The sequence below is a fragment of the Pinus tabuliformis genome, chromosome Q (genome assembly GCF_031772625.1).
Source record: "Pinus tabuliformis cultivar Carrire ecotype Pingquan chromosome Q, CPIR1, whole genome shotgun sequence".
In the NCBI taxonomy this organism is placed as follows: Eukaryota; Viridiplantae; Streptophyta; class Pinopsida; order Pinales; family Pinaceae; genus Pinus; species Pinus tabuliformis.
The window spans coordinates 163,294,652-163,366,740 of record NC_142296.1 but is presented as its reverse complement, the minus strand read 5'-3'; positions in this window follow the sequence as shown (position 1 = coordinate 163,366,740).

Sequence of the window (72,089 nt, the reverse complement as noted above, 5' to 3'; positions counted from 1 at the left end):
AAATTGGGAGAAACTAAAGAAAACTTTGATGGTAGCAAGTCGCTCTTGAACATGACACTTTTCCTCTGTACCACAATCGGGTTGGGTTGTTTCATTCACCGGTCACATCCATGGTCTCGCCATACCATCCATATTTGGGGTAATGCTACCGATCCATCGCATCAGTGTCGCCACATGTTCAAGAGAAGTCGTTCAGAAAAGTCAACCATGTCCCATCCACTGCCATACATTATCCTTCATCCTTTCATGACCGCCACCCTGAATCATATGTAACAGATCATTTTCACCTCCATTAAAATCATTAGCTCCGTTCCGTGTCACTGATATGGGATTCATTAAGGCCCTCCTTTGACGGATCGCTTCTTGTCGACATCAGCTCATTATCCAAGAAGTTGATCTAGGAACAACCCTTTCAGTACTTTGAAGCTTGCATGCCTCAATGGCAAGTTTCTCACTTCCGGCTACAGGTATACATCAATGGCCTTCGACTGAAAGATTTTGCGTGGTGTTCAACGCCAAGTCCTCTATTCACACCACATGAATTGTACTGCAGTACCTTGAGGGTCATTATCATTATCGGTGATTCCTCTCGCGCTTGTTAACGGTTTACATCATTGACCGGTAATCAAGCGATGTCTTTCCATGTTCGACTTCAGAACATTTCTCACATGGATCGACTTGTACTTAGAGTGAAGATCGAACGAGTTTGAAGACCCCAGATCTAGTTTCATCCATCCAGGCTGCGATATATATTCAGGAAAGATAAAGACATTGACATGTACATCATTGCAGCAGATAATCATCCTACTCAAAGGATGATAATTTCACCAAAATTATCAGTCTACCATCAGACGATTGTCTGTTCTATGTACAGAAAAATGAATTTATAAAGCTGAGCATGGGAATGCCCGCCTCAGCTAGATCATGAAAGCAGTATGAAAAATAATGTATTGTATTGTATCTTATTACAGGTCTCCTCTCAGCATTGGATGAACTTCGGATCCCCTGATAAAGCATTTCGCCCGATAAACAGCCTCATACTTTAGGGGGCAACTGTTATAGAAATTTTTGTGCCTTACAGCATTGAGCATGAAATGTCCATAATCTAAGGGATCCAAAGTCCCTAAACATGTTGTTCCTACCCCTAGAGGAACAAGGCTAACAAACCACAGCAATTCACAGAAGTTCTCCACCAAAAACTGCTCAAAACAAGTCAAATCAGGATCATTTCAGTGACTACACTAACTGTTTGCACTGAATGTCAAAGCCAACACTGGCTACCTGCGTTGACTGTCAACTGGAACACTGGCTACCTACGTTGAATGAGAGTGGACATGTGGCAGGCTCATTTCTCAAGGTGTCAAAACCCAGGAAGCTTCCAAAATGACACTTGCCTCATGGAATTCGACTGGTGATGAGTAAGAGGTTCCAAATCTCCAAGTGGAAGCAAGAACCTCCAAGTGGGCTCAAGAACTGATAGAGGGAGAGGACACTAGTCAGATCTCAAGCTGACTCATCCTCTCTCCAAACATCTATATATGGATCTCTCCTCCATGAGATCTGGAGGCTGGAATTTTGTTATTGCAAAGAATTGTTGTTGGTTTGAGATTGGAATCATTGGGTGCTTAATGCTTTGAAGTGGGTGAAGATAGGAATTCCATTTGCTGGGAAGGAGATGCTGGATTGGAGCCCTCTAGGTTGTATCTCTTCCTGAACCTTGTTATTCATCAATAAAGCTATGTTGGTTTCTCCTATATGCTGATGTATTTTTGATGTATGAATGCATTAGTATGTTTAGTTTATTTCTAATCCTGAACTAGTTATGAATATGAATCTATGTCTTGTGTAGTGTTCTCTTCTTGTGATCTTGCAGAAACCTCTTGAAGCTGGGCGAGCGAGAAGGCAAGTAGCTGGGAATCCTCCAAGAGAAGAGAGACCGGATCGAGGGACAAACGGAAGACACCGGTTAGTCCATCTATCTCTCTCTTCATTCTTAATTCATAAAGGAAGAAATACTAGAATAGCTGTCTCTGTTTGTTGCTAAGGCACTATCACACCTTAGGTGGATAGGATCATCCTGCATAGGCATTTTTCCCCACAACATTAATCACGGTTCCATAGACTCTAATGTTGGATCGAAGACCCACCATATTCCAAAAATCGATATGAGGAATTTTGATGGCAAGGATCCCGCAACATGGATATTACAGATGGAGCAATTTTTCGATCTCAATAATGTGCAAAACACACAAAAGGTACATATTGCAACTTTATATTTGGAACCAAATTAGTTTGTATGGTATCAATGGCTTTGATCTTGTAAAAAAATTATCACGTGGGCAATTTTTACGGAAGAATTGACAGCACATTATGAGGATACAAAACGCAACACTTTTTTTAGCCAATTGATAAGTCTCAAACAAAAGGGTTCAATAATGGAGCACATTGAGGAGTTCCAAAAATTGAACATAAGGGTAAAAAATTATTCTAGAGGAGCATAGGATTGATGTGTTCATAGGGACTTTTAAAGGATAATATCCAACATGATGTTCGCCTTTGGGAACCTGATTCATTAGAGAAGGCATTCAGGTTAGCAAGAAAAATGGAAAGCAAAATTATGGCAACCAGGAAGCATACCAGTCACAAATATAAAGATGGAAGTGTTGTTAACCCTAGCCTTCCACAACCTATAAGGTTGACACCACAACAATTGGAAGAAAAAAGAGCGAAAGGGCTTTGTTACAGTTGTGATAGCAAATACACTAAAGGTCATAAGTGTGCTGAGAAGAAATTATTCTACATAGATTGTGAAGAGGAAGAAGAAAAGGAGCAAGAAAGGTGAAAGGAAGAGGATATACTCCAGGAACAAAGCCTAGATAAAGAAGAAATGAATCCAACCATATCTTGTAATGCATTGGCTAGAATTACCACTCCTCAAACCATCAAGATAGAAGGACAAATAAAGAAGAAAAAGGTAATAGTGTTGATTGATTCAGGAAGTACCCACAATTTTATTCATTGTAAGGTAGCAATGGAATTGAATTGCTTCCTATATCCAGCACCAGAGTGTCAAGTGATGATTGAAAATGGAGGAATGATAGATTTCTCAGGAAAGTGCCATAATATCAAGCTATCCATGATAGAATATGTATTGACTAGCCCAATGCTTTCCATTCCAATGGGAGGTGCTGATGTTGTACTAGGAGTCCAATGGCTACAATCCTTGGGTACAATAGCTTTTAATTTTCGAGAACTTTTCATGAAATTTTCTATGGAAGGAAAGGAAGTTGAATTAAGGGTATTGCAGGGAAACCGGGAAAGATAATCAGCTCTAACGGTATGACAAAGCTTCTGAAAAAGGAACAAAGAGGTGTAATTGCACAATTATGTTCGCTAGATGTTTCCACATCGGAATCATCTATTTCTCCAGATCTCCAAAAAGTCTTGGACAATCATTCCAAGGTATTTGAGACTCCCAAAAGTCTCCCACCTATTTGTGATCATGATCATGCTATTCATCTGATTCTAGGAAGTGTTCCTCCAAACATCAGGGCGTACAGATATACCTATGCCCAGAAGAGTGAAATTGAACGTATGGTTGCAGAAATGCTAGAGGTTGGTATAATTCAACCTAGTCAAAGTTATTTCTCTGCTCCAGTAGTATTGGTGCACAAGAAGGATGGATCATGGTGCATGTGTCCAGATTATAGGGAGCTCAACAAGCTCACTATTAAAGATAAGTTCCCCATTCCTATCATTGATGAACTATTGGATGAATTGCATGGATCAATTTACTTCACAAAGTTGGATCTTCGTTCAGGATATCACCAAATCAGAATGAAGACTGAAGACATTCCAAAAATAGCATTTAGAACTCATGAGGGTCATTATGAATTTTTTGGTCATGCCCTTTGGCCTTACCAATGCACCTTCTACATTTCAAGGTTTGATGAATTCCATTTTCAAACCCTTATTTAGAAAATTTGTGTTAGTATTTTTTGATGATATACTAATCTACAACAAGTCTTGGAAGGATCATGTTGAACATGTTGATAGGGTGCTACAACTATTGGAGGAGAAATAATTATATGCAAAAAGATCCAAATTTTTCTTTGGAGTACAAGAGGTGAAATATCTGGGTCATATTGTATCTCATGAAGGAGTTAAGGTAGACCCTAGAAAAATTAAAGCCATTAAGGAATGGAAAATCCCCACATCCATAAAGCATCTGCGAGGATTTCTTGGGTTGACAGGGTATTATCGCAAGTTTGTTAAGAATTATGGGAGAATAGCAGCACCTCTAACAACATTATTGAAGAAAGATGCATTTTCATGGACTCCAGAAGCAACAAAGGCCTTCGAACATCTTAAAGAGGCAATGTGCCAAGCACTAGTCTTAGCTACACCGGACTTCACAAAAACCTTTATTGTGGAATGTGATGCTTCAGGAAATGGAATTGGTGTTGTTTTAATGAAAGATGAAAGACCCATTGCTTTTGAAAGCCGTCCAATCAAGGGAAAGTTTTTACACAAAGCTATTTATGAGAAGGAAATGTTGGAAATACTACATGCACTTAAGAAATGGTGATCCTACCTAATGGGAAGACACTTCAAGGTAAAAACAAATCATGATAGCCTTAAATACTTTTTAGAACAAAGATTATCCTCTGAAGAGCAACAAAAGTGGGTCACAAAGATGTTGGGTTATGACTTTGAAATCATCTACAAATAAGGGAAGAAAAATGTGGTGGCAGATGCACTCTCAAGAAAGGATGACGATGTGGAAGCGTTGTTGTGCGCCATTTCTATTATCCAGCCAGATTGGATAAATGAAGCAAGGGGGGAGTGGAAGAATGATGAAGAAGTGTGGAAAATGATTCAAAAGTTACAACAAGATTCCAGTACATCTGATACATTTAGCTGGCAAAATGATTCGTTATGGTACAAAGATTGCTTATACCTATGTAAGAATTTGCAACTCAAACAAAAGATTCTTATGGAATTACACACTTCTCCCATAGGAGGGCACTCGGGATTTTTAAAAACTTACCACAGGGTTAAGATGGAATTTTTTGGGGATGCCCTTGAATCAAATATTCAAAAGTTTGTGGCGGAATGTTTGGTTTGCCAACAAAATAAAGTTGAAACAATTAATACCTCGGGTCTATTACAACCTTTATCCATTCCAAGCCATCATTGGGAGGAGATTTCAATGGATTTTATCACAAGTTTACCCAAGTCTGAGGGAAAGAGTGTCATCATGGTGGTAGTTGACAGACTTACCAAGTATGCACACTTTTGTGCATTATCACATCCACTTAAAGCCAATACAGTTTCTACTGCATTTATGGAAACAATTCAAAAGCTACATGGAAACCCAAAGATTATTGTAAGTGACAGAGATCCCATTTTCACTGGAAATTTTTGGACAGAATTATTTTCTTGTCTTGGTACTCAGTTAGCTCATAGCTCATCTTATCATCCTCAATCTGATGGGCAAACTGAGATAGTAAACAAATGTTTGGAAGGATATATTCGTTTCTTTGTATCTGATAAATAGATACAATGGGTGAAGTGGTTGCCTCTGGCTGAATGGTGGTATAACACTTCCTTCCATACATCAATAAAAATGACCCCATTTATGGCACTTTATGGATATCAGCCACCATCCATCACATCATATTTAAGAGAAAATTCTACAATTCAAGCAGTGGAACATCACATTGAACATCAACAACAAGTCCTCCAACTCTTAAAGGATAACCTCGTGTTGGCACAGAATAGAATGAAACAACAGGCAGATCAACATCGCAGCGAAAGAAGTTTTGATGTAGGCGACTGGTTATTCCTACGGCTACAACCATATAAACAAATGTCCCTCAAGCAAGCTAAGAGGGATAATAAATTATCACCAAAGTATTATGGTCTGTACAAGGTGTTGCAAAAGATTGGTAGTATGGAATACAAATTGAAGCTTCCTGCAGCATCTCAAGTGCACCTAGTTTTCCATCTTTCATGTTTAAAGAAGGTTATAGGCGACAAGCCCCTAGTTCAAACAATATTGCCAGAACTTGAGGAGGAAGGAAAAATTATATTGGAACCAGAAGCAGTCACAGAAACAAGAACTCGACAGCTACGAAATCGATCAATCTCGGAGTATCTCATTAAGTGGAAGAACTTATCTGCTGAAGATTCCACATGGGAGGATGAGAATTTTATACAGAAGCATCCAGAACTACTCAAGCGTTGAGGACAACACTTTTTTTGAAGGAGAGGGGCATGATAGGTTCCTATAATACTAATGATTACCCCATTACTATTGTAGTTGTATCCCTTATTAATATTTTTGTGCCCCTATTGTCCCCATATTTTTATTACTGTGCCCCATAGAATCCCTCTATTTTTATTTTTGTGGCTTTATATTATTATTGTTAGGTCGACTGGGTTATATTGTGACTCCTTAGACTCCTATATATAGAAAGGAGGTTTTGTCATTTGAATCATCCAAGAATTGCTCATTTATGTAATGTAAAGGAGGTTTCCCCCTGGAAGAGGCTAAATTCTAAGGCCTTGATCTATCTTTTCTATCTTTTTCTTGAGCTGGTTTCATAACAGGGCCCTAACAGTGGCTCCACATGGGGATGGCATTTGCTGGTGGAATGTCAAGAACATTTAAGATCAGTAGCCTTTGAAACTTTGACTATGGCTGGCTTGTAACTACTCCTCTGTGATCTGCTTTCTTCATACATATGATGGTACACCTTTCAAAGCTCAGGGCCTTCTCTCCAAGCTTCAACCTCAAAATATTACCATCCAATCTAATCTAAACTTTGTAATGTTATATACAATAAGCAAAGTAAAATAAACTATTTTTAATATGTGGATAAGTAATGCTTCAACGTTCTATCATTGACTGGTCCTCTTGGTAGATTTGTTCCATCTAACTATCTCAAGAAAAATTCATTGTTACCTTTGTAACCATAAATGATATAAGGGCCTTACCATAGGAAATAAAATTTGCCATGTTTACCTTTCTCTTCTCTTCTAGAATCCCATTTAAGTACCTTTTCACCTATGTAAAAATCATCAACTTTAGTTTTCTTGTCAAAAATCTTTTTTATTTTATACTGGATCACTTGTGATTTGACATAGACTTCTTCTTTGGTTTGCTACAATTGTATTTTCTGATTTATCCTCCTTTGGATGTCATTTGGTTCAACTTGCAACTCTTGAATCATTTTCATTACTGATACACCTAAAGAGGATGGAAAAACAACATCCATTTCATGTACTAGCTGATAAGGAGATGTACCAATGGACTTTTTGGTAGTTAGTCTATCTGCCCATAAGGCATTGACCAACTTTTTGTTCCAGGTCTTCTTGTTATCTTCTAGCAGTTTCTTGATGATATTGACAAGGATTTTTTTTTAGGATTCTACAAGTCCATTACCTTGAGGGTAATAGGCAGTGGAATGGTCAAGGGTAATGTGATATCTGTTACAAAAGTCTATCAATTTCTTAGATTTAAAAGCAGCTGCATTATTAGTAATGAGATTTTGGGGGCATCCAAATCTTGAAAGGATATTGTTTTCAAGGAATGAGATAATGATAGAGTCTGTGGCTTGTCTAGAAGGGATGGCTTCTATCCATTTAGTCAAGTAATTAGTGGCTGTCAAAATCCACTTATACTGGGCTGAGGAGGATGGGTGAATTTCCCCAATGAAGTCTAAACCCCATTGTTGAAATGGAACTTATGTGGATATGGGTTTGAGAGGTAAAGGTAAGAGCTTCCTTTTGCCCTCAAATATTTGGCACTTGTGACAGGAGGTCACATATTTCTTGACATCTGCAAAACGGGTGGGCCAGTAGAAACTTGCCCTTAAAATTTTATCAGTAGTTGTTTTCCAATATAGGTGTCCCCCACAATCTCCTGCATGAAATTCTTGCATAACTTTGTCAGCTTCATCTTTTAATAAACAATTTAATAGAATTCCACCATTATCTTTCCAAAATAAAGCATTATCTATGATACAATATTTCATTGATTTCATTTTCAAAAATCTAGCTTTAGTTCTAGATAAACTAGGAGGATCTTGTAGGTTTAGTAAAACAAATATGATATCTGCATACCAAGGTGAATTTGTAAAAGGTTCATTGACTTGTGGAGTCACCATTTATTCCTGATCATCTAGGGCACCAATGAAATTTATATCTAAGGCCTGACAGTTCGATTCAGCCATGAGTTTAGCTAAACCTTGGCCTTTGATAAGTTTTGTAGGCTTTATTTCTATGTGATATTCCAAAATAGTGGAAATCCATTTGCCTCTCTTTCCTTCAAGCCCATCTTATGTATGAATGTCCTTTACTAATGAATTTGGAACATAAGCAATGATCTATTAATACAAGATGTATGCTCTCAAATATTTAATAGCTTTTACTAAATAAATTACTTGTTTTTCCATTATGTTGTACTTTAGTGTAGCATCTCTCAAAGATTTGCTGAAAAATGCAATAGGTTGCTCATAACCTTGAACATTCTTTTGCAACAAGACTGCTGCAATAGTATGTTCTGAACCGAAACAAAAAATTATAAAATATTTTTTGGAAATTAGGAATTATGAGGATTGGTGTTTTAGTAAGGGCTTCTTTGATGGCCTCAAAATACTGTTTAGCCTCTACTATGCACTTAAGTGTTGAATCTTTCTTTAACATGCTATTTAATTATGTGATTAATTCTTCTAACTTAGAAATGAATCTCTTAAGGAAATTTATTTTGCCTAAGAATGACTATAATTCTTTGATGTTTCTAGGATAAGTGATGTTCAGGATTGCCTCTATTCTAGTTGGATCTATCCTGATTCCATCTTTTAATATCATGTGTCCCAAGAGTTTACCTTCTTCTAGACCAAAGAGTATTTTTTTTGGGATTTAAGGAAATACCAAATTTTATGCATTTAATGAAAACTCTTCTTAGGTGATCTAGATGTTCATTATTTGATTTTGAAAACACTATGATGTCATCTTGGTAAACAACTAGAATGTCATGGATTTCTTTTGCAAAAGCTATATCCATAGCTCTTTGGAATGTTGCTCCTGCATTAATCAGTCCAAAAGGCATCTTTAAATACATAAAATTTCCGTAGGGAGTGGTAAATGCAGTCTTTGCTTGATCCTCTCATTGAAATAAGATTTGGTTGTATCCAGAGAATCCATCATGTAATGAAATTATGGATGAGCCTACTACCCTTTGGAGAATGTGGTCCATTTTAGGGAGAGGGTAGTTCTTTTTTAATGACACTTTTTTCAAGTTCTTGAAATCAACACAGAGTATAATTTCTCCTATTTTCTTTCTAGTAGTGACCAAATTAGAGACCTAGTCTGAATATCTAATTGGTGCTATGATTTGTGCATCATACATCCTCTTTACTTCCTTTTCAATTAATGGCATAAGAACTGGATTAATTCTCCTAAGCTTCTGTTTAAAGGGTTGATGATCTTCTTTGATAGGTATCTTATGTTGAATTATGATGGTATCATAAGACTTAAGGTCTTCATAACTCCAGACAAAGACATCTTGAAACTCTTTGAACATACTTATGCATTTAATATTTTTATTTGGAGGTAAGGCTTTTGATATTTTGATAAGATTGGGTTTTTTTCTGTTCTTATGTTACATTCTTCTATATCTGCTCTTAAAGGTTCCATCTTTGGTTTCCTAGCTACATCATTTGAATCAAACAAATCTTCTAATGGGACTAATCCCTTGGGAAAATGTTATCTTTAAGGTTTAAAATTTCAGGATCATCATTCATTATTTCTTCTATTTCTACCTTCTCTAAGTTACCTATTTCTACTTTAGTGAAATTAGTGGGTTTATTCAAATCTAAAGCATTTATATCTATCTCACTATCTATGTTATTATCTACTGTACAATCAATATATATGTTACAGTTTTGAAGCTCTCCTTTAACATTCATGAAATCATAAATTTGAGAATCTTGTGAGAAAATTTGCCAATATTTCAAATTGTCAGGTATGACAGGTCTGTGTCTTATTTCTATAGTGTACTTGTGGTTGGGTTGAAAAGGTAATTTGTAGATACTAGAAAAAGAGGCGAGACTATGAGCTGACATGTTCTGTTTCCTAGGAATGGTAGCAAAATCAGTTTCAAGGAGGTCCTTAATCAAATCTAGGACAATATCTCTGTATTGGCTAAGTCTAGGATTATTCACAAAGTATTCTCCTTTAATTTGTTTTATAATCAATTCTGAATCTCCCATGATAGAAACTCTCTTGGCTCCAAGTTTTCTAACAATTTTTAGTCCTAAGATTAAAGCTTCATATCCTGCCATGTTGTTTGTGCATTTGAAGTTTAATATAAAGGCATGACCTTCAGAATGATTATTTTCCATGTTCTGAATCCAAACTCCTGCACCTGCTCCTAATCTATTCACAGAGCCATCAAAATCCAAATGCCATAGAGACTCATGAAATATGTTTTCACTATCAGGCGATTTGTATTTTTCTTCTACAGCTGTGATTTCAGTTTTTCCATTGTTTGAATTGTACAAGATAAAAGAGTCCATATCAAAATGCATGGAGTATATGGGGAAATTCTATGGTTTTTCTGCACTACTCACCATGTATTTCATCAAGGTCTCTCTGTAAAGTTTTCTTGGCTGACCAAACACAGAGATGGTGGCATATCACATTTCTAACTATAGAGATCCCTGCAATTTTTCTCCCCATGAGTGAGATAACAACATTCCATACTTGGGTGGGATATCAACAACTACTATGTCCATGACAATGCTCTTTGCTGGGCACTGGACTAGAGTCACACATAAATATTTAATCAGGCCAAGGCATTTGACTTGGCTAGAATCAAAAGAAAAGAGGTCCTTTTATGGTCTGGTGATACCTAAGTTTAATCTCTCCATGATTGCTTTTGGCATTAAGTTATGGGATGCCCCTGAATCTATCATAGCATTATGGAAGATTTTATCATGAACATTCAAGTTAATGTAGAATGGAGGGATACCCCCTTGCTGGTGTGTTCCATTTAATTCTTTGCCAAACAATAACTCAGGTTGATCATCACTAAGGTTTACAACATCTTCTCCTTCACCTATGTTTACTATTTCAATGATTTGTGCTTTATATGATTCATTTTCACTAATTTTGTCAAATGTGTTAGCCTCCTGTTGCAACAGGTGTTCATCTTTCATGATTGACATTTTTACATGTCAAATATGTCATACCTTGCATGCTGCAGTGTTCCATATTTCCTCAAGAGGCCAAAGAAGAGGTCATGAAAGTGTGCTAGTCCAAATGCCACTGCTGTACTCCAATTTTTGATGAGTTGTTCCATTTTTGAAGAGTTTTTCAGTTAAGGGAAGGCTAAACAGTTTAATCTTGGTCTCCCTAGGTTTCAATTTCCTGTTTTAGAATATAGAGTTGAATATCTGTCCAAATAGTTTAATCTTGGCAGATTTGTTGATAGGTAGAGAATCAAAGGTGCCCAACTGCTTATTCTGGGTCCTTGGCAGAAATAAGTGTAGATTTAGATAGAAAAAAAAAAAAAAAAGGATAATCAGGGTCTGCAAGTCCAAGTGCACCCATCCAAAAAGAAGAAAAAATGTTAGGAAGGTAGGTTGGGTAGCTAGTTTTTGAGGTTGCAGAATGTTGATTTATGATCAATTTTGTGTTTCAAAGTGTTATATACTTTCAGATCACAGTCATTATGCCGTTTTTCATTTGGAGGAGCTCAAGTTGTACATCGCTAACTCCCCCCTTCTTCTTATTCCCCAAGTCACTTACTAACTTCCCTGAAGAGGTCAAGATCTGCTTGTTACCTCTTAGTCTCATCAGTTTCCATATCAGTTGCCTTGGTGAAGATTTGCTCCACTCAAGGATTGTCCATTTCTCCTCTATGAGTCATTTTCCCCCAAAATAGCCTAAGGTCCCTTACCTTAGAGCTTTCTTGTCGCCTCCATATTAACACCTGACTGTATTATATAGCTCCCTATCTATTTCCCCTTCCCCTACTAAATCTATGTTAAATAACTCCCCTATGTACATATCCCACCTTATAGCACTATAGCTATGTATTTATCAGTTCTGGGACATAGTAGTCCACCTGGGACTATTATGAACCCATCCGTGTCATGAAATGAGATTGGTCTAAACCTCTGGTTAGACAAATAACCTTTACCCACCTCTTTGTCCTCAAAGCCTTGCAATTTTACCCCTCCGCAATTATTTTCCCAAAGTTAATGCTTAAATGTTTCATTAAACATTAAGCTGTCTTTCCCCCCGCTTAAAACTAACACAAAAAACCCACAAAACCCAAAGTTTAAACCCCCCCGTCGCGCTGTATTAAGATCCGAATATTCCGCGGGCCCCATCCTTTATCCCTCCACCGTCTTACTTGTTCCGCCAGCTGTCTGATCTCCAGCGCCCAGATCAACGATGGGCGGGCCTTCCCATATCCCAAGATGTCGATGGTTAGCGTCTGGGAGATCGGCAGTTTTCCTGTTGTACTCCCGCCACGCGTCACTTCCCAGCTGTGGCGGAGTCCCCTCCCCCAAAACCACCTCTGCTCAAAGGTGGTGCACCCGAAACCGCTTACCGCCTTCCGCCCACCTACGTCAGCACCACATCACCATTGCTGCGTCATCTGCCTGCGTCGGCCTCCTGCCAAGTCACCCTTGCCACGTCACTGCCACCGTGTCTCTGCCACGTCACCTCCGTACATGCTGACGTCACCCTGCTGACGTCATCCTGCCACGTCATCCGTCGTACTGGGTCCCACCCGTTGATGTCATGCTGACGTCATCATCAAATTTTGGCGCGAAGGGCAAAATCGCAACTCAGGAAGCCCGGAATCAGTTTCTGGGGCAGTTTTTGATGCGCGATTAGCGCCTAGAAAAAATGGTCAAAATGGAAGGCCCTTCATTGCTCAGCTTCCCTCAGGCCCGGAATTCGTAGTTCGCGCAGGTTTTCCTCATTTTTATTTTATTCAGAAGCAGTCAGCATCATTATCATTCCAGATGAACACACAATGCATTTGCAGAAGCCATTTTGCCTGGACAGGTTCAGAAAAGGAGCAAAGACAGTTCTAAAGGAAACAGAGGGCCGAACAACGGCCATTAAATATTGATTTGACAATTTCAGTACCACATCACATCGAAGAAGTGGCAAAGAGTATCAGTTGAATATTTTTAATGAAAATCTTCAGTTCCCAAAGCAGGTTAACATTGAATGGCAGCCTACAAAGTCAAATCAAGCGGCGTGAGCCCATCCCTGCTCTCAAATCACAGTTAAAGCATTTAAAGCCACCGAACAATAGTGGAGCAGAGACCCATACACAGTTATTGCAGAAACACTGCACCAAGCCACCAAGGACAACACATTAACTCAGTTTTGATACGGCTGCCCTCAGCGCAGCCCAAAGATATTTTCTTGCATTTATTTCTGATAGGATTAGGTTAAAGTAGTCATTTCCTTCAGACCTGTTTAGGTCAAGCTGTAATAAGACATTTTGGAGAGTTTTCCCTATATATACCGCCCTCTGTATTGTTTTAAGGGTTGGTTGGTTGATAGTTTTCACTAGAGACTCGCACTGTATACCTGAGTTGTTTTCTTTAATCAAAGATTGCTGAAAGCTTGGAGAACAAACTGTGTGTTGTGAATTAATGGTTTCTGGGAATTGAATGTGGAATTCATGTGCTGCAACATGAATCAATAAGTACCTCTTACCTCTGGTTTCATTGTTATGTGCTCATTTTCTACCTGTGTCACCATCTAAATAGCAGAAAGAAAGATTAGCTTAGAATTTTTTTAACTGCACTCTATGCTCAATTTCTACTGTTTATTTATGTTTTCATCTAAAATGAATTAGTAATGAGTATGAATTCCATGTGGCTCATATTTACCCTAATTCACTGATGTTTGACAGTTATCTATGGATCCTTTACTGCCCCTAGATAGAGCTCATTCTCCTTTCCTCTGTTAAGCCGATTGAGAGATTCTTAGTTGCCTCTCGTCCCTTAGCATTCACTCCATCCTTTTAATCTGAAACATTGTTCCATGTGCATCTATCTTGCTTCATATCTCGTTCTTGTGACCAAGAAAACGCACCAGCAATCCTACTCCTCGACTCCATGCCCAATGGTTTGAAACCCTCATGCTATACCTGCCTCTTTACCTGAAAACATCAATCTTCCCACCACAATCAAAACAAAAACCCTTTGAACTAAATACCTAGCCTAAAATCATCTTCAACAAAGCTAAATCAGAAAGAGAGAGCCCTCTCTGATTGCAGGTGGGCTAGAACCTGCAGTCTAAAGATTGGCCTGTGGTTACCTCGGACGTATCCTTTTGCTGGTGACCAAAAGGACAACCTGAGTGATAACAAAATGAACTGATATTTTCAATTTGGCTATCTCAGTCTTAATGTTGAATGGCAATGGAGTTTTACTCGATTGTGTGAGATCTTCTTAAGCAATTATGGTCTGTGTAGTTTTATCTTCTTTATCAGCAGTTGGCAATTCAGTTTGTGTACCAACGGTTTTGTCTTGGATTCTCTTATTTGGGATAGTTTGAGTAACAGTTTCAGTTTGAGTTTCAACTGAAGTTATATCTACAATTTTAGGGCTACAAGTCTCCTAAGTTCCTATAGGGAGAATTTGTAGCAATTTGTTCACAGGAGCTTGCGTTATCTTTTTAGTTTGGGTTTGGATTTATTTCTTAGTGGGAATTTCAACATTATTTTTCTTCTAAGGTTCTACTATTTGTGAACTTCATATATAGCAGATTCATAGCCTTGTTTGAAGTCAAAGGATTCTCCAGATTGTAATTGTAAATGTTGTAGCATGTACAATTCTCGTTCTTCCTGAGTAAGGAAAACAACATCTTGATTTTTAATTCCTAATAGATTTATTTGGGTATCTGCCACTTCTTCATGGTTTTGTGGACCCTCAACATAGTCTTTCTGGAAAGGATGTCTAATTTGCCGATCTAGTATAGCATTTTTTCCAGTGTTAGGATTTTTCCTAAAGTTAGGGTTTCTTATTGGGGGTGGTTGTTGATTTTCCCACTGACTTTTTCTTTCCATGTTTTCTAATATATCCATTATCCTTTCTAAACTCTTTGCTAAACTATCTATTTTACCATTAGAAGTGGACGTTTCCTCTTTAATGACAACTCTTTTCTCATTTCTCATCCTAGCTTTCTTAGCCAATAAATTTGATTCTACACTAACAACATTGCTTTGCATCTGTTCTAATGTTTCAGGGTTTCTTTCCCTCAACTGGTAGGACATGTCAGTGTCAAAACCATCAGGAAATTTGATTAATGCTAAGTCTGGTTGAGGTTTAATATTAGCAGGGATTGCATTGTAGATACTATTGAACCTAGTACAATAGTCCTAAACTGATTCATTAGGAGCTCTTCTATTGTTATCATATTCAGATAGTATTTGTAGAGGTTTTTCTTTCTTTCCCATCTATCAATAAACAATCTATGAAAAATAGCCAAATATGCAATATGATTAGCAGGTAAACCTTTGAACCATTTTTTAACATCCCCTGTCAATGTTTGGGAAAATAACCTCATTTGGACATCATACTCTTCAATCTCATCCAATTCAAAGTAATTAGTCATTTTATTCACATGTCGTTAGGCAGTATACTGACCAGTAGTATCAAACAAAAAGATTTTTCTTTGGTAATCTTGGGGCATGCCATGTAGTTGAGCTAGTAAGACCAAAGGTGCATATTTGTTTGCATGGCTGAGATTTTGGTTTGACTGTGGGCAAAGCAGTGGTGCTTGGAGAAGAACTTGAGATGGGTGTAGATGAACTAGATGAACTTGAGATGTTTGGTTGGAGAGGAAGCTGAGGTATTAATGATTTAGGAGAATGAACTATGGTGGATATTATAGATGAGGTGGTAGTAAATGAAGCTGTATTTACAGTTTTTGAAGACTCTATAGAAAGTTCAGAGGCAGCAACAGTGAGTGAAACTAATTCAATTGATTGTTGAAGATAGACATCATATATATGGTTGATCAAGGTTGAGGTTAAAGCTTCTAGTTTATCAAAAGTATCCAAAAAATTTGATCTAAATATGGATGTATAGGCACATTTTTTGAATCAATGAATTGAATAAAACTAGGGTCTATTATAGTTTCATGAATTGAATTTTCTGTTTTGGTTCTAAACAAAGAAAGCTCAAATGACAGATCAAACTGAATGATGCAGGAGCATCTGGACTTAGCCAGAAATGTGAAGGTTTGTTCACATGTTGTGGCTAAATGAGTGGAATTTCACTTCCAATTGTTGTGGTGTCAACCTTGTAGATTGTGGAAGGATAGGAGAAACAATACTTCCATCTTTATAGTTGTGAGGGGTAGATTTCCTTATTGCCATAATTTTGCTTTGCACTTTTCTTGCCCTCTCCAATGAATCAGGCTGCCAATGACAAACCTCATGTTGAATGTTATCCTTTAAAGTCCCTATGGCGACATCAATCCTCTGCTTCTCTGGAATATCATTTTCCCTTATATTCAATTTTTGAAATCCTCAATATTCTCTACCATTGAGCACTTTTGTTTGAGATTTATTAATAGGATAAATAAGGTGTTGCTCTTTGTATCCTCATAATGCGCTATCATTTCCTCTGTGAAAATTGACCACGTAACAAGTGGTTTACGAGAACAAAGCCCTTTATACCATAAAAATTCATTGAATTCTAAATAATTAGATGCAATACGTACCTTTTGTAACAGTGGTATGCCATGTAGATCAAAATATTTCTCCATTTGTAGTATCTAATTTATTGAATTCTTGCTATCAAACTTCCTCATCTCGCTTTTTCTTGATTTTAGGAGCTCGATCTTGAAAGGATTGTAACTATGTAATTTTAGATCTCCAAGTTCTGAAATTTTGTCTTGTAGTATCCCTTTGAGTCCTCTTTCTAACCCTAAAAGTCTGATCAAGATTGGATTCTATAAGGAAGCATTACGTCAAATCTCCCACAATGACCCGATTATAGACTAGTTTAGTAGAACAAACTTGTACGAAGTGCCACGTGCCACTATTTCAACATTGGGACCTGAAACCAATAAACAAAAAACTGCAGTCCATCCTCTTTCTGCAACGTATTATGAAATTACAATTTTATGCTCAGAGAGAAAGTTATGAAAATTTTCCCAAGGTCGCCTATTTAGGATGTAATTTGAGAGCCTACAGAAACCCTAAATTTTTGAGATTATATCTCTGAAAATATAGCTAGACAAGATTTGAAATTTGGACCTGAGCTTCACCAAAATTTCAGTTCAAATGTGTTTTAATTTTAGAGTCGGAACCTTCGTAGAACAAATATTATAGTGAAAATTCCATGATGACTTGTTTGAGATGAAATTTTGGAGCTTGCACAAACCCTAACTTCCCAGATCATATCTCTGAAAATATAGCGATACAAGATCTCAAATTTAGATGCAAGGTTCAGACTTTTCTTCTCAAATGGGTTTTCTTTTAGCTTCTAACACTTCGTAGCGAAAACGTTAGAGCAAAAATTCCACGATGACCTGTTTTAGTTGAAATTCTGGAGCTTGTAAAAACCCTAAATTCCTCGGATCATATATCTGAAAATATAGCGAGACACAATCTGAAATTTTGACCCAAGGTTTAGCATGATTTCATCTCAAATGGGTTGTTTTGTTGAATTTTGAAATGCTGCAGAAAACAAGTTATAGCGAAAATTCCACGATGAACTATTTGGAGCAGCGAAACCCTAGAATCCAAAGCTCTAATACCAAATGTTATGAAACCAGCTCACAAAAAGATAGAAAAGATAGACGAACATCTTAGAAATAAGCCTCTTCGAGGGGGACACTTCCTTTACATTATACAAATGAACAATTCTTGGATGATACAAATGACAAGACCTCCTTTCTATATATAGGAGTCTAAGCGGTCATAACATAATCAGAGCCGACATAACAATAGTAACGTAAGGGCACAATAATAACAATAGTGGGCTTATGTAGGGCCAATAATAACAATATGGGGACTAAATGGGAACAACAATATAATAAGAGGGTTGTACTAATAAAAATAAGGTGTTACACTAATAGTATAGTGGCCTAACATGCCCCTCTCCTTCAAAAAGTGTTGTCCTCAACACTTTAGTAGTTCTTGATGCTTCTGTACAAAATTCTTGTCCTCCCATGTGGAATCTTCAGCAGGTAAGTTCTCCCAATTGATGAAATACTCTGAAATTGATCGATTTCGTAGCTGTCGGGTTCTTGTTTTTGTGAATGCTCTAGGTTCCAATATGATTTTTCCTTCCTCGTAAAGTTCTGGCAATATTGTTTGAATTGGGATCTTCAACAACTTTTGAATGAGTGGCCACACTTCTTCATCCTTTTTCTATTCATCCCTTGCTTTGTGTATCCAATCTGGTTGGATAATAGAAATAACACAAGAAAATGCTTCCACATCCTCATCCTTTCTTGAGTGTGCATCTGCAACAACATTTTGCTTCCCTTTTTTGTATATGATTTCAAAGTCATAACCCAACATATTTGTGATCCATTTTTTTTGTTCTTCTAAAGATAATCTTTGTTCTAAAAAGTATTTAAGATTATCATGATCCATTTTTACATTGAAGTGTCTTCCCAGTAGGTAAGGTCGGCATTTCTTAAGTGCATGTAATATTGCCAACATTTCCTTCTCATAAATTTCTTGCTTGAGATGTAGCTGTAAAAATACGCAATCCCCTACATAAAAACTTCTTTCACTATGATGTTAATCTGCCTGTTGTTTCATTCGATTCTGTACCAAAGTGGCGCTATCCTTTAAAAGTTGTAGAACTTGTTGTTGATACTCGATGTGATCTTTAACTACTTGAATATTTTTCTTCTTGATATGTCCTTCTATACTGAGAGTATGATCAATGGTAATTTCTTCGAATGCATTAGAAGATATGGTCGAATTCATTTCTTCATGGTCAATGTGATCTTTCACTTCTTGAACATTTTTCTTGTTGATATGTCCTTCTATCTTGATAGTTTGAGGAGCGGTATTTCTGGTCAATGCATTACAAGATATAGTCAAATTCATTTCTTCTTTCTCGATGTGATCTTTCACTTCTTGAACCTTTTTCTTCTTGATGTGTCCTTCTATCTTGAGAGTTTTAGGAGTGGTAATTCTTGCCAATGCTTTGCAAGATATGGTCGGATTCATTTATTCTTTCTCTAGGGTTGGTTCCTGGTGTATATCCTCTTGTTTTGATGTTTCTTGATCCTTTTCTTCTTCCTCTTCATGATCTATGTAAAATAATTTCTTCTCAGCACACTTATGACCTTTAGTGTATTTTTTATCACAATTGTAACAAAGCACTTTTGCTCCTTTCTCTTCCAATTGTTGTGGTGTCAACTTTGTAGGTTGTGGAAGGATAAGAGAAACAATAATTCCATATTTATAGTTGTGTGGATAGACTTCCTTGTTGCCATAATTTTGCTTTGCACTTTTTTTCGCCTCTCCAATGAGTTAGGTTCCCAATGATGAACCTCGTGTTGAATGTTATCCTTTAAAGTCCCTATGGAGACATCAATCCTCTGCTTCCCTGGAATATCATTTTCCCTTATATTCAATTTTTGAAGATCCTCAATGTTCTCTACCATTGAACATTTTTGTTTGAGATTTATTAATAGGTTAAAGAAGGTGTTGCTCTTTGTATCCTCATAATGTGTTATCATTTCCTCCATGAAAATTTACCACGTAACAAGTGGTTTACGAGAACAAAGCCCTTTATACCATAAAATTGATCCAATTCTAAATAATTAGATGCAATACGTACCTTTTGTAATAGTGGTATTCCTTGTAGATCAAAATATTTCTCCATCTGTAGTATCCAATTTACCGGATCCTTTCCATCAAACTTCCTCATCTCTTTTTTTCTTGATTTTAGGAGCTCGTTCTTGAAATGATTGTAACTATGTATTTTCAGATCTCCAAGTTCTAAAATTTCATCTTCTAGTAACCCTCTGACTCCTCTTTCTAACCCTAAAGGACTGATCAAGATTGGCTTTTGTAAGGAAGCGTTATGTCAAATCTCCCATGATGACCCGATTATAGACTAGTTCAGTAGAGCGAACTTGTACAAAGTGCCACATGTCACTATTTCAACCTTGGGACCTAAAACCAATACAGAGAAAACTACAGTCTATCCTCTCTTTGCAACGTCTTACGAAATTTCAATTTTATGCTTAGAGAGAGAGTTATGACAACTTTCCCAAGGTCACCTATTTAGGATGTAATTCGAGAGCCTGCAGAAACCCTAAATGTCTGAGATTATATCTCTGACAATATAGCGAGATAGGATCTGAAATTTGGACCTGAGCTTCACCAAGATTCTGGTTCAAATATGGTTTAATTTCAGAGTCGAAACCTTCATAGAAAAAATACTATAGTGAAAATTCCACGATGACTTGTTTGAGATGAAATATTGGAGCTTGCACAAACCCTAACTTCCCAAATCATATCTCTGAAAATATAGTGATACAATATCTCAAATTTGGATGCAAGGTTTAGACTAATTTCTTCTCAAATGGGTTTTCTTTTAGCTTTTGAAACTTCCTAGCGAAAACGTTATAGCGAAAATGCCACGATGACCTGTTTTAGTTGAAATTCTGGAGCTTGCAAAAACCCTAACCTCCTCAGATTATATATCCAAAAATGTAGTGAGACAAGCTTTGAAATTCAGACTCGAGGTTTAGCACGATTTCTTCTCAAATGGGTTGTTTTTTTTACTTTCGAAACATTGCAGAAAACAAGTTATAGCGAAAATGCCACGATGTCCTATTTAGAGCAGCGAAACACTAGAATCCAAAGCTCTAATACCAAATGTTATGAAACCAGCTCACAAAAAGATAGAAAAGATATATGAACGCCTTATGAAAAAAGCCTCTTCGAGGGGGAAACCTCCTTTACATTACAAAAATGAACAATTCTTAGATGATACAAATGACAAGACCTCCTTTCTATGTATAGGAGTCTAAGCGGTCATAATATAATCAGAGCCAACATAACAATAATAATGTAAGGGCACAATAATAACAATAGTGGGCTTATATGGGGCACAATAACAACAATATGGGGACTAAATGGGCACAAAAATATAATAAGGGGGTTGTACTAATAACAATAAGGTGCTACACTAATAGTATAGGGACCTAACATGCCCCTCTCCTTCAAAAATTGTTGTCATCAATGCTTTAGTAGTTCTTGACACTTCTGTACAAAATTCTTGTCCTCCCATGTGGAATCTTCAGCGGGTAAGTTCTCCTACTTGATGAAATACTCTGAAATTGATCGATTTTGTAGATATCAAGTTCTTTTTTTCTGTGAATGCTCCAGGTTCCAATATGATTTTTCCTTCGTCGTAAAGTTCTGGCAATATTGTTTGAATTGGGATCTTCTACAACTTTCGAATGAGTGGCCACACTTCTTCATCCTTTTTTCATTCATCCCTTTCTTTTTGTATCCAATATAGTTGGATAATAGAAATAGCACAATAAAATGCTTCCACATCCTCATCCTTTCTTGAGAGTGCATCTGCAACAACATTTTTCTTCCATTTTTTGTAGATGATTTCAAAGTCATAACCCAACATATTTGTGACCCATTTTTTCTGTTATTCTAAAGATAATCTTTGTTCTAAAAATTACTTAAGACTATCATGATCCATTTTTACCTTGAAGTGTCTTCCCATTAGGTAATGTCACCATTTCTTAAGTGCATGTAATATTGCCAACATTTCCTTCTCATAAATTTCTTGCTTGAGCTATAACTGTAAAAATACCCAATCGCCTACATCAAAACTTCTTTCACTGTGATGTTGATCTTCCTATTGTTTCATTCGATTCTGCAACAAAGTGGTGTTATCCTTTAAAAGTTGGAGAACTTGTTGTTGATACTCGATGTGATCTTTCACTGCTTGAATATTTTTCTTCTTGATATGTCCTTCTATATTAAGAGTTTGAGAAGTGGTAATTTCTTTGAATGCATTACAAGATATGGTCAGATTCATTTCTTCATGGTCGATGTGATATTTCTCTTCTTGAACATTTTTCTTCTTGATATTCCCTTCTATCTTGGTAGTTTTAGGAGTTGTAATTCCGGTCAGTGCATTACAAGATATGGTCAGATTCATTTCTTCTTTCTCAATGTGATCTTTCACTTCTTGAACCTTTTTCTTCTTGATGTGTCCTTCTATCTTGAGAGTTTGAGGAGTTGTAATTATTGCCAATGCTTTACAAGATATGGTCAGATTCATTTATTGTTTATCTGAGGTTGGTTCCTGGTGTATATCCTCTTGTTTTGATGTTTCTTGATCCTTTTCTTCTTCCTCTTCATAATCTATGCAAAATAATCTCTTCTCAGCACACTTATTACCTTTAGTGTATTTTTTATCACAATTGTAACAAAGCCCTTCTGCTCTTTTTTCTTGCAATTGTTGTGGTGTCAACCTTGTAGGTTGTGGAAGGATAGGAGAAACAATACTTCCATCTTTATAGTTGTGAGGGTAGACTTCCTTGTTGCCATAATTTTTCTTTGCACTTTTCTTTCCCTCTCCAATGAATCAGGTTCCCAATGACGAACGTCATGTTGAATGTTATCCTTTAAAGTCCCTATGGAGACATCAATCCTCCGCTTCTTTGGAATATAACTTTCCCTTATATTCAATTTTTGAAAGTCCTCAATATTCTCTGCCATTGAAAAATTTTGTTTGAGATTGATTAATAGGTTAAAGATGGTGTTGCTCTTTGTATCCTCATAATGTGCTATCATTTCCTCCATGAAAATTGACCACGTAACAAGTGTTTTATGAGAACAAAGCCCTTTATACCATAAAAATTGATCCAATTCTTAATAATTAGATGCAATATGTACCTTTTGTAATAGTGGTATGCCATGTAGATCAAAATATTTCTCCATCTGTAGTATCCAATTTACTGGATCCTTCCCATCATACCTCCTCATCTCGCTTTTTCTTGACTTTAGGAGCTCGATCTTGAAATGATTGTAACTATGTAATTTCAGATCTCCAAGTTCTGAAATTTCCTCCTGTAGTAGCCGTCTAAGTCCTCTTTCTAACCCTGAAAGTCTGATCAATATTGGATTCTATAAGGAAGCGTTATGTCAAATCTCCCATGGTGACCCGATTATAGACTAGTTCAGTAGAGCGAATTTGTACGAAGTGCCACATGTCACTATTTCAAACTTGGGACCTGAAACCAATACACATAAAACTATAGTCCATCTTGTTTCTACAACATCTTATGAAATTTCAATTTTATGCTCAGAGAGAAAGTTATGAGGATTTTTCCAAGGTCACCTGTTTAGGATGTAATTCGAGAGCCTCAGAAACCTTAAATGTCTCAGATTATATCTCTGACAATATAGTGAGACAAGATCTGAAATTTGGACTCGAGCTTCACCACGATTTGGGTTCAAATGGGTTTTAATTTCAGAGTCGTAACCTTTGTAGAAAAAATATTATAGTGAAAATTCCACGATGACCTGTTTGAGATGAAATTCTGGAGCTTGCACAAACCCTAACTTCCTCAGATCATATCTCCGAAAATATAGTGATACAAGATCTAAAATTCGGACACAAGGTTCAAACCGATTTCTTCTCAAATGGGATTTTTCTTTTAGCTTCTGAAACTTCGTAGTGAAAATATTATAGCGAAAATTCCACGATGGCCCATTTTAGTTGAAATTCTGGAGCTTGTAAAAACCCTAACTTCCTCAAATCATATATCTGAAAATATAGCGAGACAAGCTCTGAAATTTAGACCCGAGGTTTAGCACGTGTTCGTCTCACATGGGTTGTTTTTTTCACTTTTGAAACGTCACAGAAAACAAGTTATAGTGAAAATGCCACCATGACCTATTTTGAGTAGGGTAACCCTAGAATCCAAAGCTCTAATACCAAATGTTATGGAACCAGCTCATAAAAAGATAAAAAAAAATAGATGAACACCTTAGAAATAAGCCTCTTCGAGGGGGCAACCTCCCTTACATTACACAAATGAACAATTCTTGGATGATACAAATGACAATACCTCCTTTCTATATATAGGAGTCTAAGCGGTCATAATATAATCAAAGCCGACATAACAATAATAATGTAAGGGCACAATAATAACAATATGGGGACTAAATAGGCACAAAACTATAATAAGGGGGTTGTAATAATAACAATAAGGGGTTACACTAGTAGTATAAATACCTAACATGCCCCTCTCCTTCAAAAAGTGTTGTCCTCAAAGCTTTTATAGTTCTTGATGCTTCTGTACAAAATTTTTGTCCTCCCATGTGGAATCTTTAGTGGGCAAGTTCTTCCAGTTGATGAGATACTTTGAAATTGATCGATTTTGTAGCTGTCAGGTTCTTGTTTCTATGAATGCTCTAGGTTCCAAGATGATTTTTCCTTCCTCATAATGTTCTGGCAATATTGTTTGAATTGGGATCTTCTACAACTTTTGAATGAGTGGCCACACTTCTTCATCTTTTTTCCATTCATCCCTTGCTTCGTGTATCCAATCTGGTTGGATAATAGAAATAGCACCAAAAAATGCTTCCACATCCTCATCCTTTCTTGAGAGTGGATTTGCAACAACATTTTGCTTCCCTTTTTTGTAGATGATTTCAAAGTCATAACCCAACATATTTGTGACCCATTTTTTCTATTCTTCTATAGATAATCTTTGTTCTAAAATGTATTTAAGACTATCATGATCCATTTTTACCTTGAAGTGTCTTCCCATTAGGTAAGGTCACCATTTCTTAAGTGCATGTAATATTGCCAACATTTCCTTCTCATAAATTTCTTGCTTGAGAAGTAGCTGTATAAATACCCAATCGCCTACATCAAAACTTCTTTCACTGTGATGTTGATCTACCTATTGTTTCATTTGATTCTGAACCAAAGTGGTGTTATCCTTTAAAATTTGGGGAACTTGTTGTTGATACTCGATGTGATCTTTCATTGCTTGAATATTTTTCTTCTTGATATGTCCTTCTATATTGAGAGTTTGAGGAGTAGTAATTGCTTTGAATGCATTAAAAGATATGGTCGGATTCATTTCTTCATGATCGATGTGATCTTTCACTTCCTGAGCCCTTTTCTTCTTGATATGTCTTTCTATCTTGATAGTTTGAGGAGTGGTAATTCCAGTCGGTGCATTACAAGATATGGTCAGATTCATTTCTTCTTTCTCGATGTACTCTTTCACTTCTTGAACCTTTTTCTTCTTGATGTGTCCTTCTATCTTGAGAGTTTGAGAAGTGGTAATTCTTGCCAATGCTTTACAAGATATGGTCAGATTCATTTCTTCTTTCTATGGGATTGGTTCCTAGTGTATATCCTCTTCTTTTTATGTTTCTTGATTGTTTTCTTCCTCCTCTTCATAATCTATGTAAAGAAATTTCTTCTCAACACACTTATGACCTTTAGTGTATTTTTTATCACAATTGTAACAAAGCCCTTTTGCTCTTTTTTCTTCCAATTGTTGTGGTGTCAACCTTGTAGGTTGTGGAAGGATAGGAGAAACAATACTTCCATATTTATAGTTGTGAGGGGTAGACTTCCCTGTTGCCATAATTTTTCTTTGCGCTTTTATTTTCCCTCTCCAATGAATCAGGTTCCCAATGACGAACCTCGCGTTGAATGTTATCCTTTAAAGTCTCTATGGAGACATTAATCCTCTGCTTCTCTGGAATATCATTTTCCCTTATATTCAATTTTTGAAATTCCTCAATGTTCTCTACCATTGAACACTTTTGTTTGAGATTTATTAATATGTTAAAGAAAGTGTTGCTCTTTGTATCCTCATAATGTGCTATCATTTCCTCCGTGAAAATTGACCACGTAACAAGCGGTTTACGATAACAAAGCCCTTTATACCATAAAAATCGATCTAATTCTAAATAATTAGATGAAATGCATACCTTTTGTAACAGTGGTACACCATGTAGATCAAAAGATTTTTCCATCTGTAGTATCCAATTTACCAAATCATTGCCATCAAACTTCCACATCTCACTTTTTCTTGATTTTAGGAGCTCGATCTTAAAACGATTGTAACTATGTAATTTCAGATCTCCAAGTTCTGAAATTTTGTCTCGTAGTAGCCCTTTGTGTCTTCTTTCTAACCCTGAAAGTTTGATCAAGATTGGATTCTATAAGGAAGCATTATGTCAAATATCCCACGATGACCCAATTATAGACTAGTTCAGTAGAGTGAACTTGTACGAAGTGCCACGTGTCACTATTTCAACCTTGGGACCTGAAACCAATATACAGAAAACTATAGTCTATCCTCTTTCTGCAACATCTGATGAAATTTCAATTTTATGCTCAAAGAGAAAGTTATGATGATTTTCCCAAGGTCACCTTTTTAATATTTAATTTGAGAGCCGCAGAAACCCTAAATGTCTCAGATTATATCTCTGACAATATCACAAGACAAGATCTGAAATTCTGACCTGAGCTTCACCAAGACTTCAGTTCAAATGGGTTTTAATTTCAGAGTTAGAAACTTCGTAGAACAAATATTATAGTGAAAATTCCATGATGACCTGTTTGAGATGAAATTCTAGAGCTTGCACAAACCCTAACTTCCTCAAATCATATCTCCGAAAATATAGTGACACAAGATCTCAACTTCGGACGGAAGGTTTAAACCGATTTTTCTCAAATGGGTTTTTGTTTTAGCTTCTGAAACTTCGTAGCGAAAACGTTATAGCAAAAATGCCAGGATGACCTGTTTTAGTTGAAATTATAGAGCTTGCAAAAACCCTAACTTCCTCATATCATATATCTGAAAATATAGTGAGACAAGCTCTGAAATTTGGACCCGAGCTTTAGCACGAGCTTGTCTCAAATGGGTTTTTTTTTCACTTTTGAAACGTCGTAGAAAAAAAGTTATAGCAAAAATTCCACGATGACCTATTTGGAGCAGTGAAACCCTAGAATCCAAAGCCATGATACCAAATGTTATGAAGCCAGCTCACAAAAAGATAGAAAAGATAGATGAACGCCTTAGAAATAAGACTCTTCGAGGGGGCAACCTCCTTTACATTACACAAATGAAAAATTCTTGGATGATACAAATGACAAGGCCTCCTTTCTATATATAGGAGTCTAAGCAGTCATAATATAATCAGAGTTGACATAAAAATAATAATGTAAGAGCACAATAATAACAATAGTGCGCTTATATGGGGCACAATAATAACAATATGGGGACTAAATGGGCACACCAATATAATAAGGGGGTTGTACTAATAACAATAAGGGGTTACACTAGTAGTATAGGGACCTAACACATTGCTTGTAAGAAGACTAGTGATGCAACCCATATAGCTAATCTAGTTTTTTTCAGAAATTGTAATATTACATGGATTGCCTACAAGCATTGTGTCTGATAGAGATACAAAGTTTGTAGGGAATTTCTGGAGAACTCTTTGGAAGAAACTAGGAGCTAACCTCAGTTTCGGTACAACATACCATCCTCAAACAGATGGATAGACTGAATTAGTAAACAGAAGCTTGGGGAACATATTGAGAAGTTTAGTGTATCAAAATCCTAAGCAATGGGATTTAGCACTAGCTCAGGCTGAGTTTTCTTATAATGACACTCCAAACCGAAGTACAAGAATGAGTCCATTTCATATTGTTTTTGGAATGAATCCAAGAGGTGTGTATGAGCTCATAAATTTGGGTAAATAGGAGACAAGAAGTGCAAAAGTTGAAGAGTTTGCAGAGCAGATGCAAAGACTACAAGAATATGTCAAAGGAAGATTGCAGGAAAGTAGTGGAAAATATAAATAGAGAGAAAAAGAATTCCAAGTGGGGGATTTAGTGATGGTGTATTTGAGAAAAGAAAGATTTCCTACTAAGACTTACAATAAACTAAAGGTGAAAAAGATAGGACCATGTAGAATTGTAAGAAAGTTTTCAACTAATTCTTATGAAATCAAATTGCTAGAAAGGATTGGAATATCACCTATATTCATTGTTGTAGATTTGTATCCATACAAAGGGACAGAGAAAGAGCTACAAGAGGAAACTACAGAAGATGAAGTTCAAACTTTGAACTGGGAAGAACAAATGCCAAAGATAGTTAAGAAAGAAGTGGAAGCTATTTTGGAGAAAAGAGTATCCAAAAGAACCAGAGGATAGGTTTATTTTCAATATCTAGTCAAATGGAAAGGACAGCCAGTGGAGGATGCTAGCTGGTTGACAACAACAGAGTTGCAGAAGTATGGAGTAAACCCTGAAAGTCTGAGGGATGATTCTTTTCTTCCCTGGGAGTCTGATGTAGGAGCATCTGGACTTAGCCAGCAATGTGAAGGTTTGTTCACATGTTGTGGCTAAATGAGTGGAATTTCACTGACCTGAGTGGTCAAAAGTCAGTTTTAACCGAGAGGGTTGGATCTCTCAAGAAAATGATATGTATTTCATTATTGTAATAGTTAGGAAATTGTCTTATTTTAGATTAAGGGATAAGCTGTTAGCATAGGTGTGTAATGGAGCTTGAAAATAGAGATTGAGTTGTTAGAATGATTAAAATAGAAGATTGAGTTGTTAACAGAGGTAGAATAGGGATCCGACTCATATAATGAAAGAAATTGTAATGGAAAGGGATCGGCAGAGATGAGAGAGGATTGAGCGAGGCGAGAGTTGAGTGATAGAGGGTTTTTCAATATTGAAACAGGGGTCTGTCAAGCATTGTAATTGAGCCAAAGGGACGAGACTTTGTAACTATTATCGTATTGAATAATTGATGTCGTGTGTAGTTATGTGTCGATTCCATTGAAAACTCTCATTTTCCTCTATTTATTTGTATTCCGAACGAAATCAAGAATTTCCTCTGTTTCATGCTTTAAGTTATAAATTCAGTGTTCAAAGGATAATTGTGGTCCTTAGTGTTAGTAACAGTGGCTGAAGCCCGCATAAATCCCAACCTTCGATCTAAGTCCAAACAATGGTGCGACATCAGGCTGACCATTGGATTATCCCACATTGCATCGCAATATTCATTTGTAAGGGGACGGACCCTAGGCCTTAATGAAATGCGATGTGTGATCGCCGATTTATTGCATCGCAATAATTCATTTGTATGTGACAGGACCTCGGGCCTTAAGACCATGCGATGTGTGATCACCGATCCATCACAAATATTTCATTTATAATTGAATGGACCTCAGGCATTGGGAAAGTGCAATATGTGATGCACGATGTGATCATTGATTAAATTGCATCGCAATGTTTCATGTGGATGTAACGGGCCCTAAACACTTGCCAACTATGATTTGTGATTGCGATATGTTGTGGACTATCAGATCAAATGTGTTGTGATCGATGGTACAGTACCTCCAAGTGGCTCTATTGATCAGTGAATATCAGTTGTTGGGCTTGTAAAAGGGAATTAGAGTGGCACAACAGAAGCTCTCGAACATAAAGGGCAAAGGTAACGTGGGGCCAATTGTTGGTAAATAGAAGAACAATTGGCCTCCTGCGTCATTGAATATCCTATAAACTTGATAATTCTTTGGGGAGTGAATTTGATTTAACTAACTAACTACTACTTCCTTGAGTTTCTAGCTTTTTTTTATTTTCTTAAAATTCTGTCAGGTCATTAACTATTGTTGCAGGGTTTGGATATCAATTTACCCTGGTATAGTGTGTTCTCCTGGAAGCCATAATTTTAGTTTTTTCATTTGTTTTATGAAACTTTTTAACAACTCAAAAATTACCTTAAGGTGCAAAAGGTAAGATTTAAGATTTCCTTAAAGTTTTATTACACTGAGGACTAGTCCCCAGTATGGCCGCTAATATGTTATCACTCCAAAATTTCTCTAGAGTTGTTAGGAAAGAAATGATAGAGGTAACCACAAACCTACTTTGGAGATTAGGATCTAGCCTTAAGAATCCTCAGAGAGGGCTCTCTCTTTATGATTTAACTTTGTTTAGTTAATTGATTTTAGGCTAGTTATGATTATACTTGGGTTTTGATTTTGATTTGGTGGTGGGATCACTTAGATGGATAGAGGGATGTCTTTTACCATTGGGCTATGGGGTAAAATGTCAAGCTAACACGATTGGATCAAGGTCTAAAGATAATGTTTACAGGGCAAGGTAGCTTAGTAATTCCAGATCTTAAGGCTGGATGGTGAAGTGGTTTCAATCAGATCAAAGGAGCAATTAAGGGTTCCTTAAACTGGATTATGAAGGAATGAAAGAGGTCAACCAGGATGAGAGAGAAATTAAGGATTCTCAGATCCGTATATCAGAAGAAAACATTAAAATGATTAACTGTTCAAGACAGAGTGTACTTAAACAAATTCTGAAATAAATTTCCATTTAATTCATTCAATTTAGATAACATACAAGTTTGTGAAACACATAAGAAAATAACAATTGGACAAAGAAAATACTTCATTGAAGTAGCTCAACACATGAATCCTGTAATGCAATCTCTTTATTACTTAGTCTAGTCTACTGACTTAAAAAAATGATACAGTGAACCCTTAGGTTTTAGATCAATACAACTCTACAAATTTCTATTAATCCACACTCAATACTTTGAATTATGAAGTATTTATACGAAAATAGTTTACAAAATATCCCAAATTGTCTTGTGAATTAATCTAGGAAAAAGAAATATCTTCATGCAAGAAGATAGTGACAGATGTTCAATTGTTGTATGATGTCCTCATTTATTTGGTTGTGATGTCTTTATGCTTTTGATCTTTTGTTGTTTCTTCTCTGCCTTGCTATTGGTTTTCACATTGGTTGTTCTTTTTACTTTTCCCTTTCAACTGATACTATTTACCCTGATACTCTTTCATCTGGTTGGTCTATTATTTTTCTTTCACTGTGCCTTTTTACTTTGACTGTGCATTTTTACAGTAAGTCATTCAACTCCTCCCAAATATCTGCATCTGGTAATTTTATATTTACCATTTTCCTGTAAATTTCATCTGCTTCTGTGTATTTGGCAAAAGTGGGTATGTTCACAAAAAGGTGTTTTACCTCATGCTAGAGGTAAAATAGGTTCTCAAATGTCTGATATAGAACCTTTCCAGTATGCATCCCCTTCATAGAAGAATTACTTGCCTGATCCTTTTCCACCTCTCTGATTCTTCTGTCGTAGTCTTCTTGAGGCATCAATTTGTCATTTATCACCAAGGGATTTGGCAGACCTTTCTGCCTCAAAACATCAAACTTTACCATGAACCTATCTATAGCCAACTGCATGGTTTGGAATTTGTCCTCAAGGTTTATCATCAAATTCCTCTTGGTGAGCACCTTTTTCACTTCTAGTATTGTTCCTGTCCTCTCAGCTATGTCCAACTCCTACAATTCATATTTTTTTTTGGAGTTAAGGAAATGGATTATTCTGGTGGCTTCTTCTGGCATGTCTCCAAGTTCAGCCTTAAATCTTTGTATTGCTTCTATAGCTTCTTTGACTAAGTCATTTTTCTCAAATATGACTTGTATAGATGGCCAAATATCATTGAAAAAGTCAACGATATTGGCCCATAATTGTTCTTTAGCTTGGCCAAGTGGCTCCTTCAATGTTAGTTCTTTCTCTAAGCTATTCATTCTTTCAGTCAACCTGATTGACTTCTAAACTTCCTCCTTGTGCATAATCTGTGCAAGCTTATTGTCGTTCTCTAAACTTGTTATCTTTTCTTTAAGCTTATTTATCTTTGTGGTCTGAATGGACATGTCTTCCATTCCTTTGACCAATTTTCTTGCCTCATCACTTAGCTGAGTTGTTATTGTTGTCGAGCCTGTTGCTGATGTAGATGTTGTTGCAGCTGGAAGTGTTATTGCCAGTGGAGTTGTAGGAGCCAATGAAGCTGCCAAGGTATATGGTACTGCTATAGTGACTGTTGGAATGACAGTGGCAGTGGAAGTCTCAAGGCTGGCCTGTTTCAGCTGTATTAAGTTGTCCAACTCCTCCATTTCTTTCAATTGGTCATTAAACCGTAGAACCAGATCCATGATTTCCTCTTATTGTGTCTATCTTTCTAAGACCTCTTTTGTCTATGGATCCTCTGAATGAGGCAGTTTCAGTTGCTTCTTCAAAGTAACAATATCCTCATTCTTTTTCTTTATCAATTTCTCAACAGACTTGACATCATTGGGATCATGTCCATGCTCAATCACCAAGTCTTCTAGTGACTTGATTCTGTTGTCCTTGGCATGTGAGGAGGCCTTTTCTAGCTTGTACTATGCAGTGATATTATCCAATGAACCTTGAATTTTGTGCACAATCATTGCTTTATTTTTCATGGTGGAATAGATCATCTCACTTGCCTGCTTATGGAACTAAATTTGGTCAATGGGGTGAACATCCATGGCCAAAACTTCAAAATCTGTTTTCTTATAGTCTGTTGATGACCTTCACTGCTGGACTATTGGTTGCATGAATGTCATTTGCATCTTCCCAGTCTTAATGTCAAAGTCTGACATTAACCTATTTTGATTTGCAGGTTTCTACTTGAAGTACTGGGAATAAGTCTCGGCCTTCAATGTCTCGTTCCTCAACTTAATTTCCTTGTACCTCTCCTTAATATCTTTCTCTTTATCCACAATGCTGGTGAATGAAGAGACCTCAATGCTGAGCTGTCTCTCAATAAGTTGGGTGTTTGAGGTAGAGGGCTGGTGTGTTTCTTCTGAAGCTGATGGGCCTTTTCTCCTTCCCACCATTGTGTCAGTGTCAGTGATTTCCACTGAGTCAATGGTGTCTTCTTGTTTAGTTATAGGATTAAGCTTGGGCCTCTTCCTATAATTGATCTCAAATCATTCATCTGTATTTTCCATGGTTGAACTAGAAACATCTTCCCTAGTTCTTTTCACATTCCTATCTTCATTTGTTGGAGTCTGTAAAAGAGGAGGAATATTCATCTGCTCTCCTAGGTATGGAACCTACAGAAAGGAACTAGTATTAATATGCTTTTCCACATCTATTAATGTATTTTCCACATCTACTACAATACTATCCATATGTATCAAAGTGTTTTCCAACCATTCACACTAGCTGGAAAATCTCTCAATGTCTGGCCTGGGATGGTGTATGAAAGGACCCAATTTGACTTTGAGCCTTAGTTTATTTATGACTCCATGATGCTCATATTTCCACATAAAAAAGTTCTTAAATTTCACCTATTGTAGAATCTTATTTGCCTCTGGTCCAGCTTCCCCATTATTACAAATAAAGGGGCCCAACTGGTTCTTCATTTTAAATTGGGTCTTCTTCTTGGCTGCCAGGAAGTTAACCTCATCATAGTTTATAATTTGCCTAAAGTACTCTAATGCAAATAACCTCATGGGGAGGTATTTGGGTAGCTTTTAGGGAGCTAGTTGGCATCCATATATCCTTATCTCTGTGTGGTGCTTGTATAAATACTAGTCTCCCACTTTACTATTCTTTTCCAACTGTAAAACCCTTTTAATTTCCTGACTAATCCTGGGTTGATAGCTACTAGTTAGAATGTTTACAACAGGATGCACAAATGAAATAATGAAGTCCTTATAGGACAAAACATTGGAGTATTCTTAGATCTATGATTTCCAACTGATGACTAATCTTGGATTACATTTGGTGTCTAACTTCTGAATTTTGGTTGGAAACTTGTCTGACTGATAGTACAGGAACATGTGAAACAAAACCGAAGAGTACTTGAAAACTCTCTCAATTGGTAGTTTGATGAATTGTTCATGTATTCTTTCTGCTATGAATTGAGCATAGTTATACATTATAGTAGGAGGCTTGCCTGGGCAGAAGATAGAAAGGAAAGCCAAGACAACCTCATCCACATGTTCATTTGTGGTGTACCTTAAAATGCAAGAGAGCATGGTAATAATTTGTCTGCCTCTCTTAGAAAAAATGGTGGCAGCATAAGGAAGACTATCTGTTGGAGTGTGAGACTCTTTAATGATGAAAGTTTGAATAATCTCAGCTTTCTTGGGTATGTCGCTTGGTGTAGAGATCAAGCAAGCCTTCAATTGAAAGTGGGGTCTCATTTTGGCTTGGCTGGATTTGCAGCATTTGATTAATGGATTCTGCAGTAATGGTGAATAAAACTTGTTGGTGAGGGGTGACTATGGCTCTCTGACTTGGAATATAGCATGCTTGGTAGAAGTGGATGATTTCTGGGAATGGGTGTACATGTGGGAAATAGTACTTGGGAAAATTTGACTCCCAAAGGTGAATGTCATCATTCTATTTTAAAAACTTGTCTTTACTCCAGTAGTGGAGTTTCAGTAGGTAGGCAGGGGAAGCTATATCTTTAATTTCAAAATCTCTATCGGCTAATGCAAGGTGGTCAATATCCAAGTGAGGGGTTTGTAGAGGTCTTACATCTAGAGAAGTTTGGGAAGCCATAGTTGGGTTAATTCAACTAAATTATGCTTTGTATGACTTTAGGAGTGAGGTTTAGAAGCTCTTGAATAGTGGGAGGGTAATTATAGTTTGTGAAAAGGGTTTTGGGTGGACAATAGGCTTTTCTCCAACTTCAGGAAGGTTTTTTAGTTAATTTAAATAAGTAAGCATTCAATAATTACATTGCATTTTTCAAATTCACAAGGTCATTCTAGTTTTTCCAAGTATACCTAGAAATTGGCGATTTGGTGTGGAGACGGGTTTTTGTGGTAGTTGCAGAGGGTATTGAGGCTTGAACTAGATATTTGCTACTTCAATTTGGTGTCTACAGCATCTTCAGGTGGAAATTGGTGGCTAAATTGGTCGCTCAGAGGTTCTGGGTGTCACAATTTGTTTACAATGGTTTGTAGTGAAAAATGAGTGAAAAGAGAAAATTGGAGCTTTCTCGCCCTTTTAACCGATAACGGTCACATTTTGGCATGAATATTATTGAATGAACAGTGGGATGTTTTTCCTTTAGGCGGGAAGGTGGTTTTGTGTGACATCACACCACTTTTGGATGGTAGGTAGTATTTTTTGCGATCACGCGATATAACGTGGTACTGCCATGTAGACAAACAACGCTCAGCCAAAACTGCAAATCTCGCGTGCTCTCGGGTTGTTAACTGTCGGACAATGAATCTGCGCAATATGGCTTTACACCATTGGATCTAAGGGTGGGAGATCAGAGGGATATCGCATAGTTGAGTTGCACGGACAAAGTCGGGAAAGTGGTTGGTGGGGCCCGAGGTTTAATTACAAAGAATTGTAATTAATTAATGAATAATGTTGGGATTTAATATAAGCAGCGGGCTAATAAAGGTGGGACCATGGGTTATGTGGCAGGGGTTTTTTAACTGCACCAGGGTTGGTGGGTTAAAAGGGTATTGGGGAAATATAAAGTGGGGGACATTAATTACATAATGCGGGGGCATAGAAAAAACTTAGGATAAAGGGTTTTTGTGGGTTGTTAAGGGGAAAAAGGAAATTAATAAGGGGGAAAAGTGATATTTGTAATGGGGAATGGGTTTCACACTAGGAAAGGGGGTTTTGGGAAGGGGGGATGATTTTTGAAGGGAAATTTCTAGGGGAATGTGTGAAACTAGGGGGTAAAGGTAAAAATGAGGGGAAAAGGTATTTATAAGTAATAAAGGGATAATGGGGGAAATTAGGAAATAAGTATGTGGGGGTGTAGTGAAATGAGGGGAAATTTAGTAAACAAGTTTGGTGAATATCCTTTCTTTTTCTCAACTCCTCCTGCACATGAAACATAGGATTAAGCATGATAAATGTGTTTTTGACTTAGCAACCTTGTGCATTTTTCAAAACTTCTTCTACCTACCCTTTATTTACCCTATCATTTTTTCTTCATTTCAATGGGTGCATTTGAGCTTTCTGACCCTTTATTTCCTTTTCTTTTGATATTAAAACTATCTAATTCTAACCATATAATTTTCAATGGCTCAAATTAAACTGATGAGATCATTATTATTCTCTACGTAACTATTGATCTACCAAGATTAAACAGTTTGGCTAGATCTTTATTCTCTATCTATCAACATCAAATTCAAATCATGAATGAGCCAAGATTAAGCTATTTGACCATCATGGATTGTGGCATTTTTGACAAGCTGCACACAACCTTATTTTGGATAATAAAGTAAAAAGTAGTGGCATTTGAATTTGCACACTTTCATGATCTATTTTTATTTCTTTTGGGGTTCATATTTTTCATTTTTTTGATATTTCCTTTTTTTGTTTTTTTTTTTTTGTCCTTTGATTATTATGTTAGGACATGCCCTCTTTACATTTTTCTATTTTTTAATATGGAAAACATTTTGCAGAAAGGAAAAGTATGTACAATATTACAAGACTAACCATAGCCAATTCAAAATTATGAATCCTATTATTATAGGACCCTAACAAGTTCCTTAGTATGTTTATTTATACAAAGGGGAGCTACCAAGTACTCCCTAGAAAATAGGGATATTTGTCTCCCTAACTCGAGAATAGTGTTGGAAATACTAAGAGGGGGGGTGAATCAGTATTCCTTAGCAATTAGCACTTTTAAATCTTTTCAGAGCATTAGTTAGTCTTCAATTATTATTAATGTTTATGCAGTAATAACAGTAAATAAAAGAACACAGTAGAGATAATAATTTTAGGTGGAAACCCCCCTCCGGGTGAAAAACCATCGAACACTTTTTAATAAATTCTTTAATCTTTAGCCCCAACTGAAATGAAAGCAACAAGTTCCTAGAATTCTAGAAAATAATTCTTCTCCAGCTCCCACTGGAAGGACACCCCAATGCCCTGGTTTCTTCAGTAATCAACTAAATGGATGCCCCAACACCCTAGTGAGCCACAACTCACCCTAGCACCACCCTACCACCCTGAAGTGTTCATAGGCCCCAACACGTAGGTGACTTCATACACCTGCATAGCACCTCCCTGCGACCCTATAATGATTGAAATAAGACAATACTATGGATTCCCAAACCAAGGAAAACAATCCACGATAGAATAAGATGTACAATGATTTTTGTGTACTTGACCAAATACCCAATCACTCTATGACTTGCCACCCAACTATGACATCATCCCAACAGTGACTCCTATACCTCCCAACACTATCTCTTTGACTCTAGGCAGACTGACTCTTTTACAATCTTTACAATGATGACTCTTTTACAACTTTGCAATTATGACTCTTTTGCAAATGACTCTTTTACAATGATGAATCTTTTATAAATGACTCTTCTACAACTTTACAATGATGGCTCTTCGCCTTAACAATACTTCACAATATCTGGATGGTTATCATGTCTTCAAGGATGTCCTGCTATAATGATTCCTTTGATTTGATACTTGTGCTCTTGAATTCTTGCTTGATGTTGTACTTGAATCTTCTTCTACTTGCATGCAATTTTTTCCTGGCGAAACCAATCTGAAAACAAAACAAAATACCCTTGAACTTACCTCTGCTTGCAAAACACATGTAAGTGCATAATAATAAATAAATACAAATTAAAGTTACAATGCATATCTGAAGTGTGCCTGTCACATTTTTTGTTGACTTGTTGCAACATTATACAAAGACTCCCACTCTTGATATAGTCCTAGACTCTCTACAAGACTATATCCAAAACTGACCTAAAGATATATACAATAAAAACTGATGACATGCCCTAGACTTGTGATGGACCAAATTCTAAGTACAACAATAGAGACCATTCTATCAACTATGATAAGACAAGTAACATGAACTTACAACATCATATAGATTTAGCATACTTGGTGTAGCATCAAGAATATGTAGTATCAAGAATAGCACATCCAAAAAACTAACAGTGACATAGAGAGACATAGAGATATAACTGAGACCGTGTATATACTTATGTTGTCCTGCAAAAAAATATGTCAGAGATGATACTCAAAATTCAAATGTAAACACTAACCATACATAACTTGTTGTAGGAGGCTTACCCTTGATTGTTGATGTGTGGTCCTTACTACAATGATCCCTGAATGCATGCTTTTTCTTTTCTTCTAGGAGCTCGATATTGAATCAGTTGCACCTATGTAATTTCAGATCTCTAGTATCTAAAATTTTGTCTTGTGTTATCCCTCTGAGTCCTCTTTCCAACCCCAAAGGTTTGATCAAGATTGGATTCTTCAAGAAAGCGTTATGCCCAATCTCCCACGATGACCTAATTATAGACTTGTTCCGTAGAGCTAACTTGTACGAAGTGACACGTGTCATTGTTGCGACCTTAGGCCCTAAAAACGATACCTAAAAAACTAAGGTGCATCGTCTTTCTGTCACTATTTATGAAATTTTAATCCAATGCTCAGATAGAAAGTTATGACGATTTTCCCAACGTCACATGTTTGACTTGGAATTCGGGAGCCTGCAAAAACTCTAACTTCCTCAGAACATATCTCCGAACATATAGTGAACCAAGATCAGAAATTTGGTCAAGCAGTTCATCGATATTTTGGCTCAAATGGGTTTTAATTTCAGCTTCTGAAGCTTCACAGAAAATAGTTATAGCGAAAATTCCATGATGACGTGTTTGAAGCCACAAAATCCCTACTAGAGGAGGATATGAGGGTCACTATTTATATGAATGTATTGAGTTGAGAGGGTCCTCAACAAGTGAACATTGGAGGGAGTTTAGGAGAAAAAAAAACATTATTCATTATTGACTACTCAATGACCACAACCAATTATGAGTGCCATGCCACAACCCCATAGGGGTTTAGCCCACTAACTGGGGTTACTAACTTCAAACATGAATATCTCTCAAACATTGAAGAATTATGTGGCGTGCATATATAAATGGAAACATCTCGATGATTAGAATCCATATAGAATACCCTTGACTTAGAATAGAGTAATTTTTGAAGTCAAAATACCCATGCAAGATCGGGGTAGCCCCTAGTGCTGCTTGGGTTGACATCAATGACAACCACTAATCAACAAATAGGTGGATCTAGATCTTCCTTGACTTGCACTGGCTCAACTGCCAATGAACTAGACCTGCTTGGCTGTTAATGATACAAAGTTGATGAGAGATAGAGTGGGGATCTTCAACTCATTAGAGGGTTTAAAGAGGTGGACAACCTCTTAGAATCTCTCTTGCTATCTACTCACAATACCATGGGTAAATTCCATGGGTGGTTAAATACCATGGGTGGATGAATACCATGGGTAGATGTTACTTACAATACCATGGGTAAATTCCATGGGTGGATGAATACCATGGGTAGATGTCATTTTCCATTCGGATCAAAATCATAGGACACCACGTGGCCCTATGAAAGGCTGCCAAGTGGTCTCGATTCTCGAGTCAAAAATTTGTTATGGATTGAATTATCCTCTGTAAAACTTGAATCATCGACCTCTAACTGACAAGTCTACCTCCCGACCAGTGGGCCACAGGTATTTCTTGTTATATCATGGTCGACGAGTTATATTTAAGGTGTAAAGGTTATCGTTTGGCATTAATTTCAGGTCGGGGGGCTAGCTTGTCTGCCCCAATGCTTGGTTATATGGCCCCCACGAGATGAAGGTGCAAACGACAGAGGCGATGCGAAGGTTGGGCCAATGGCTGATAGTTATACAGGGTAATGTGACCAACTATGCTAGGTTCGGGGTTGGGGTGCGTGGCATACTGGCCATGTGGTGACGGGGAATCGAGAGCTGAGGAGAAGGGTGGGGCTATGACCCATTAACAATTTTTTTATTATTATAAATAATAAAAACAATGCAACAAGCGTCAACTCTGTCAGATCGAACTTGCCAACTCCGGGTTCCCAACAAAATGCACCCACCAATAGGTCGTAGTCCATTTTTTGGCATAATTGGTAGAGCTGATAGCCAATATGTGGTAATTGTGGACTATTTTTGGAAATAGAGGGGTATCTTGCTCATTTTTAATCCTTTTTGAGCTCAAGAAGAGCATAGATGGGGATTTTTTAGCATTCTGGACACAATGGTAGTGTTATTTTTACAAATTGAAGATTGTATGTTTATGTATTGAGAATTTGAGCATATAATAAAGTAGTCAACACTAGAAGCTGGACCTAGAGACGTAGCCCAAGATGCGTGAACTCTGTTATCAATTTTCTTGTTTTTGATGTTGCACTTTTGTCCTCCTTTAACTGTTAAAAATTTTGCAAATTAACTTAAGTTTTTGTACTTTTTCAACCATGATCCATTGCCTAAAGGACATAAACTAGCTTGAAAATTGTTAAATGAAACCTTCACTTTCATTTTTAGATTAGTTTGGTATTAGAGCATGTTTTTTTTTTTTTTGGTGAAGGTTTGACAAATTTTCCAAGGTTTTCAAATGTTTACAAGGTATAGATTGAGAAGAGGAGAAGGAGAACTTGAAGAAACTAACACTCAAGTTGGCTCATGAAGACCACATTCTCCACAAGTCATGGCACATGAAGAAGGACAAGGACAAGAATTGAAGTCTGAGGATGATAGAGCTTTTAGAAAATATTTATTTGTTATGATTGAGATGGTGAAAGTGTTGTATAGTTAAAGAACAACACGGTTGCAAGGAGAAAGTTCTAATAACCAAAAGGTGATGGTGGTAATGGGGGAAAGACTCCACCTACTCTTCCTCCTTCACCTCCATCTTCACCTCCTTCACATAGATTAACTCCTCCAACATATCCAAGTGGACATGCTAAGTCTCCTTTGCTTAAGCTTGATGTCAAGTTTGAATTGTCAATGTATAATGGAGAAGTAAATGTTAAAATGTTGGACAATTGGGTTCTCCAAATTGAAGTTTATTGTGTGATCCAAAATATTAATGATGATGTCACAAAGATCCAACTTTCTTCTCTTTGTTTGGAAGGTGCAACTCATATTTGATTGGAGGCCAAAACTCAAGAAGATTTGAAGAAAAGTGGTAAAATTATATCTTCTTGGAATGATTTTATAGGTGCATTAAGAAGGAAATTTTATCTATTAGCTTATATGCAAAAATCAATAATGGATTAACAAAATTTTAGACAAGCTAGAGTGCCCAAAGTTACAAGAATTTAGAAAAAGAGCATTAATCTTGGGTGTTGATTAGACCTCACAAGACACTCTCCTTAAATATATGCATGGATTTCATAATTATTTGAGACATACCATACTTATGTTTAATCCCACCAATCTATATGAAGTATGTGTTCATGCTACTAATTTAGAATAAAAAGGCAAGAATGTTCCTCATGAGTCCAACCAGAAACCCTCTAAATCCGGAGACAAAGGAAAGGGGAAAGCTAAAGGAAAACGCAAGATGAATGTTATAGTTAAGGAAGGGGGAGATAAACTTACCTGCAAACATTGTTCAAAAGATGGGCATGATTAAGATCAATGTTGGAAATTACATCCATAATTGATACCAAAGAAGTTCAATAACAAGGGTAAACAAAAGATTGTTGCTACAACTCAACAAGATCTAGGATCTGATTCAGGTGATGAAACTAAAATCACATCCATGGGAATGAAAGGTATAGCTTCTAATGCAAGTACTAGTTATTATAGCAAGCTTGTTGAATCTCAAAATGATAAAGAAATAAGTGAGCTGTTTCATATCAAGGTCATTACAAAACATACAAAAGTTGATACATTATTTGACAGTGGATCTCAAGTCAATCTTATCTCTGAAGAAATTGTCAATAAACTTAATTTAGTTAGAAGCAATATTGAAAAAACATAATATGGTGTAAGGATGGATCATCATTTTATTTCAGATGCTAAATTTGAGTACCAAATTAGAAATTGGGTCTTGAATACAAGTAGTGCCAGGAAGAGGAAAACCTATCATATGCAAACTATGAACATATACTAGAAGTTGAAGACCATCATGGGTAGACTCTTGGTTGAGAGATTAGAGGAGAAAAAGGAGATTTTATTTAGTGTGGTTGAAGTGCAGGGTCAACTCTAGAAGTTATATAAGAAGAAATTTGTGCTAGCAAATAAGTTAGAAAATATATACATTATCGATTATGAGGATGAATAAGTCCACTTCATACAATTTAGAATTGGATTCTCCAACTACTTTTCTTTTGCCATCATGTTTGTCATGCTAGTCATTAGTTCCAGTTTTCCTATATATTTTGTTATAGGAGGTTTCCTAGCCTCAAACACATGACATAGTTGTCATAGTACCAAATATCTGTATGGTTTTGTAATTTTATTCAAATTATTTACATGGTCTCAAAAAATTATGTTTTTCTGCTAGTATAGTTTTCTCACCAGTAAACCAATAGCTACAACCCAAATATTATATATAAATTTGTACTTAAAGTTTATTATGTGAATGTTTTCCGCTTTAGAAAAACAAAAAAAGAAACAACAAAATGAAACAAAACAATTGTTTTTCCTTTTAGTTGTATTTAATTATAAATACAAAAGACATAATACTATATACTTTTTTGTTGTTTCTCAAATATCTTTAAATCTCTATAATACAATTTAATTTCATTATTTATAATTCAACAACAAAATTACTTTTGTTGTGAGAGAGATGTTGTGTGTAACGTTACTTAAAAAAAAATAACATTACTTTAAAAATCAATGTCAATGTCAGTCATAAATAAAATACTTCAATTTTCACATTTATTTTACATGAGACTTTATATAATGAGATAGAGTAATTGAAATTAAAAATTAAAAATTACTTTTTAGTATGAGGGATATATATAATTCCTTCATTGAGTTGAAATGTAATGTCTATAGTATGCTAGAAATGTTGAGCATAAGGTAATGTAAATATTTTAGGTCGGTGAATATAAAATAAAAATAACCCTATAAAATTTAAATAATAATAAAAAATAAAAATGACCCATGGTATTGACCCATGGTTTTAAGAATTAATAGTTTTGACCCATGATATTCATGTGGAATATAACCTATTTAAGGGGGAAAATAAAGTAGCATAGATCCATCTTAGTTTGATATTATATTTAGCCTATAAATGTAAAACTATGGATATGTTCGCTTTGGGCATGGTAAGATAAATATTAAGAAAAATGTAATTATTACATTTTGTCTACTATTTTTGCCTACCTCCATCCACTTTTTACTATGCTATATTGGGTAAAATATAATACTATAATATTAAATTTTACCCAATATTTCCCCTCAACAGGTCCACTTCTTATTGCAACTTTTCTTTATATTTGAAGATTAAAAGTAACCAAACTCAACTATAAAATTAGCAGGGGTGAGGGGGAATATTGAGTAAAATGTAATATTTAGGTTGGGGTGTGATGGGAAACACCCCTCACCACTTTTTATTCGGTGGGGGTGGTAATAAATATCCGATTCACTTTTTATTAAAAACAATTCTTTATATTTGAGGTTCGTAAGTAAACTTAACTCCTGTGTAAACATTTGATCCTAGTATGGTAGATATTTTGTAATCTATTAACCAACTTAGATCCGTCTTAACTCTGGATCTACCAAGGGTCGAGAGGGATCAAATTTCTTGAGATGCAAAGCTCTTTTAAAGTGAAAAGAGATTTGATCCCTCTAGGCCAATGGTAGATCTAGAATTAAGATGAATCTAGACTGATATAATAATAATTGCATACAACATATTATTTATAAAAATATACATTCTAAATTTTACTTATTATTTATATATTATTTTAATATTTATATTTTCTATTAATCATTTAAATTAAAATTATATTTAAATTAGATATATATATATATATATATATATATATATATATATATATATATATATATATATATATATATATATATATATATATATATATATATATATATATATATAGTGTTGAAGGTTAGGCTAATTGGTTGATTTCACCTTTTTAAAATCACCTCCCTATTTGTTTAAAAAACTAGAATTTTGGATTGAAGACTAAATTAGATTGATTCACTCAAATACAAAAATAAACATGTTTTCAAAAGGCTTTTTAAAATTCATTCTATTATATTGTTTGAAAGATAGATATTATATATCACATATATTGTTATTGATTTATTTTTATTTGAGCCCAATGTTGTGTTTTCATTTCTTACCAGAAATCTTGTTTATATATATATATATATATACATATATAATTTACAATTTTTTGAATTAACTAGAGACAGAAGTATGTAGTAACAACAATAATAATAATATATATGATGGCCTTATTTTCTTCAAATTGTGAAGCGGTGATTCAATACTCGACTTGCTTCATGACTTTTGTGGATGTGCCACACTTTTCAAACGTGGCCCCGCTTAATCACAAACCATCGTGAGTCGAGTCGAGAGGAGAGAAAACGAGAGTACAATATTAAATCTCTGGGAATTACGCTTTTCAGAATACATAAAATGAAACAATCGTTTCACAAAAATAAGTGGCGGAGAAGAAAAGAAAGACTTTTGAAAAGGTGAGTCATCAACAAAAGAATCCAAGCTTTTCCTTAACGCATGTGATGGAAACTTGCAGTAAACAAGAACCCACCATGATGGTGAGCGTAGATGAGAGAAAAGAGAGTGATGGATTTAAATGTTGAGCCTTGGTGACATCTAAATCCAACTCTGCTGCCATCCTCAAATTAAGAGCAGAGCCTCATTTCCATAGACCAAATCATAAGGGGTAAAACCAGTAGTTGTCTTCCAAGTTGTATTATAGGCCTAAGTGGCCACCAATAACCTATTTTCCTAGTCCTTTATGTTTTTTCTCACAACCTTAGTGAGGATGTCTTTTAATGCCCCATTTGTGACCTCTACTTGTCCATTGGTTTGAGGATGATAGGTAGTAGATTTTATGTGCTTGATATGGTGCTTCTTTAACAAATTCTTGATCAAATGTGATGTGAATTGAGCTCCTTGATCGGTGACTATCTCTCGGGGTACCCAAATTTCTAGAACACATTCTCCCTTAACCATTTTGCCACTTTCTCCTTTATTTCTACCTTGACAACCTTTGTCTTAGCCCACTTTGTCAAATAATTAGTGCATACAATGATTTACTTCTTTTGCCCTAATGGTGGATCAATTGGCCCAATGAAATCCATGCCCCACTTGTCAAATGGCTCCAATGCCACCTGAGGTTGTAAAGGAATTTCATCTGTGGGGATAGCTTTCCCCATCCTCTGGCACTGATCACATCGACTGGTGTATCTTCTTGCATCTTGGTGAAGAGCGGGACAACAGTAGCCAGCTTGGAGAACCTTTAAAGTTGTCCTCTTGGCAGCAAAGTGACCTCCACAAGGCCCATCATGACAGGATGAGAGGATTTCAAATACTTCCTCTTCCCTAAAAAATCTCCTCAATATTTGATCTGGTCCCAGCTTGAAGAGATTTCCCCCAATCCAAGTGAAAGGGGCACTCTTCCAAAAATTCTTCTCTTTTCCCTGCATGACAAATTTGGAGGGAATTTTGCAGTAACTAGGTAGTTGCCTATGTCAACAAACCATGGAGAGAGAACTAAGATAGAAAATAATTTCTCATGTGGAAGTTGATCATCAACCATCCCTTCATCACCTATAGGAAAAGCATGTCTAGACAAAAAATTTGCAACTACATTTCTTTTCCTTTCTTATCAATAATAGTTAAATCAAACCGCTATAACAAAAGCAACCATCTAATAATTCTAACATTCACATCAGGTTTTTTCATTAAGTATTTGATAGCTGCATGGTCAATATGTAGAAAAGTTTGATATCTAGTGATGTATTGTTTGAACTTGTTCAAAGAGTGTACAATAACTAGGAGTTCTTTCTCAGTTATAGTGTAATTCAATTCAGCCTTAAACAAATTTTTTCTAATGAAGTAAATGGCATAAGAATAAATGTCATCTATCTAGCCTAAAGCTGCTCCTATAGATTTGTTGAATGCATCAACATAGATATGGAAAAGAAGAGTCCAATTTGGGCCTCTAAGTATGGGTGCAGTGGTTAATTTGTCTTTCAAGATCTCTAGGGCCTCTTGGAAACTATATGACCAGCAGAATTCCAAGTCCTTCGCCAACAATCCAAACAATGGGGACGCTACTTTGTTGAAGTCTTTGATAAACATCACATAATATCTAGATAATCCTAAGAAGCTCCTAACATCCTTCTGCTTTTGAGGATTAGGGACCCTTTTTATGATGGAAATTTTGTTTGGGTCCACTTGTATTCCATCCTGAGATTTGAATGGCCAAGGATAGTCCCTGCATTCATCAAGAATCCACACTTCTCAGGACTAAGTGATAGGTTCATTTCAATGCACTTATTCAGGACTTTCCCCATGTTATAGAGAGCCTCTGGGAAGTCACATCCATAGGGAGTGAAATCATTCACTTAGATCTCTACAGAGTCATGGACTAGCTCAACAAAGACGATCAGAACTGCTTTTTGAAAAATGGCAGGGGAATTACATAATCCGAAAGGAAGGACACTATAAGAAAAGGTACCCCAAGGACAAGTCAATGTAGTTTTATCTTGGTCCTCTGGGCTAATCTAGACATTATTTTAACCACTGAATATATCGAGGAAAGATAAGAACTTCTTCCCTAAAAGACCATCTAAAACTTGATCAATGAAAGGTAAAGGGAAATGGTCTTTCTTAATGGCTTTGTTCATCTCTCTGTAGTGCACATAGATCCTCCACTTTCCATTCTTCTTTTGGACCAAAACTAGAGGGGACACCCACTCACTATCTGAGATGGGGTAGATGAACCCTAGATTCAACAACTTCGGCAACTCTTCCTTCACTATGTCTTTGAGGGTTGGGTTCATTCTCCTCTGAGATTGGCTCACAGGTTTTCATCCTTCCTTAATGTATATGTGATGAGTACACACTGAAGGATGCACCGCTTTCATTTCTTTATAGCTCCAAGAAAAGGTATCTAAGTGCTCTCTCAACATTTTTCACAACTTCTCTTCTTGGTTGGCTGAGAGAGAGGGTTTAATCTTCAAGGTTTTAGATGGACCAAATTCTACCATTTTGACATGTGTAGGATTTGGGTCCACTAGGAATAACTCATTCCAAGGATTACCCTCAGATTCCTTCACAAGCTCATCAAGAGGCATGGCATTGGGGGGCTAGTTCCGGAGTATTTGATCAATGAGGTCATCTTCATTAGGTGTCCCCCCTCCTATAACAACATCTAAGGTATAGATTGGATGGGATGTTGTATGATGCACTTCATCTTCCTCCTCCTCTTCCAAATATAGGGGTAATTCATGCTCAAGGGATGGTTGAGTAGGAGGGTACAATACCAAATTTTTGGACAAATTCTCATTCTTAATGGTCATGTTCCCAGGTCTACAACTTATGTAAGCATCAACAGTGGCTAGCCATGGTCTTCCAAGGATGAAAGGATAACCATTGAATTTGGTCTTTTGATGGAGAACTAGGAAGTCAGCAGGATACTCCCGAGAGTTAATAGAGACCATTACATCCTCAAAAACTCCCTCAGGATGCACTGTGGACCTATCTGCAAGTTGCAACATTGTGGTGGTATTTCTCAAGGATCCTTGGAGGTTTAGCTTGAGCATGGCTTCCTTAGTCATCACATTTATGGAAGCCCAAAGATAAATCAAGGTGTGAGGGACAATGATGCCATCAATGTGCACATCTACGACAAGACTCCCAGGATCTAAATACTTTAGGAAAATCACTCTCCCCAACATTATATCAGGCAATTGACCAATAACATTGATGGTACGGGTGTATTTATTTCTCCTCCTAGGATGTTTGTAATTTCTTTTTATAATCTTATTGTAGATGGGGACATCCTTGATAGCTTGGAGGAGCCGGATTTTAACACACATGTTTTTCAATTCTCCCAGAGGTTGAGTCTCTTCTATGGTGTGTTGGTTAGGATGGATCAATATTTTAGGAAAAGGAGGTGGATTTAGATGAGGGATACTCTCTTCCTTTTCCTCTTCAAGCTTCTTAGGTGGAGATGGAGTTTGGTTATCTCGGAGCACTCTTCTATACATGAGGTTGATTTCTTGGATCTCCATAGCATAGGTAGGATAAGATGTCTCCCCACTATAGACCTGTTGCATATTCTTGTTGTTTGGGTTCAGATTTGGTTGATAAGTCATCTGAGGTTGCTTGGGTGGAACAGGATGAATGATGTATGGTTGAGATGGAGGTGGAGGCAATAAAGAAGGAGGTTGGTTGAGTTGAGGCCTCCAACCTTGTGATGGGTTATTCCACTAAGAATGTGTAGAAGCATATGGCTGAAATGTTTGATTGATAGGTTGGGGAGGATACTGAGGTCCTGTTGATGCCTCTAAAATCGTAGCATAAACATTGGGGATAACCGCCCGGTCCAGACCTTAGTACAACTCCTTTTCCGTTTGGAATGGTGGCTCCGACTGGATGTTATGGGACTAGTTTCCCAATAATGTATGATTTGATGAATGAGTGTTTTAAATGTATAACAAAGATGATAGGTGGTTTAATCTATAATTCTGAAAATATACACATATATCTATATAGCCCAGGTAATCTTATAACAATGCGATTTTTGATAATTTCTAGCAGACAAATAATCGTATAGATGGTTTACTTATCCATAGAAAGATGCATTTAAATAATGATTACTTTATTTAAAAAATTAAACAAAGTAATTATGAAAACATATCGCATGACCTACTAGTATTTATTGGTGACATATATCTCTGATATAACAATTCTAAATCGTTCAGAAGTGACTCAATATAGAATTTCTTCAAGCATGTTAATACATCAACAATAGCAAATTAAATGAAATGCTAATTACATAAAGAACAAGACAAAAAGAATAGTGATAGAAATACCACATGCATTTGAGTCTTGATATGTAAGTAACATTCTGATTCCACCTTTTTATTCAAGAAACTTCCAGGAGATACAAAAATGTAGGTCTTGAAAATTTCTTTCACAAAAATCTGAAACCTTGATCCAGTCCTTATAAAAACTAAATTAAGAAGTGTAGAAGTGCAACTTCTCTTGTCTAGTTTGTGTACAATTGAGGACCCTTTCTCCAATAACATGAAAGGGTTTATATAATGGAGTTAAAATAAACTATCTACAAAAATCGCTGAGAGTTGTTGGAACCGCCACTCATTAAAATCTGGGATTTGAATTGCAAAAATAGTAATGCGTTGTATCTAAAAAGATTCTTCGTATATATTCCTTCTCCTGTATTCACAACTGACAAATTGAAAGCATGTTTTGAATTTCCGGAGGGCGACTCATCCTGGAGTGTAGTTGTCCCATGTATGTGGCATCTGAAAGCTCAGGGATCATGCGATCAACATCATCAGCAAGGCATTTGATGGTCATCTGTTGGCTATGCAGCTTGACCAAAAAGGACCAGTACACATCCCAGTTAAGGCTTTGTATTTTGTTGAGCTGTTCATCCTTGGTGGCCAAATATTGCTTCCATTGATTTTCTAACACTTTAACCTTTAGATGATTACCTGGGGAACAATCGGAAATTAAATTAGCTCCATATAAACCATCATTTATCATTTCAATCACATTATTCATTTTAGACCTAGCCTTGGAGGTATCCCTTTCTACCTTTATCATCTATGTTTCCCACTCCGAAAACAATATTTCTTTATGTGACTCTTGAATTTTTGGTAGGTTAGCAGCTATTCCTTCTATTGTGCTTTACCAGGAGAGGTAATTTGTGACCTTCTCATCTGCATCCTAAAATTCTAATTTGATATTAACTACTTAATCAATCAGTGATGTAGTTATGATGCATAATGGGTCAATAAGAGATATTTTATGGCAAAGTAGATTGAGTTGTTGAGATAAGGCTTTATTTGCTTCTAGGGCTTCCTTCTTAAATTCCTCAACCTTGGGATAATCTCTGAATTGTTCTATACAGAGTTGTAGCTGTGTGATTTTCTCCTCTTTAGTCTTAATTTCTTGTTGATGTGTCAATTGAAGCTGTTCGAGCTTTTGTGACAACTGTTTTTGTTTTTGGATGGCATGTTGGTCGATCTTCTGTTTCTCCAGGTTTAATTGTTCCTCAAGCTACTCGTTCTTTTGTTTTTCTTTTGCCAACTGTTCTTCAAGCTGATTAATTTTCTATTGTTGTACTACTGCCTGTTCCTCAAGCTGATTAATCCTTTGATCCTTTTCCTTGAACAATTGGTTAACCTCAGTTGCCTTATCAATTGTGGCGATTGTGTATGCCCCTGCAAATTGAGATAACTTAGTCAAATCCTCAGAAGGATTGACTTCTGAATCCTTCCATAAAACATTCATAAATTCAGATTGAGGAATTGTGGAGGATGTATGGTCTATTTTCCTCTTTTTTCTTTGTCTTTTGACTACAGCTCTATGTTTTGGACTGTAAAATACATCCAATGGTGGTATTTCCTCAATATTCAATATAATTCCCCCTGAAGGGTTTTCAGGAATTATTTTGTTAGCTCCTTATAATACTAATGATGCCCCAATTACTATTGTAGTTGTATCCCTTATTAATATTGTTGTGCCCCTATTGTCCCCATATCGTTATTATTGTGCCCCATAGAATCCCCATATTATTATTGTTAGGTCGGCTTGGTTATATTGTGACTCCTTAGACTCCTATATATAGAAAGGAGGTTTTGTCATTTGAATCATCCAATAATTGTTCATTTATGTAATGTAAAGGAGGTTTCCCCCTTGAAGATGTTGAATTCTAAGGCATTGATCTATCTTTTCTATCATTTTTTTGAGCTGGTTTCATAACATTTGGTATCAGAGCTTTTGATTCTAGGGTTTCGTTGCTCCAAATAGGTCATCATGGCATTTTCGCTATAACTCTTTTTCTACAACGTTTCAAAACAAATAAAAAAAAAACCTGTTTGAGAAAAAATCATGTTGAACCTCGAGTTTGAAGTTCAGAGCTTTTTGCGCTATATTTGCAGAGATATGATCTGAGGAAGTTGGTCTTTTTGCAGACTCCTGAATTACATTCCAAACAGGTGACCCTGGGAAAATCGTCATAACTTTTTCTTTGAGCATCAGATTGCAATTTCCTAAGAAGTTTAAGAAAGAGGACGAACTGTAGTTTCCTGTGTATATTTTTTAGATCCGAAGGTCAAAACACGTGGCTCATACAAGTTTGCTCTTCTAAAAAGGTATATAATCAGGTCATATTGGGAGATTGTGCATAACTCTTTCTTGGAGAATCTAAATTCGATCAGACTGGTGGCATTGGAAAGAGGAAATAGAGGGCTACTGCAGGTCGCAATTTCAAAACTGAAATATTTGAAATTACAGAGATACATCATATTCAATATCGAGTGCCTACAAAGTGAAAAAAGGTTTGTATTTTTTTTAATATTTGCATAAGCTTGGTTTGAAAAATTAGTTTGAAGGAATTCAAAGGGAATAGTGAAAAATTACCATCGGTAATTGATTCCCCGAAGAAAGAAAATGGAAACACCTAGTAAAAAACTTGAAAGCTCTAGATTGACTCATGAAGAAGAGGAAGAAATGCTACATGATTATCAAAATTACAAGACCAAGTGCAACAAATGTCATTCTCACAAAAGCTAACAGAAGCTAAGATAAATGGCGTGGAATCTAAGATAAAGGGAATGGAAGCTAAGATGAATGGCGTGGAAGCTAAGATGAATGGTGTGGAAACTAAGATCAATGGCATGGAAGCTAAGATGAATGGCATGGACGCTAAGATGGATGGCATGGATGATAAGATGGAAGAATTGAAGATAAATTTGAATAAGTTGCTACAAGAAATGGTCACTAATGGTGAAAGGGTAGTAAAGGAAACTCATGATGAGAAAAAAAGAAATGTTAATCATGACTTCATAGACTCTAATGTTGGATCAAAGACCCACCATATTCCAAAAATTGATATGAGGAAGCTTGATGGAAAGGATCCCGCAACATGGATGCTACGAATGGAGCAATTTTTCGATCTCAATAATGTGCAAAACACACAAAAGGTACATATTGCAACTTTATATTTGGAACCAAATTAGTTTGTATGGTATCAATGGCTTGTTCTCGTAAACAAATTATCACTTGGGCAATTTTTACGGAAGAAATGATAGCACATTATGAGGATACAAAAAGCAACACCTTTTTTAGCCAATTGATAAGTCTCAAATGAAAGGGTTCGATGATGGAGCACATTGAGGCATTCCAAAAATTGAACATAAGGGTAAAAAATATTCCAGAGGAGCATAGGATTGATGTGTTCATAGGGACTTTAAAGGACAATATCAAACATGATGTTCGCCTTTGGGAACCTGATTCATTGGAGAAGGAATTCAGGTTAGCAAGAAAAATGGAAAGCAAAATTATGGCAACCAGGAAGCCTACCACTCATAACTATAAAGATGGAAGTGTTGTTGCCCATACCCTTCCACAACCTATAAGGTTGACACCACAAAAATTAGAAGAGAAAAGAGCAAAAGGGATTTGTTACAGTTGTGATAGAAAATACACTAAAGGTCATAAGTGTGCTGAGAAGAAATTATTCTACATAGATTGTGAAGAGGAAGAGGAAAAGGAACAAGAAAGGTCAAAGGAAGAGGATATACTCCAGGCACAAAGCCTAGATAAATAAGAAATGAATCCGACCATATCTTGTAATGCATTGGCTAGAATTACCACTCCTCAAACCATCAAGATAGAAGGACATATCAAGAAGAAAAAGGTAATAGTGTTGATTGATTCAGGAAGTACCCACAATTTTATTCATTGTAAGATAGCAAAAGAATTGAATTGCTTCCTATATCCAGTACCAAAGTCTCAAGTGATGGTTGCAAGTGGAGGAATGATAAATTGCTCTAGAAAGTGCCATAATATCAAGCTATCCATGGGAGAATATGTATTGAATAGTCCAATGCTTTCCATTCCAATGGGAGGTGCTGATGTTGTACTAGGAGTTCAATGGCTACAATAGCTTTTAACTTTCAAGAACTTTTCATGAAATTTTATGCTGAAGGAAAGGAAATTGAATTAAGGCGCATTGCAAGGAAACTGGGAAAGATAATAAGTTCTAACGGTATGACAAAGCTTATAAAAAAGGAACAACGAGGTGTAATTGCACAATTATGTTCGCTAGATGTTTCCACATCGAAATCATCTATTTCTCTAGATCTCGAAAAAGTCTTGGACAATCATTCCAAGGCATTTGAGACTCCCAAAGGTATCCCTCCTATTCGTGATCATGATCATGCTATTCATTTGATTCCAAGAAGTGTTCCTCCAAACATCAGGCCGTATAGATATCCCTATTCCCAAAAGAGTGAAATTGAACGTATGGTTGCAGAAATGCTAGAGGCTGGTATAATTCAACCTAGCCAAAGTTCTTTCTCTCTTCCAATAGTATTGGTGCACAAGAAGGATGGACCATGGTGCATGTGTCCAGATTATAGGGAGCTCAACAAGCTCACTATTAAAGATAAGTTTCCCATTCCTGTCATTGACGAATTATTGGATGAATTACATAGATCAATTTACTTCACCAAGTTGGATCTTAGTTCAGGATATAATCAAATCAAAATGAAGACTGAAGACATTCCGAAAACAACATTTAGAACTCATGAGGGTCACTATGATTTTTTGGTCATGCCTTTTGGCCTTACCAATGCACCTTCTACATTTCAAGGTTTGATGAATTCCATTTTCAAACCCTTCCTTAGAAAATTTGTGTTAGTATTTCTTGATGATATAGTAATCTACAACAAGTCTTGGAAGGATAATATAGTAATCTACAACATCACCTCTAACAACATTATTGAAGAAATATGCATTTTCATGGACTCCAGAAGCAACATAGGCCTTCGAACATCTTAAAGAGGCAATGTGCCAAGCATCGGTCTTAGCTACACCAGACTTCACAAAAACCTTTATTGTGGAATGCGATGCTTCAAGAAATGGAATTGGTGTTGTTTTAATGCAAGATGAAAGACCCATTGCTTTCGAAAGTCGTCCAATCAAGGGAAAGTATTTACACAAAGCTATTTATGAGAAGGAAATGTTGGGAATACTACATGCACTTAATAAAAGGCGACCCTACCTAATGGGAAGACACTTCAAGGTAAAAATGGATCATGATAGCCTTAAATACTTTTTGAAACAAAGATTATCCTCTGAAGAACAAAAAAATTGGGTCACAAAGATGTTGGGTTATGACTTTGAAATAATCTACAAAAAAGGGAAGCAAAATGTTGTGGCAGATGCACTCTCAAGAAAGGATGAGGATGTGGAAGCATTGTTGTGCGCCATTTCTATTATCCAACCAGATTGGATAAACGAAGCAAGGGGGGAATGGAAGAATGACGAAGAAGTGTGGGCACTTATTTGAAAGTTACAATAAGATTCCAGTACATCTGATACATTTAGTTGGAAAAGTGATTCGTTATGGTACAAAGATCACTTATACCTTTGTAAGAATTCCCAACTCAAACAAAAGATTCTTCTGGAATTGCACGCTTCTCCCTTAGGAGTGTACTCAGGATTTTTAAAAACTTACTATAGGGTTAAGAAGGAATTTTTTTGGGATGGCCTTAAATCAGATATTGAAAAGTTTGTGGCGGAATGTTTGGTTTGCCAACAAAATAAAGCTGAAACAATTAAGACACTAGGTCTATTACAACCTTTATCCATTCCAAGCCAACGTTGGGAGGAGGTTTCAATGGATTTTATCACAGGTTTACCCAAGTCTGAGGGAAAGAGTGTCATCATGGTGGTAGTTGACAGATTTACCAAGCATGCACACTTTTGTGCCTTATCACATCCATTTAAAGCTAGTACAATTTCTACTGCATTTATGGAACAATTCAATAGCTACATGAAAACCCAAAGATTATTGTAAGTGATAGAGATCCCATTTTTACTAGAAATTTTTGGATAGAATTATTTTCTTGTCTTGGTACTCAGTTAGCTCATATCTCATCTTATCATCCTCAACCTAATGGGCAAACTGAGATAGTAAACAAATGTTTGGAAGGATATCTTCGTTTCTTTGAATCTGATAAACAGACACAATGGGTCAAATGGTTGCCTCTAGCTGAATGGTGGTATAACACTTCCTTCCATACTGCAACAGAAATGACCCCATTTATGGCACTTTATGGATATCATCCACCATCCATCACATCATATTTAAGAGAAAATTCTAAGGTTCAAGCAGTGGAACATCACATCGAGCATCAACAACAAGTTCTCCAACTCTTAAAGGATAACCTTGTGTTGGAATAGAATAGAATGAAACAAAAAGAAGATCAACATCGTAGCGAAAGAAGTTTTGATGTAGGTGACTGGGTATTCCTACGGCTACAACCATATAAACAAATGTTCCTCAAGCAAGCTAAGAAGGATAATAAATTATCACTAAAGTATTATGGTCCATACAAGGTGTTGTAAAAGATTGGTACTATGGCATACAAATTGGAGCTTATTGTAGCTTCTTGAGTGCACCCAATTTTCCATGTTTCATGTTTAAAGAAGGTTATAGGCGACAAGATCCCAGCTCTAACAATATTTCCAGAACTTGACGAGGAAGGAAAAATTATATTAGAACCGGAAGCAGTCATAGAAACAACAACTCGACAGCTACGAAATCAATCCATTTCGGAGTATCTCATCAAGTGAAAGAACTTATCCGTTGAAGATTCCACATGGGAGGATGATAATTTTATACAGAAGCATCCAGAACTACTCAAGAGTTGAGGACAACACTTTTTTGAAGGAAAGGGGCATGTTAGGTCCCTATAATACTAATGATTCCCCCATTACTATTGTAGTTGTATCCCTTATTAATGTTGTTGTGCCCCTATTATCCCCATATTGTTATTATTGTGCCCCATAGAATCCCTATATTGTTACTTTTGTGCCTTTATATTATTATTGTTAGGTTAGCTTGGTTATATTGTGACTCCTCAGACTCCTATATATAGAAAGGAGGTTTTTTCATTTGAATCATCCAAGAATTGTTCATTTATGTAATGTAAAGGAGGTTTCCCCCTCGAAGAGGCTGAATTCTAAGGCATTGATCTATATTTTCTATCTTTTTGATCTATATTGCTTCCATTGATTTTTTAACACTTTAACCTTTACAAGAATACCTGGAGAACAATCGGAAATTAAATTGGCTCCATATAAACCATCATTTATCATTTCAATCACATTATTCATTGTCTACCTAGCCCTGGAGGTAGCCCTTTCTGCCTTTATCAACTGTGTTTCCCACTCCGGAAACAATATTTCTTTATGCGACTCTTAAATTTGTTGTAGGTTCGCAGCTATTCCTTATACTGTGCTTTGCCAGGAGATGTAATTTGTGACCTTCTCATCTACATCCTAAAATTCTAATCTGGTATTAACTGCTTAATCGATCAGTGATGTAGTTATGATGCATAATGGGTCGATAAGAGATATTTTATGGCAAAGTAGATTTAGTTGTTGAGATAAGGCTTTATTTGCTTCTAGGGCTTCCTTCTTAAATTCCTCAACCTTGGGATAATCTCTTTATTGTTCTATAGCTGTGTGACTTTCTCCTCTTTAGTCTTAATTTCTTGTTGATGTGTCAATTGAAACTGTTCAAGCTTTTGTGACAATTTTTTTTGTTTTTGGATGGCATGCTGGTCAATCTTCTATTTCTCCAGGTTTAATTGTTCCTCAAGCTACTCGTTCTTTCGTTTTTCTTGTGCCAACTTTTCTTCAAGACGATCAATTTTTTGTTGTTGTACTACTGCCTGTTCCTCAAGCTGATTAATCCGTTGATCCTTTTCCTTGAACAATTAGTTAACGTCAGTCGCCTTATCAATTGTGGCAGTTGTGTATGCCCATGCAAATTGAGATAACTTAGTCAAATCCACAGATGGATTGACTTCTGAATCCTTCCATAAAACATTCATAAATTCAAATTGAGGAATTGTGGAGGATGTATGGTCTATTTTCCTCTTTTTTCTTTCTCTTTTGACTAAAGCCCTGTGTTTTGGACTGTAAAATACATCCAATGGTGGTATTTCCTCAATATTCAATATAATTTCTCCTAAAGGGTTTTCAGGAATTATTTCAATCTCTTTTTGAGCTATGCCCTTATTGTGTGCTACCTCAATTGCACTATCAGGAATGGTGGGCCGTTGTGTCGCGGTCGATGCTGATGTGGTAATGTTTTGGGGGTCACTCTGGCTTTTGATCTGCTGATCAAATTGCTCCCATTCTTTTATCAATATGGGGTGAATATGAACATCTGTGCTAAGGGATTCACTAGTTTTTTCACCTATTTCCCCTTCCCTAGAAATCTCTTCAATAGTCTGCTCCCCGCTGTGCTCTTCTTGCTGAACAATAGGGGTAGTATTTAGTAAGTCTAGAGGTACTATCAGTAACCTTTGTGTCCTGTATTCCATGAATCTTTCCATCTTCTCGGCTCCCAATTTGAATCTTGCTAGATGACTTACTTGTGAGAATAATTCCGCTGAAGTGAATAAGTCATCAAACTCATCCTTATCATGTATAAATTTACTAATTTTCACCTGACTGGTGAAATTGAAAGCGACCTTGTTTGGATCATATTGTCTTTTAGGAATTACCACTAGACCGAGATCCTTTGTTTTCTCTACTTCTTTGTCAGCATGTTTAAAATCATGCAATGTGTAAGTTCCACAGTGAAGGGGAAATGGAGGCCATACTTGTTTCTTAGAATCTTTAAGGTTTCTAGACATCCCTTTTTCCACTATCTGGTAAGCTTTTTCCCTAGCTAATAACTTATGAGGGATGTAGAGTAGAAGGACATGAGGGTCAGTAATACTACCAAAAATCCTAATATAAGTGAACTTCTCCTCCTCGAACCAACTACCGATTGAAGTTAAGTCAATGCTAGCCTCGTCAAACAACCGAGGAGCAGGTTTATTAAAGATGGCTTGATGGATAGGTAAAATGAAACCATGTCAAATCTTGTATAAATGATTTTTGTAGTTAGACTTCCATAAATATTTATGATAAAAATGAATGGGGATTGGATGCTGAATATTCCATTTCCAACCTAGGATGGGAAAGTCAGAATTAAAATAGATTGTGTCCATTATGTAGGTGCTCATATAGAATGGGGGCACAATTCTGGTGGAGACAAATTTGTTCCTTCTATAATCTAGTATTTGACTCACCATTTTATCTGATAGAATGGTTGCCCAATCCATAATAAAGGAGTTGATTGCTGCTTCTATTAATGGAACCATTAATATAGAAAATCTAGCAGAATCTGGGATTCCAAAGAGCCTACATACCATAGCAGCAACATAACAATATGGAGATGCTAAGGAGTCCACAGAGTACATACCAGAGGATTCATGTTTATGCTTGTTTGTAAAATGTCTCCATTGTTTGATAGGGTCTGACTCTATGGCATTCTCCTTAGAGAAAGCTTCCAGGAATTATTTGTTGTAATATCGTTGGGGATCTGGCAAGTGATACATTCTCTTAAAATCTTCAGGTTTGAATGTCCTGAACATCCTCCCATCGCTGTGAAGAAAGCTCTATCTATGATATTAATACTTTCGATTACCCATCTCACTAGATCATTATATGGTAAAACGTTTGCTTAGGCTACTATTCTATGGAGGAAGGAGCTAACCAAATCATTGAGTGTGCTTTCTGTTCGATCAGTTCCATTAGTTGTTGCTTCTTCTTATATCTCGATTGGATTTTCTACTTCAAGTAAAGCATATATGCCTTCCCATGAGATTTTACCAAGGCCTTGATAGGTAATATCTGCAATTAACACCAATTTTGCTGGCCCTTCTTCCATGGTAATGGGGGCCTTTGCCTTTTGAGATTTCTTAGACATCTTGCCCAACTATGCGATTCTGGATCAACTCTACAAAATGAGGAAGAAAAGCGTAGCAGTCAAAAAACTTGAGAGGAGATAATACACAAATTATAGACCAAAAGAAATTAGACGCATTAGATGCCAAAGATCTTATATTGTACATAGCAACCACGGATGAAATCCTTAAAGGACTTAACCATAACTGCTCCTTAATGTTTTACCATAACTTCCAATGTGAAACTTTAATGCTGAAGCATATTTGTCGCATCGCAAGTTTTGTAATGATCCTTTTTAGAATAGGTGTCATGACTCTGCGATTTGCGATTAGCGATTGTATTATTTTAATATTTGTGTAATAATCGCGTATTGCAAATCGGGAGTTACAAGCGCCACGCTCAAAAGGTATGTTTGCATAGTTGCGATTGTGATGAGTGCTGAGCTGGCATGTGAAGACGGTGGGTTTCAAACTTGGAAAATCACACTTATTTCTTTATAATCGATTTATCCCTATACCACATGTATTCATAGTATTTTATAATTCGCTTTTATCGAGAGCATGATATGCGATAATTAAATCGCATCGGGAGATTTCAATGGAGTTTTTCGGATGCTTCCCTATGAATCAGTGATATGCGATTGCGATAGCCTTATCGCATCGCAAGATTTCAGTGAAACATTATAAGTCATCCCTTGGGATATATGATGTGTGCAATGTGATAGTTTTATCACATCGTATTTATAAATGGCTTACTTTGATAAAACTTTGTGATGAGGGTTTTATTATGACTCTAATCACATTACACTTTTCTAAATGGATGCTTCCAGGTTCTAAAGAATTGACATTTGCGATGAGTGGTCTTAAATACTCATAAAGAAATTTTTTATATGACTTTCATTTTATTTTACTCAAAAGTTTTATTGCTTTTATTCATATTCTAAAGGGGACCCATTTCTTATTTGGAATTATAAGACTAAGATTTAAAAATTGAAATGGGGTGGTTGTTGTATGGCACAACAATTGGTGATTCATTGGGAGAACAAGTTATCTATGAAAAATAATGAAATTTCTAAAACTTTCTTAAGTAGAATCAATTGAGGAAAAAAAAAACAACTGTCTAAGAATTGAATAGATAAAAATTTTACTCTGAATAAACAAAATATCAATTTTGCAATTTCTTTTACAAACCTTTATGATAAAATAAAAAAAATTTGGTTTCTTCAAGCTTTGATTGGTTGTTAAAGATAAAGTAGGGGGATCTTCGAACTTAGCTTTTAAATTTACTCTTTTGTCACAGGTAGTGCCTCTACTGCCAGCAAACATCTATAGTCTCGACAGGGTTACCTTTTAACCATCAATCATTCGGTGTCCCATCCATCTAAGAGTATAACTTTTGAAAGATAAATCCAGAAAGATATATCTACATGTATTTTTATTTTTTGTTTGTCTTTTTATTTTTTTATTTTGGATAAAAAGCCATTGTCCTAGTTTGGGAGCCAGATGATGACAATGTCATTCACTAGTTGTAATTGAACTGAACAAGATGGCTCGTAATGAGACCCCTTGTCTTATAATTATAAGCCATTACCGTGTTTTGATATGAAGTATTGGTAATGTCAGTTCAATTAGTTCCCTATGATCATGGTAAGATGGCTTGTCATGAGACCTCTTATGTTTTTAAATTAGATATATTTTAGAATTACACTCTGAAAAATCATAAACGTAGTGGATGGGGTGAATGAATTTCTCCTTAAGAGTTTATGGATGACAATTCTAGAGTTGTGGATGCTTAGTTTGAAAAAGTCTTTACCTTATTATAAATAACCTTTCTCAACTGACAAAAATCAAAATGATTTACTGTATTTTCAAGGTTTGGAAGATTTCAAAAATTAAAGAGAATCTCAGAGTTTCACATTTTGTCTAATTTCTAAAACTGTAATAATTTCCTTGAAAGTTTCTATTCTTTGAAAGCAAGTATTCTCAATATTCTTTCAAAGAGATTTTCAATAGTGAAAAGCCAATGGTAGACTATTTACAACATTATTTCCTTAAAGAAATTATCTTGCATAAAAAATGTGTACATGTAAGAAGGGGTTACCTCCTTAGGAAAAGAATTTCTTTAGGATAAGCCCATTTACAGGAAGAGAATCTCTCTTTCCTGATAAATCTTGCAGTAGAAACGTTGATGGGCCTATCTTTTCAATGATCTGAAATGGTCCAAGCCACATCTTCTGAAATTTGCTATGCTTACCTTTGTATTCATGTGCCTTGTCCCATTTCAAAACAAGATCAACGATCTGTAATGTTTTTGAGCCTGAAAAACTTGCATCAAAAGAATATTTAATGACCTGCTGATGTTTAGCATGATTAATTTTGGCCTTTTCTCTTTCCTCATCCAATTTAAGGATTTGATGAAACCTCAATTGAATAGAGGAAGAGGGAATTCCTTCAATGAATTGTACTAGGGCTAGATATGGGAGTGCTAAATTTGGTGGTATTACAACTTCTTTCCCATACACCATGTTAAAAGGGGAAGTACCTATTGAGGCCTTCTGAGTTATGTGATCTACCCATAATGCAAATATCAAAGATTTATGCCAATTCTTTTGGTTTTGATCAACAGTTTGTTTAATAATCTTGATGAGATTCTTGTTAGTTGACTCTGCTAAGCCATTTCCTTGAGGATAGTAATTTGCAGAGTATTTTAATTTAAAACCTCTCTTAAGAGCAAATTCAACTATGCTATTTCTAGAAAAATAAGATGCATTATAAAAAAGAAGCGCGTTAGGTAAACAAAACCTTGTAATGATGAACTGATCAATAAAGTCAGAATTGGCTACCTTTAGTGGAATTGCTTCTACCCACTATGTGAAGTAGCCCATGGTCGTGACGATGTATCTATGTTGCTTGGAAGAATGTGGAATAATCTCTCCTATAATATCAAGTCCCCACTATTCAAATGGTTGCTCAATGTTTACTGGTTGTAAAGGAAAGGCTGGTCTCCTTTGTCTTCCGCTAGTAGTTTGGCATATCTTGCATTTCCTTACATAGTCATGGGCTTCTTTAAACAAAGTCGGCTAATAATATCCAGCATGTAGTATTTTGTGAGCTGTAGTGTCTCCTCCAAAATGTCCATCTGCTGGGCCATCATGTAATTCCTGCAAAATAATTTGTGCTTTAGTTTTTTCAAGGCATCTTAATAAAATTGAATCATAATTTCTCCTGAATAACACATTATCAATGATTTCAAAGTGTTTGGATTTTAATCTTAAGGTACATTTGTTTTGGTAACTAAATTTAGGGGGATCATATCCACTTTTCAAGTAAAAGATTAGATCAACATATTGAGATTTCGAATTAGTGATACTTATCTCGTTTACTTGTGCAGTATTATATGTATCTTCATGGTCTGCAATATTGGAAGTTCCTGCCAATAACCTACAAAAACCTTCCCCTCTAACAATTCTTGCTGGTTTAATATCAATATCATACTCTTTTAATGATGTTACCCAGTTAGCTCTCTTCTCTCTTACTTCCCTTTGAACTAACAATTGTCTCACTGCAGAGAATGGGACTATTACTTTAGTGTGTGTTTTTAGGAGGAATGTTCTAAAGTGTTTGATAGACTTAAATACAACAAAAGCTTGTTTTTCAACTTCGGAATAGTTGAGCTCAGCACCTTGTGTTAGAGTCGGTCTTGTTAGTCCTCCGTCAGAGATCAAAACTATTTTTGCATTTCATTTTTAGGTGTCTCGCTCCATTCACTCAACTGCATTCCGCTAGGGGCATGCCATAATCTGTCAGAAAGGTCATGTCAATCATTTCCCCTCATGTATGGCACCTGCTTGCTTAGGTCTTTTCATCAATGTTCACTAAAGTCCATGATAGTTAATGTTTTATATTTTAATGGACAAAAGTTATTTTCACTCATTAGGTCTAGGGATTAGATAAATTGGTCTTCAAACATGTCCAATAAAGCCATGCAGGCCAGAGGGAGGCCCTTACAAAGTTATGATTTAAAGAATTTCATCGTCATGTTGACAGATTACGACTGTTCTTCAAAACTTTGTTTTGAAGAAAAGTCAAACAGTGTGTCATTTGTGATAATTTTCAAAAAAAATTCCGGTTGATCTCTTCAGGCGCAGTCATGGTTTCCTTGGCCAAATGCCATGTCAACAACCCCTGCAAAAAGTGCCAAAAATTGCATCATTTTAGCTAAAAATTCAAAGGGAAAAGTGAAATACAGAGTTGAATTAAATCAGGAAAAAGTGCCAAAATAAAACATTATCAAAGGGGGTTTTGAAGAAACAAAAATTAAAGCCATGACTCCAAAGTCTTTATATAAGATTCCCACAAGAAACAAAGTCATTATGCATACCAAGGTTATAGAGAAAGCATTGCAAAGTCATTGTGAAGAGTTAGCATGCGTTTTAGGAGAGGTTGGAGGTGTTTTCCAGAGCGCGGCGCACACACAGAGGGGCGCGGTGCACATAGAGAGCGTGGTGCATAGGGCACGACCCCACAGTGGTGAAACTACATGGGCGCGGCGCACACACAGAGCGCGGCGCACTGGGTTTGCTGCGCGGCGCACACCCACAAAGGCCCGAAATTGTGCCAAACTTGCAACAAATCACTTTGAAACCCTTCAAATTGACAGGTAGGGTCTACATCTTGCTTGCTCATCAAATTTTGTGGATATGATGATGGTTTATGGCCGTGTATAGTTGCAATAAAAATGCCTAAACCCTACCTCTTGAAATCATCAAAGCCAATGCTCTTAGGGTTGCAAATTTGTTGTGTTGAGGCAAAGGTTCCTCCTCCCTTTCATTTTTCCCCTTCTTTCCATTTTTCCCTTTCCCCCTATTCCATTTTTCCCATCTTTCCCTACCCTAAAACAATACTAAACCTCTATTCCCTATCCCCTCCACTCATTTGTCAATATAAAACCCCAAAACCCTTCCTTATAAAATCCCCAAACCCTCCTACATGTCCCTAAAACAAAACTTCTCCCCATAATCCCTAATCCCATCATATTAATCCCCTTCCTAACATTCCCTTTTTGCATTGTTCCCCTTGGTGGCAGAGTTCATAACAACACATAGTTTCACTACCATCATCAAAGGGCAGTCCAAGCACAATCCATATACAGCAGTCATGGCATCTGAGCATTCATCGGAGTATGAGATGGAAACTCAAATTGATTCATCCTCAGAAGAACAGGCTCCCCGGAGACATCATAAAAGTGGAAAACATGTTAGGGATGAGCCAACCACCCTCACAGAATTGCAGGCATGCCCTCTTGCTATGTCATGTTTCCAGCATCTATCATGTTTTGAGTTTTGTCAAAGAGTGGCTAATGTTCAAGTTCATCATGAGTTGGCCCATCTTTTTGTGCTTCACCTACATGGAGATCACTCTATCTTGGTCGGTGTCACCTTCACACTGACACCTGAAACTGTCTCATTAGCAACCGGCATACCGAATGTTGGAGAACCATGGCACAAGAAACAGAAGGTTGATCGGTAGCATTATGAGCCTTACATTAAGGCCACTTTCTTGAGGCAGCTCACAAGAGTCTTTCCATTCCGATATTTGAAAGATGAATATGCTCCACTCATGAAGTTGATCATGAAGTACTTCAGCTGTGAGGGGAGGTTCTCTCGTCTATATGCCTATCACATCAGGTTGCTCATGCACTTTACCAGGGTATGGATGATGAACATCCCATATTTCATTTGCAGGAACATAGAGAGGATGAACACCTTCATGCAGCACAAGACCCCTCAGCAGCAACTTAACAATGTTTATCACTTTGCTCTTATTAAGATTTTGGTGATTCATCAGCTGGGATTGTAGGGCATTACTTGGGATGATTTCATCTCCTGTGACCTCTTCAGCACTTCACAGGTATTATCAGAGGTTAAGCATGAGGGTGAACCTTCTCGTCGGTATGAGCGCCATGAGACTGCTAGTGTGTCGGTTTTCATCACATATCAGAAAGGCACCAGACGTTTGTTTGCAGCGACAAAGCGAGTGTTATCTCCACCCAGGGTGGAAGGAGGCTCACTTCCTCCATAAGCATCACAGGAACAGGACAAAGGCAAGGAGCCAATGCATGATGAGGGGCCTTTAGGTGGGCCATCAGGTGAACGAGAGACCAAATTCGTTCTCCTTCATGATGATGATACAGATACAGAACCGACAAGTGCACAACTTAAAGAGATCATCCAGGAGCAGCAAGCAGAGATTCAAGCCTTGTCCCTTGATTTGGAAAGAGCCAAATGGAACATTAAATATATGGAGCAGAGGAACAAACAACTGGAGGATCAGCAAGCGATCATGGAGCTACAAAACATTCGTGAGCATCGCCAAGCTGCACAAAGGAGAAGAGTTACTCACGTCATTGGAGCAAGAGATTAATGAGGATCGGCAGGCCAATCTCGAGAGAGTTAACATGCACTTGGAGAGGCCGCTGGACAAGGCTGACAAGGACCATGCATTGCTGAGACACATGGCTTTCCACTACATGGCGTGAAACAAAGTGTGCAAGGCCCGAATACGGAATTTGAAGGCGAAATTGAGGAAGGCAATCAAGAAGCAAAAGAGGAAAAGGGAGCTAGATCGACTTTAGATATTGTCTGAAGCCTCTTTGGCCCAGAATAACACTTGATAAGGAAGCTCCAGCCCAAATTTCAAGAAATTTGGGGCATTTTTGGTGTTTTTGGAAATTTTTGTGTAAAAAACAAGGTTTTTCTCCCACTGGCGCGGCGCTTAGGATTGGGAGCTCCAAATCACAAATGTTTTCATTTTTGGATTCAACATGAAAAATCATGACTTCTGGTGCATGGAAAAGAAGTTTGGGCAAGTTTTGAGTCCCCAGGAGGAAAAAACACTCAAAAAATGACCTCTCTGCCCCTATTTTGACACACAGGAATCAATCTTGGGAGAATGAAGTTTTGGAGGGGAAAATGAGCACCAAATTCAGAAATTCCACTTGGGTTGGAAAGTAGATAGGTAGGGCTTTCAAACAAGCATACTTGAGCATATTTCAGACTCCAGCAGTTACCTCAAAATCACCTCCAAAGTGGCGCGGCGCACAGGGACCCAAAGGCAAAAATCACTTCCGCTCTGCGACATTTTTATTTGCAACTTTCTCCAAGTGGGCCCACTCATTTACACTATATTTTTCTTGGCAACTAAGGCAATGTTTAAAAAGTATTTTCACTAAAGGTGGCCTCCTATCCAAGTGGCAAAGGAAGGCGAACAGTCACCCAAGCCATTTGTCATTTCTGTAACTATAACTAATGGTTGGCTTTCCATTTCCAGTTTGTAATCATTTGAAAAAATCCCCAACTGTGGGTCGTTCTATTTACCAATGGAATAGTCTATTTATTGTATGCAACACTATTTGCAAAGGGTTGGAATTTCTGGGAAACTGTGGGAGAGACACCCAGTCACTCACTGTACATTTTGACAGAGAATTAATGAAATATTGCAACTCTGGTTCATGAGATTCCTATGGCGTGAGTTTAGCAAATGTATCTTCTTTATGTTTCATATGTATTTCATTATGTTTCATATTTTCATTCATATTCATTTCCAGTGAAAGCTTTCTAAGTAAAAAGGTAGAATTCAGTGTACTGCTCTGCCTTGGGATAGTTTTCACGTTCTATGTTTTATTCTGTTGAAAAGGATTCATGTATTTATGCCCTTTTCACACTCTTATACTATCTCCCCACTCCATATTATTTTGAATCTAATTGCTAGACTTTCCGCTTGTCTTTCCTCACGAAATAATCTGTGTCTTTGAATTAAATTCTCTGCTCATGTTGTTCCTTGGCCCCCACACATCCCAGAAAACTCAGTCATTCAATCAAATACCTCTATCATATTTATTTACCTAGCCTAAAATCTGTATTCATTTTTGTGTCATCTCAAACCCTATTGTTTATTTTCCTGAGTGTGACCTGGAGAGAGCCCTCTCATGTTCTGGTAGGGCTAGCTACCAGACTAAGCATGGTTTATGGTTACCTTGAATTTTGTCTTCCTTTAGCCTAAGGCAAATTTAGGTGCTAACACCTTGCAAATTAGAACTAAAGATAGATATGGGTGATTCTACTTGTTGGTCATTCATCTGTGTTAAAATAGCAACATAAGATGTTTCAGTGGCCAAAGTATACAAAATAAAATGACTAGAAAAATTCGGAGTACTCAATGCAAGAGCATTAATCATTGCTTGTTTGATCGAATCAAATGCCTCTTTTTCGTTATGTCTCCATTTGAAGACTGAATTTTTCTTAATCATGGATTGCAAGGGAAAAACTATATGAGAAAAATCAGGAACAAATCTCTTCACAAAATTTATCTGTCCCAAAAATGATTTCATAGATTTCTTATTATGTGGCAAAGGGATATCAGAAATCTCTTTTATCCTATTTGGATCAATGTATATGCCATCTTTGGATACAATGAACCCTAAGGGTTTACCTTCATTAAGAGCAAAGAATGATTTCTTGGGATTTAAAGAAATCCCATATCTTTTGCAACGTTCAAAGATCTGTTTTAAATCATGCAGATGATTGCTCCTTTTCTTAGAATAGATAATTATGTCATCTAAGTAAACAACGACTATCTTATTGATCAAACCTTTGAAGGCTATATCCATGGCTCTTTGAAAAGTATCTCCAACATTTATTAAACCAAAAGGCATTTTCTGATAAGCATAGGTTCCCCATTTAGTTCTAAATGTAGTCTTTAATCTATCATCTGGATGTACCAGTATCTGATTGTATCCTGAAAAACCATCAAGAAAAGACATTAACTCTGAGCCAACTACTGATTGAAGTATCTGCTCCATTGCTGGTAATGGAAAATTATCCTTCTGACATGCTTTGTTGAGATTTCTAAAATCTATGCAAATCCTAATATCACCATTCTTTTTCCTTACTGGTACTAAGTTTGAGACCCATTTAGAATGCATGACAGGAAAGATTATTTTGGCTTTAAGGAGTTTATTCAACTCTACTTTAATTTGACTTTCAAGATTTGGGTGAATTTTCCTTAGCTTCTGTTGTATAGGTTTCTCATCATAAATCATTGGAATTGTGTGTTGAATTGATGGAAGTATCATAAGTTTTCAGATCTTCATAATTCCAAGCGAAAACATTTTTGTATTTCTTTAATAATCTTATGAAAGAAAATCTTTCATCTAATGAAAGTCCAAGTCCTAGATTGACTTTTTTTGGTTTGGCCTCCGTGCCGAGATTTACTAATTCAAACCTTAAAGTAGAACTTTGAAGTTTTGGATTAGTGATCTTTTTGAATTTATCTCTAATATCATAAAGATCTTCTAGCTTGACCACAGATTTAGGAATAGGATTTTCATTGAGTCTTTATTTTAACTGAAGATCATGATCGCTTTCATCGATAATCTGATCATCATAAGATCCTTCAAAAATCAAGAAATTTAATATATCCTCATCATGATTAAACACACGCCAATTGGTGACATTATCTGGGACAGATGGTTGAAAACTTAATTCAATAGAAAATCTATCTGGACTATAATCCTCGGATGGAAGGAGTTTAGAAGAAACATTAGCCAAAAGATCGGCTGCTACATTCTGTGATCTAGGAATAGGAGAAATGTCAAATGCTAGAAAATGAGTTATGAGATCTTGAACAAGTGAATGATAATGTTTGATATGTCTTGAAAGACAATGGATAGTATTTCTCACTTGTTTAATGACAATTTCAGAATCACCAAATACTTTCAGATATTGGATATTCAGGCCTATTTCTTTATAGAGCCCCTGAATCAATGCTTCATATTCTGCGGTGTTATTGGTACACTCAAATTCTAGCCTACATGATAACATCATTTTTTTCTCCTTCTGGACTAACTAAAATACATCTTGCTCGTGCATCGTCATTAGATTTTGATCCATCAAAATACAAAGACCAAAACAAAGGCTTATTTATAGGCTTATTTACAAGTTCATCTACAACATTAACACACTTTGAGGTATCTGTATGGGAGAAATTTTTTATCTGTGACATGACACTATTAACAGGAAAAGGGGATTTTTGAGAATTAAAATTCCCAAAAATTGATTCAACTGAATAGTTTCCAAGAATGTTATTATTGAAGGCTACAGGTTGATTTTCTTCTTCAAACTCGGTTACTGTATGAGTCAAATGTTTTTCGCGGTCTATTCTGATTTGATTTGGTTTCCCATTATATGGAAGCCACATGTGAGGCAAATCAGTTGAAATATAACCGTTAAGTTTTTCAGACCAGTCTCTGCTAAGGATCAAACCATAAAACTCAGGGATGTCAGCAATTAATATATCAATTCTTTGGACAACCCTGGGATCGGCTAATAATCTGACAGTAACTAAATTTATTTCTCCTAAGACTTGTACTTTAGTTCCATCTAATTGAACAATATGAAATACAGACTTCTGGGGCTCAATATTTAACTTAGAGCAAACTGAGGCTGGCATTATATTTGATGAAGCCCCTAAATCTATCAAACAATTGTGCAAATTTCTATTATAGATCTCATAAGTCAAGAGAAAAGGTGGATTATGAGAATTTGACCTATCCCCAATTAAAAAAGCATCAGTAGCATCTACCTTATCAGATGGTGGCTTACTTGATCCTTTAGCAGATGGTGGAGAAGAAGGTACTGCATTTCATTCTTTAAGCATCAACTTTTGTTGATGTTTGAGCTTGCTAAGTTCATGTACAAAAATATTTTCTCGAGTCTTCTTCATGTCTTCCACAATGTTATAATCCATGGAATCTGAAACTACTAGCGTTTTAGATGATGGGGGAGTATTAGAGGATGATGGTTGATTGTGGGGAGACACAACTGGAGTTTTCTTTGTAGGATCTTTGTCTTTAGTAACAAGAGTTGATTTTTGCTTCTTAGAATTTGCTTGATTAGGCTCTGCTATACTTTTGCTTCTAGTATTTACCGAGAGAGCTTCCTATTCACTTTCATTATCAGAGTTGGGTAAGATAAAGTCCCACATTCCATGACATTCAACTGTTTCATCTTCATCTGTTTCTTCAACTGATAAAACATTATCTTCATCTTCATCATCATCTAGATCATATTCTGCATTAGATATAGCATTAGGTGGTTTAGGATCAGTTGGATGATTTCTTTTAAAGTTCCTAAAATGTTTTTTTGTAGAATTCTCAATTACCTACTTTTTTATTTCAACCATTTCATTAGACATAGTTTTAAGAACTTTTTGTAAACCTTCCATGTCATATGGATCCTTGACTGCTTTCTTTTTTGAATCATCTCTAAAGGTAAATGTTTTGGATTTCCTTTCTTGTATAGCGTTTTTCTTTTCCAAAGCTCGGATACATTTTTCAAAAACAATTGCTTCCTTCATATTTTTTGCTAATGTTCGTTTAGCAGCCCTATCAACGAAAATGGCTATGTTTGAAGGCAAGGCAGAAATATACCATTCATTTTGGACTTCTTCACTAGGCTTGGTTGTCGCATGAATTTTATTCAACAGCGTATTGAAGCGTTAGTTGAAGTCTTTGATGGGTTCCTTTGATTCAGATTTAAGATTGCAGAGAACATTGATCAGAGTTGCTGTATACCTATCGTCTCCAAACTTACTTAGAAATTTCTCTTGGAAAGCATCCCAACTATTGATAGACCCTGGTGGCAATGAAAAGTACCACGATCCTTCTTCTCCTTATAGAGTGTATGGAAGTAGTCTAACTACAACATCTTCTTCCATTGCTCCATTCAAGTTGATTGATAACATGAAATTGTTTATATGTTCTTTTGCTAACAGGCCAATGTCTGGATTAAATTTTGGTAACCATTTCTCAAGATGTGCTGGTAATTGGCTCAAAGGTGCAGGCATTCTGACAGCTCTTGGGTTGGTCCATGGCCTTGGTTGAGGTTCATTATGTTCCATCATTGAGCTAACAGTAGAAGAGGGTGAAGAAGTAGTTGAAAGCAATTGGGTAGAGGATGTTGAAGTTTTTGTTCCTGTTTGGACTATGATCTAAATTTGGGAAATGAATGGATGACCTTGCAATGGTATGGATGGAATAGATGCTGATGAGGAAAAAGTCTCACTGTTAGATTCTGATGGTGTCTTCCTTGCCCTTTTTCGACTTGGTAGAGGGAATTCAACTGGTGGAATACCGAGTTTTTCACTCTTTGCTCTAGTAAGCGGCTATGATGGGATATACTGTGAAGTCACACTACCTTGGGATAACTCAGATTCTTCTTGGGATATTGAAAACCCTTGGATTTTATGAATCAAAGACTGTACTTCAGGGGGTTCAGGAGAAGAATTATCTAGTGTGTTTAGGATTTCAGCAATGGGTGTTGTATTATTCTTTTCAACTTCTCACTTAGGAATAGGAGATTTAGAATACGAAGGAGAAGTTGGAGGAGATGGTGAGGGAGTTTTACTCTTAGAATGGCTTGTGGATTTAGATTTACTTGCCATTCACAGTTAGGCCCTCCTTCTAGCACCAAAAATGTTGATGCCTCTAAAATCGTAGCATCAACATTGGGGATAACCACCCAGTCCGGACCTTAGTACAACTCCTTTTCCGTTTGGAATGGTGGCTCCGACTGGATGTTATGGGACCAATTTCCAAATAATGTATGATTTGATGAATGAGTGTTTTAAATGTATAACAAAGATGATAGGTGGTTTAATCTATAACTCTGAAAATATACACATATATCTATATAACCCGGGTAATCTTATAACAATGTGATTTTTGATAATTCCTAGCAGACAAATAATCATATAGATGGTTTACTTATCCATAGGAAAATGCATTTAAATTATGATTACTTTATTTAAGAAATTAAACAAAGTAATTATGAAAACATATCGCATGACCTACTAGTATTTATTGTTGACATATATCTCTGATATAACAATTCTAAATCATTTAGAAGTGACTCAATATAGAATTGCTTGAAGCATGTTAATACATCAATAATAGCAAATTAAACGAAATGCTAATTACATAAAGAACAAGACAAAAAGAAAAATGATATAAACACTGCATGCATTTGAGTCTTGATATGTAAGTAACATTCTGATTCCACCTTTTTATTCCAAAAACTTCTAGTAGATACAAAAATGCAAGTCTTGAAAAGTTCTTTCACAAAAATCTCAAACCTTGATCCAATGCTTATAAAAAATAAATTAAGAGGTGTAGAAGTGAAACTTATCTTGTCTAGTTTTTGTACAAATCGAAGATCATTTCTCCAATAACATGAAAGAG